At 38.7% G+C, this 72,089-nt stretch overlaps 2 protein-coding genes across 2 annotated transcripts; one reads left to right on the forward strand and one right to left on the reverse strand.

The window, feature by feature from the left end:
• Positions 1 to 21,163: 21,163 nt before the first annotated feature.
• On the reverse strand, positions 21,164 to 21,859 carry LOC145164630 (uncharacterized). Its single transcript, XM_079083337.1, has one exon. The coding sequence runs from the start codon at positions 21,857 to 21,859 to the stop codon at positions 21,164 to 21,166; it is 696 nt and encodes a 231-aa protein (XP_078939463.1).
• Positions 21,860 to 22,385: 526 nt separating this feature from the next.
• On the forward strand, positions 22,386 to 24,732 carry LOC145167239 (mitochondrial import receptor subunit TOM20-like). Its single transcript, XM_079086371.1, has 6 exons — positions 22,386 to 22,640; positions 22,748 to 22,826; positions 22,944 to 23,113; positions 23,205 to 23,252; positions 23,478 to 23,576; positions 24,398 to 24,732. The coding sequence occupies exons 1-6, from the start codon at positions 22,545 to 22,547 to the stop codon at positions 24,521 to 24,523; spliced, it is 618 nt and encodes a 205-aa protein (XP_078942497.1). The 5' UTR covers positions 22,386 to 22,544; the 3' UTR covers positions 24,524 to 24,732.
• The last annotated feature ends 47,357 nt before the right edge of the window (positions 24,733 to 72,089 follow it).

Below are 72,089 nucleotides of genomic sequence, written 5' to 3' on the forward strand. Positions count from 1 at the left end.
GGCGTGTAAGGAATGATAAGAAATGATTTCGAGGAAAAAATCAATTTTAAGTGGGGGAGAGTTGTAACATCTTGTTTAAAATAAAGTAATTAAATAATAAACTTGGAACCCCGAGAGGTAATTATTATTATTGTTTTATATTTTTATAGCTCAAAATAAAATAATAATTAGCGGGGTGTTGGTTTCGGGGAGCCAAATGACAAGATTTGAATCTCCGGGGGTTAAAGTGTAATTTCGGGACTTATTTTGTAAAGATTTTCGGTAGTCAGGGGGTGTTTGGTATCATTTGGACTTGTATTGAATAGAATTCTTGAGGCTATGGGCTGTTTGATAATTAATGGGCTTATTCTGAAAATGTTTGTGGCCGGAGGGACTGAAAATGGCAAAATAAGTTTAAGTTTGGAGTTGGAGACGGGGACCTAAACCCGTCACCCTCCTTGCCTCCCATTCACCCGAAAACCCTAACCCTATTATACACATTCATCCGCCACCATATTCCAGCCCCACTACCTCCTCCGTCGAGGTCGATACCACCGTCGTTGCTGCCGACGCAAGTGGAGACCGAAGAGTCAACGTTTTGACTGTGGAGTTGGTCGGAAGAAGCAAAGCTGCGGTTGTTATTGTTGTTGTTTATCGGTTGGGGTCGCAACCTTCTTTTCTTCTCGTTCTTTTGTTGCAACGTCGTCACGGACCACCGCCCCTCCACTGTTGAAGCCAGAAATCACCAACCAAGCATCGTTGTTGCACCCGCTGCCGACGCAGACGAGACCGTGAGACAACGTAGCGTCAGTCGGGACCGGAGTGCTCGTTACTGCTGTTGTTCACTGCTAGACGTCGTTCTTCTCCCTTCATTTTCGCTCGAGCCCACTGCTAGCCGCCGCCTGCCGCCACGGAGTGGCTGAGATGGGTGTGTGGTTCAGTTTAGATTGACGAGTGGGTTCGTGTTTCAGTAGCGAGGTGTGTGTGTGAAATGGGGTTTAAGTGTGTGTATTTCAGTTTAATGTAGTCTTTGGGTGTTGCTTGATTGGAAATTGAAGAAAACCCATCACCACCACCGTGAGGTGGTGGCTGCCACCATGTGTCACCGTCGGCCACCATTAGAGTGGTTGTGTGTGTGTGTGTTTATTTTAGTGTGTGTTTGTGTCTACTTGGGATTTTTGCATTGTAAATTATAATTAGTGGCTGCAATAATAAAAAAGAAACTCATAACCACCACCGTGAGGTGGTGGCTGCTGCCTCCAGCCGCCGTGTTGGGTGGCGGTGTGCCTCGTTTGCGTTTTGACTCGTTTGGGATGCTTGGACAGAATGAGCCCAATGAAACCCTAGTGGGCCCAATGAAACCCTAATGAACCCAATGAAACCCTAATGGGCCCAATAAAGCCCTAATTGACCTAAAAGTCCAAACATGTGACTAATGGGCTAGTATTGCGTTGAAAACCCTAATTAGGGTTTGGAAAACCCTAATGTCATGAAACCCTAATTTTGGGGATTGATTGGGTCCCGCACTGGAATTATTTAATAAACTTAAAATATTAACTAATAATCATTTGCAAGTTAACCTAAGGCAACATTGGGCTTAACGGATTAAGTCCTTAATGGGTTAAGTAGGAACACTTAACCCTAATCGTCATTTCATGTGAAAACCCTAATTTCACTTGGGCCTTAAGTTGGGCCTTTCAATTAGGCTTTGGTGATTGGGCCAATAATGGGCCATTCAAGAACAATCATATGGACTAGAATAATTGGATGGACTTTAGGGTAAGGCCCATACGAGGGGTTGGGCCCAATTTGGAAAATTGGGCCATAGATGGGCCATAATTTTGGCCTTGATGATTATGAGATATTGGGCCATTTGAATGTCAAATGTTTGGACTGGACTAAATGGTTGGGCCTTAGGGGAAGACCATGTAGAGGTTTGGCCCAATTTGGAAAATGGGGTCATAAGTTGGGCTTTGGTCTATTGGTTGACTATTAGGCCTTTGGAGTGTGAGTTGGACCTTGGGCTTGGAACCCAATTATTAATTGGGTGTTGTTTGATGTTGACAGCTCGGGAATCTATCAACCAGCAACTGGAGTTTTATTCGGAGGACTTCAGCAGGGTGAGGTGAGTTTTCCTCACTATACTCAAGGGTCTAAGGCACCAAGGTCGGCCCTTTTGGATTGTTATCCTGATATGTTATGCTATGCTAGTATGATCTGTTAGATCAGTATCCTGGTAGATAGGATGGTATTATGCTATTATGATCTGTTAGATCAGTATCCTGGTAGATAGGATGTTATTATGTTGTTATGATCCGTTAGATCGGTTTATCTGTCTACAGACTATTATGTGATTATCTGTTATATGTGCACATGTTTGATTAGTGGTTGAGGCTCATCTGCTTTATGCGAGATCCAATAGACCTGGGCATTCCATCCCGATGGTTGTGGGTCGTGAGTATTCCATCCCGAGGATGATTGGACTTGTAGTATGTGGGCATTCCAACCAGATGGTTGTGGGCCGAGGGTATTCCATCCCGAGGATGACTGGACTCGATATATATATATATATATATATATATATATATATATATATATATATATATATACACACACACACACACATATAGGCATTACAACCTGGGGTATTCCATCCGGATGGATGACTGGACCCTGAGGTTGATTGGGTCTGGGGTATTCCAACCCGATGGTTGATTGGACCCGACATATTTTTCATTGTATATGGTGAGACTGGGTTGCTTCGTACATCATTCAACAGGACCGGGGTATTCCTTTCTGATGGATGATTGGACCCATAGTATGTTGGCATTCCAACCCGATTGTTGAGGGCCTAGGTTATTCCAACGCGATGGTTGATTGGACCCATAGTATGATGTTTGTAATTATATGTGTATTGTTGTGTGTATGGGTATTTTGGGGGAACTCACTAAGCTTTGTGCTTACGGTTTCAGTTTATTGTTTCAGGTGCTTCAGATGTCTCGGCAAGGCAAAGGCTTAACCGTACACATCCTCGCGTTTTGGACTTATGGTTTCTAGGATACTCTGATATTAAACTATTTTGAAAACGTTTTGTAATAACTAATGGCTTTTGGATGTTTGAAAAAGTTTTAAATTGGCTTGATTTGTATGGGTGTTACAATTAGAGTTTTGATATGTCGCGATTACACCATGTGTAACCTAAGTTACACCATGCGTAACCCATTAGAAACACAATCCACATTCAGCAAGTTACACCATGCATAGGTTTGATTACGCCATATGTAGCAACTACACCTTGTGTAACTTTCTACACCATGCGTAGGAGAAAACCACCAACTTCCAACTCAACTTCAAATGACCATAACTTCTTCGTTTCAACTCCGGTTTCGACATTCTTTATATGCACGGAAAGGTATTGAAGATCCCCACAATCTTATCTAGTTACTTTGGACTAAAAATATATTAAACTAAAATCCTTAATTCATGCAAGAAACCCAAGATATCACATTTCCAATTTTACCCTTTGCTTCAAGGCACAATTCAAGGGCCTAAACCCTATTGCTTGAAGCCCAATACCACCACTTGATCAAATTTCAGCCTGAAGTCTCAAAATCAGAACATTATTAGAACCAAGTGTTACAATTCGCCCCTACTTAAACTGGATTTTGTCCTCGAAATCTAACTTGGTTGGAGTTTCTAAAAATTGTACTAACACTATTTCACATGCCCCTCCCATCGCTTCATAAAATTCACATATCCAATTTGAAAACTCGAGAGACCATGTAGAACCCAATTGATGTCAGCAACAATACAAACACTTGAAAGCATTCAATTACAACAACTATCTCCTTCTCCCCTAATTGTAAGACCCTACTCATAGCGAACTACTCAAATTGGGAAAATCTCATAGTTGCGGCTGAACTGACTTCTACTTCACAAAATCTAGAATTCATCAACCTAAAATTTCCAGGGACAAACATACTGGTTGATAATCATCCACTTTTCATACTTATCCCATGACTCTGACCAGAAACATCACCAGACCTTGTATAACAATACTCTAAATATTTCGATCAAGAACTTCAAACCAACCCAAGCTTATAAACCGCCTAAAAGTTCTCAAATACACACTTGACTTCCTACTAAGTCATAACCATCCCACCGCTCCCACAAGTGTATTAGTGGTCAATCTAGAAGAAAATCATAGCCAACTTACATACTCATATGCTCATAAACCGCCTAAAGGTTGTTTAGATTATTTTAGGCAACCCCACCAAGAATAAGTTCTCTTATTCCTCTGAAAGTTGAATTATCAAAAATATAACTTCTAATGATAAAGCAAATGGGAGGCACATAGAACATGAAGAAACTCAAGAACCATAGCATAATGTATCAACAGTTGGCATCAGTTTCAATAAGAAATTGTTTAACATGAATAACAATTATTCATAAACATAAATTATTCATATATATGGTACCATGAGAAATATGGAATCTCTCATTAATGAGTTCTTCTTGATGGTTTCTGGCAAAATTCATCAACTACTATAATCTAATATCAGACTTTAAACCTGTTGAATCATAAAGTGACCCTCTTGAACTTCAGCTACCGCAGCCCTCAAGAATCCGCAGTCAGATCTCCTTCAGCAACCGCACCCGAAGTCATCATCAACCGCAGTCACTCTTACTTACTAGATTACTTTATTTTTATTGTAATACTCTCTATTGTCCAGTATGCCTTGCATGACTACTCTTAGAGATTTGATCCATGTAACTCCTGAGTCTCTATTTATAGAGCTCAATCTTTCTGATCATATATATTTTTCATCTTTTCTACAATCCATCGCAACTTCTATGCTATCAAATATATCTCTTATCTCTATCTGATTACGCACCTTAAATCTCTCCTTACTCTCAAAATTCACTAGAACCTTACTAAATACTATTACTCTTCGGAGCAAGTCATTTGTGACTTAATCACTAAGTTCGATCTCACTTACTAACTTGGTATGAATGCATTCAATGTTATGAATCAACTTATGTGTATACTTGATATATCATCTGCTGTCATTTATATTTCCTTATATTTCTGCAACTAACTCTCTAACTATCTAACTCGTTAACTTATTATTATTGTTGAGCTTTTAGATCCTCTGAGATAAACTATTTCGCAACTATACTTGTTCTAACGTTTGTTTAAGTGTATCTCAAGTTTTTCTCTCAACAATTGGTATCAGAGCCATAGTGGTTACTTTTTGAAAACAAAACTCTGATTTTCAAAGGGCCTTCTATACCACTGAAGCTCATTTCTCAAAAAAAAACTTAAAAAAAAAGGAAAAATGGCGCAAGCACTATCTCTGAATGTTTCCAACAGTGTTGGTGGTTCGAATCGATCCCCAATACTGGTTGCAAATGAATATTATCACTGGTCTCAGAGAATGGAAAGATACTTAAGGAGACTTGGTAGAGATGTATGGCGATCCGTAGAAGAAGGACCACATGTCCCTCTTCTTACACCAGTTCAAACCGATAGCGCCACAGCTAGACTAGGAGGAGGACAAACAGTCATGAACCGTCCCACCAAGGATGATCTCGATAAAATGGAAAACGATGTTGTTGCTTTTTATGAAATCTCTTGTGGAATTGCTCCTGACAACTTCGACATTATCATAAACTGCAAATCAGCAAAAGAGATCTGGGAAGTTCTCAAGAATCTGTACGAAGGCTCAGAATAAGCTCAAGATAAGAAGCTCACAACTGCACTCAATGAGTTCAACAATTTCAAAGCTCATACTGGTGAAAGCTTAGAAGACTCTTTTAAAAGATTCAACCTGATAGTCACCAAGTTATCAAATGCTGGCACCATCTGCAGTAACCATGAAACAAACCTTCAGTTTCTCAACGGTTTGGGAAGACACTGGACTACTGCTAAGATGATAGTTCAAGGAGATAGAAATATTCATTCTTTGTCTCTCTACAAGCTCTACGGGGAACTGCAAGCACAAGAATCAACCGTACTCAAAGACTGTGCTGACTTCGGAGGACCACTTGCTCTTATAGCACAAGCTCCACATAATCAATCATACTCTCCCTTGTTTGACACTACACCGCAGTCATACGAAGCTGACTCAGAGTATGATGATGAAGAAGAATTTCAGAAGGCTATTGCTCTTGTTAGTCAACAGTTCAACCGACTACCACCTCCTTCTTTTCGTAAAAATCAACAGTTCAACAAACCACCATTCAACCATAACTTCAACCCGCAGAACAACCATTCTCGTTATCCCAAAAGTTCTCATCCACCACCGCAATCTCAAAATACTCAACCAAAGGAGGCACCGCAGTCTATTCAAACCACTGACCCCGGTACTCCCTCAGAAGACAAAACTGATGTTGTAATTTGTCACAAGTGCAACAAAGAGAATCATTTTGCAAGAGATTGCAAGGCAAATGTAGTGAAAGACAGAGCATTCTACCTTAGAATGGCTCAAGAATTGGAAGAAAAAGAAAAGGCTAGGGCATACGTAGCCCATGTCAAAAGAGACCATCAAGTTTGGTCATCCGGAGATGAAGAAGAAGCCATCAGCAATGTCAAAGGAAAAGGCAAAATCTGCATGCTGGCAACTACGGATGATGATGGGTCTACAAAGCTCGAAAAGAACTACTGCTACATGGCAAAGGATGGAACTCTAAGCATCGTCGAACAGGTAAAACTCATGATTCAAACTCTAAACTATAACATGCATGACTGTCAACCCTTCATAGACAATCTTAATAACACATGTGTTGCCGTCCTTACAGACTATAACAAAGCCTTAGATGAGAAGAACATAGCGTCCTAAGAGATGTTTCATGTAAGAGGACGACTGGACAACAAAAGACTCAAAATGGCTATGTTAGAAAAGGACTTAGAGTTGGAAAAAGATGCAAGAATGTTGAGTGAAACACAACTAGAGATAGCTTTGAACCAAAGAGATTTAGCTCAGAGTGAGATTGTACGCTTAAATCTTTTAATAGAAAAATTGTTCAATGAAAGTGAAGCTATCGAAAATTTGGTGAATAATGGAACTGTGGACAATACATACAATTGGGGTTGGTCCAATGGATATCCTACCGCAAAGGATTCCTCACCCCGGTTTAACAAAGATCGACTGTATGTCCCTCCGGACCGAGAATTTGATTTCCCAGTCAATGACAAGACCTTTCCCGAAGATATCAGAACACACTTCGGTAGACTTCATAATCTAAGTAATAACTGTGTCATAGAGGAAATCGTGCCTGAGGTTTCGGGTCACACAAGTGATCAAACTCCTATTTGTGGCACAATATATTCAAATTCTCAAACCTCATCAGTTGTTGATGAAGAAATTGTCATAAAGAGTCCCGAAGTCTCAAAGGACTTCCCATATCTACCCTCAGACCACAGTGTCTCTCACTGTAGTCATAAACCACAGAAGTCCCACAAAAGTTCCACTGAAGTCCCAACTCAGACTTACTTTGCGGTAGTCAAATCATCCCTACCGCAGTCCTCAATAAAAGGTTCTGCGACTCTTCATCCAATTCATCATGAATTACCCATAGAGAACTTTGAAGTGGGTCAATGCTCTCAAATCCCTGAATCTTCAAGTTCGGATGAATCAAGTCCTCGTTTTCAAAAAATTTCAAAGGCTTCCAGGAAACCGCATCTGAACACTAATGACTGCGGTTCTCCAAAAACTTTAGCAAAAAAGGCTTTCAAAGACAAAATTCGATCCCGAGGCACAAATCGACAAAACTTTTCGAAAAACAAAAGACATATCAGATTCCCAAAATCTAAGAGTCTTGAAAAGTTTGTTTTCTCTCACTATTTTTCAAAAAACTCTCCCATCAAGAAAACATGCAAAAAGTAATGTACAGTTTCAACAATCATTCCTAAATCATCTGACACAACCCAAAAAGGTGTAAGGTCTTTTCGAAGCAATGGTTTTCAAATCTATTCCTCAGATGATCCAAAATGGAAGGGTATCTTACCCACTCCAACACTTTTAAAATCACATCAAAATTTTAACAAGTGGAAGGGCAGTTTACCAAATCCAATAAAGAGGTCCAAAGACTCTACACGTGCTAAATCTTTTTCGAAACAAACTTTTTCAAATTCCAACAGCACCAATGTCAGATTTTACCAACCTCGTACCGGTCACAAGTCTACTTCATCCTTTAGACCGCTGACCAAACCAAGTGTCAGAACAAAAGACAAAATTTCAGCATGTCAATGTCAGTATAGTTGTCAAAATGGTTCATCTCATGTCAAATCTAATCCGTTTCAGAAACCTCGTAACTTTTCCAAAAAACGCAACACTCCAAAAACTCACAAATACCCAGGACTAGGATTAAAAGTTGATACGAAACCAGTCCCTGCAACCTCGGTTCATGCATCATTTAGAAATTCAGCTTTTGGCCCAGGCTCCAAACTAGTTTGGATGCCTAAACTAACCGTGTAATTCTCAGGCTTTGTGCAAGGAGGAACAAGAAGAAGAATGGTTAATAGACAGTGTCTGCTCCTTGCACATGACCGGAAGGTTAGAATACCTTCGGGATTTCAGGCCAATTTGTAACGGTGGAAATGTCACATTCGGCAACAATGCGAATGGGATAATCCGAGGTTATGGTGTTCTTACTACGGGAAACTTCTCTATTCAAAAGGTTGCTTATGTAGAAAGCCTTAAACACAATCTCATCAGTGTTGGCCAACTATGTAAGGCATGCCATCGAGTTGAATTTGATGACCAATTTTGCTATGTAATGACAAGTGATAGGAGCACATGTCTGATCAAGTCCCGATCCGAAGGTACTATGTATCCTCTGGATGTATCTCTGATCATAGGCAAACCACAGTTATGCTTCCTATCCAAAGCAGTATCCGAAGTCAGATGGATATGGCACCGCAAGCTAGCTCATCTCAACTTCAGATACATCAACAATTTGGTCACCGGAGAACTAGTCAGAGGTCTTCCAATCCTCAAGTTCAGCAATGATACTCTCTGTCCTGCATGTGAATGTGGAAAGCAATCCAAAGCAAGTTACCCCATGGTGATTGACTCCTCAATTTCTGAACCATTGGAACTATTGCACATTGATCTCTGCGGTCCATCTACCGTAGCCAGTCTCCATCACAAGAAATATATACTGGTTATAGTTGATGACTTCACACGGTTCACCTGGGTCTATTTCTTAAGACTCAAATCAGAAACTCCGCAGATCATGATCAATTTCATCAAGGAAATTGAACTTCAGATCAAGTTACCAGTACGACGTATCCGAAGTGATAATGGAACCGAGTTTACTAATCATCTTCTAAATAGTTTCTTGGTTTCAAAGGGCATCACTCACAACTTCTCAGCTCCTTACACACCGCAACAAAATGGGGTAGTAGAGCGAAGGAACCGCACTCTAGTAGAAGCTGCCAGATCTATGCTCAACTTCGCACACCTTCCTCTCTACTTCTGGGTCGAAGCAGTGGCCACATCTTGTTTTGTACAAAACCGAAGCATTGTGTGCAAACGTCTCAGCAAAACACCATATGAGGGCCTCAACAACCGTAAGCCAAATGTCTGATTCTTTCATATATTTGGGTGTAAATGTTTCGTAATCAACAACAGAGATCACCTCAACAAATTCGCACCGAAGTCTGATGAAGGCATCTTCCTTGGCTACTCCACTAACAAAGTTGTTTATATGGTTCTCGTTAGACGCACAAGGCTGATAATTGAAAGCTTTGATGTGAAATTTGATGACTATCACATCCGCAACACCGCTCCATCAACCGAAACCACAGCAATCCTAGAAAGTGATATTCCTGCTTCTTCGGGTCCACTCAACCTAGTTGAAGTAAACTATGATGATCTCTTTGACCCTGTAGAAATAGCCAAGTTATCCAAAGTTCTTGTGTCCCAGGAAGCTCAACAGCAGCATGCTGGCGTATCTGGTCCTACACCATCCAATGAGGTATCACTAAATACTTCCACCTTGCCGATTGAGGGGGAAAACTCAACTCTGGACCATACAACAACCATCGAGGTTCCAGTACTAGAAGATGCAGCTCCAATCCCTATCCGTAGAGACTTTCAACCATCAAACGTTTCTTCGGACTCGGATGATGAAATCATAGAGAACATTGACACAAGAACAGACTCGAGGATTATCACACTCCCATCCGCAATCCAGGAGGAACCTTCTCAGGTTCAAGAGGAACTCCCGTCTGTACCCCATGGGGAATCTTCTCCATCTGCCCAAGAAAACTCTGAATCCACCTTCCCAGTTCAAGACAACTCAGCAGGATGTTCTCAAGTCCAGGGGGAACTGCCGTCTCCAGCCGCAGAGTCTTCCGATATTGAAGACGTTCCCTCTACCGCAACTGCTGATTATCTGCAACCCCGTCTACACGTATGGACGAAGGACCACCCACCAGGTCAAATCATCGGCAACCCATCCGCAGGTATTCAAACCCGATCTTCCAAGGATTTATCTGATCATTGTCACTACGCAACGTTTATGTCCTCGGTCGAGCCCCGAACGATCAAAGAAGCATTACTAGAACCAGACTGGATATCCGCAATGCAAGAAGATCTAGAAGAATTCAAAAGAAACAAAGTATGGCAGCTCGTTCCGAAGCCGAAAGGTCACACCATTGTTGGTACTAGATGGGTGTACAAGAATAAGTTGGATGAATCCCGTGCGGTCATCAGAAACAAGGCAATGCTAGTTGCCAAGGGATATAGTCAACTTGAAGGTATTGACTATGATGAAACGTATGCTCCGGTAGCACGAATGGAAGCCATCCGAATCTTCTTAGCATACGCAGCTCACAAGAACATTAAGGTTCATCAAATGGATGTGAAAAGTGCTTTTCTCAACGGTGAATTAAAAGAGGAGGTTTATCTTCAGCAACATCCGGGCTTTGAAAGTCTTGAATTCCCAGACCACTGCTACAAACTTGAAAAAGCAGTCTACGGTCTAAAGCAAGCCCCAAGAGCATGGTACGAGACTCTCTCTGAATTTCTTGTCTCGTCCGGATACAAAATAGGAGTGATTGATCCCACTTTATTTAGAAAAGCAAATGGTGATCACCTTATGCTTGTACAAATATATATGGATGATATCATCTTCGGATCAACTGATCAAAAGATGGTGAATGAATTCGCTAAGCTCATGACCAACAAGTTCCAAATGAGCATGAATAGAGAGATTAACTTCTTTCTAGGACTTCAAGTGAAACAAGTTCCTCAAGGGATATTCATTCATCAGGAGAAATACACCACTGAATTGTTAAAGAAATATTCAATGGACAACTGTTCTTCGGCTAAGGTCCCCATGGCCTTCGGATATAAGATATCTGTTGATCCCTCCGGAGAATCAGTGGATCACAAGACTTATAGAGGAATCATTGGTTCATTGATGTATCTCACCGCAAGCCGACCAGACAATGTTTTTGCAACAGGTGTATTCGCAAGGTACCAGGCTGACCCAAAAATGTCACACATGACCGCAGCCAAGCAAATTCTAAGATACTTAAAGGGTAGCAAGACTCTTGGCTTATGGTACCCCGCAGGGAATGACTTCAGCCTACAGGCATTCACTGATTCGGATCATGCCGGATGCAGACTAGATCGAAAAAGCACCTCCGGTGGATGTCAATTTCTAGGTGGAAGACTCGTTAGCTGGTCATCAAGAAAACAAAGTTGTGTATCATTGTCTACCGCAGAAGCTGAATATGTGGCCGCAGCCAGCTATTGTTCACAAGTCTTATGGATGAAAACACAACTCATGGACTACGGATACAGAATGCTGCGGATACCAATTTACTGTGACTCTAAAAGTGCTATAGCGATTTCTCACAATCCAATTCAGCACTCCAAGACAAAGCATATTGAACTACGATATCACTTCATCAAAGACCACATCCTGAAAGGTAACATTGAACTAATTTTTGTCCATACTCATGAAGAGATTGCTGATATGTTCACAAAGGCACTTGACTCTACAAAACTCAACAGTTTCTTACAAATGTTAGGAATGATGAATCCGGACCCACAATTCTTCTTGAATTGATAGGTACCGCAGACCATCCTTGGTCTCCTTTGCGGTCCTAACTGAGGTTACGTATGATAGATGGTTTTAGTATATCCTGTGTACCGCAGTCTACGTACCGCAACCATATATCATACTTATCTCTCAATGGTCCTTATTGTTTGTTGTTACTAATTTTTGTTCAAGTGTTCTCCTCAGTTCTTCTACTGCAGTCATTCAACCATCCATCCTCAATGACAAACCGTCCATCCGCAATGACGAATTTTCCGTCCGCAATGAAATCTCAATTCGCAACCACATTGATTGTTTTCTTAACTGCTTCATTAATTCTTGATTCATGGTGTGCTATTTAATGATCCTTCATTAAATAAGAAAACCATTTTAATAAAAAAAAAACATTCTTTGTGTAAATGTCCCATTTCCCTTTTTGAATAAACCTTGTGTCAAACCTATTTTAGGTATGATGACAAAAAGAACGTTTTTCCATAAACAAATCCTTTTAAGCTGTCCCTTCCAATACCCCCAACACGTCCAATCCGTTACACCTTCCCCTTTACACAATGGATTAAACCCACCATCACCACACGTTCTTCAGACGTGACATTTTTTGACTGACACTTCATTAAATGCCAACCCTTTTTGGAAAATCAAAAAAATAGATTAAACCCTTTTATTAATCTATGGCTGAGATTTCATCTCCTAATCAAAGAAAACACCCAAACGTTTGTTACCTTATCTAATTTCACCTAGGGTAAAAATCAGTTATCGTTCCCTTTCCACCGCTATAAAACCCCTTCTTCTTCCCCAAGAAAGGTTTACTCTTTCTGAATATCGAACTTCTCCATTTTTCTTGCACTCTGTTTCTGCAACTTTCTTCAACTCCTCAATAATGGTGAAATCCAACATTTCGAAGAAACACTCCAAGGCTTCTGCCTCTGCAAACCCTACTGGTTCAGACTCTGCAACAAGGAACCAAATGCCAACAATTGCTTCTAGCAATTTTAGGGTTGTGTTTGAAGAGCATTCCTCCTACAATGCTCCGATCAAGCTAATGATCAAGTTCCTGAACAATCACCCTCTGTTTGGCCCCTTCGATTCATTCACATATGTGGTTCCTCTTTCAACTCTATTCAAATGTGCCTTTTCTGAATATCGACCCCTCGAGAATTTACAAGAGATGCATCTCAATCTGGTGAATGATTCTTTGGTCATCCTGAACAAAGAAAAATTCCTCAATGCCATCAATCTGCTTGTTCATCCTTCCACCAAGGTTTTTACTCCAAGCATGGCGGACATTCTCTCTGCTCTATACCAGATGGGTTACCAGAAGAAAATCAAAGGAATAGGCCAGTTCAAGAAAAATCAGCTGCCTGCGGTGTGGCAATTCGTTTGCCACTTTGTCATCCACATTCTGTCAGGCCGAACCGGAGGCATTGATAATATAGGTCTCAAGCTATTGGAGCTGGTGTGGAGTATTTTTACTGGCCACGACGTTAGCTACGGTCAAATACTATGGGATGACTTCTTGCAGTACATTCCTAAAGAGAGTCCACGAGAAAACCCTACCGAACTCACTTTTGCTAGGTTCTGGTCTCTTTGCATCTCAGATCTTCATGCTGATGCAGGACTTAGCATGGGCAACGACACCAATCTCTTCATCACCAAAGATCTGAAAAGGTACAATCTCTTTACTGATCAATCTATTTTTGGACCCATCAGACGACTACCAGTCCACATCCTATCTTCCCTTGGTCTTGAAACCCCTGAAGTCACAGACCATATCGAGGCTACGGAAGGTATTAGCCTATACCTTTCTACCCCGCCTCTACAAGCCACAACCGCACTCACCACTCCTGGTAGTACCGCAGTCCCATCCTCCACCACTCTTTCCAATCTGTCACAAAGACGAAAGAAGTTAGTCTCAGCCCATCAAGGCCCCCGCAACGTCTCCAAGAAACAAAGAACTCCAAAGAAGAAAGATACTCCCAAACAAGCTGAACCCTCAAAGAAAAGAAAGATCATACAAACTGTGCCCTCAGATGACGAATCATCCGAACATCAACCTCACTCTCCCTCTGTGAGTGATTCTGATGAGGATGCACAACCCATCTCCATCCTTAAGAAAAGAAAAACCAATCCCACAGACCAAATGCGTGACCGGACTGAGACTGAAGCCTATCAAAAGGCTCCGGTTGTCCTTGGGGTGGCCGCAAACCCATTCAATACCACAATCGAATTCCACTCAGACACAGAAAGTGAGTCTGTTTCATCTCAACGTGGAGACTCACCCCCAGCTCACTCCCAGGGGGATGGAGCTAGTTCTTGCCCTAAGGTCTCCAGGGCTTCCCGTCTACACTTCTTTTCCCCTGAGGAGTTGAACTCCATACTTTTGTCTGTCACCCAAACACTGCAAACACCTGCCCAACCGCAAGGCGATTCTTCTGCCTTTGCCAGAACTGAGCCGAGGCCAGACTTGACCACTGGTCAAGGAGACCGAGGAAGCTCAGGAAATCCTACTCTGCTTACATCCTTTACAGGTGGTTTAGGCACGGTGAGCATCAATGTGCAAGGATCCGTGGACCCGAGGGACACCTCGGTGCGTTTCCAAGGATTTGACGGTGATGAGTCGAATGACTCATGGTTACATTACACTCCGGTATCTGAATCTGATGTCAAGAAATATGCCACTTTCCGTAGGGCATTTCAAGCAAGGAAGGATCATCAAATCAAGCAACTTCAACAGAAACAACAGGAGATTCAATCTGTAGCCAAGTACTGGGCGGACGCAATCAACAATGCTAATACCGTAGCCACCATTCTCAAAGTACAAGAGTGGATGACCGAAATGGCAGAGACGATCCGCAAGGCTCAGTCCACTCATGGTGGTGAAGGTACATCTAAGCTCCCTCCAACTCCAACTCCAACTGTTCGAGATTCTCAAGAAGAGGGAACCGCAATCGAAGTTAGCTCTGCTCCTACCTTCAGATTCAACGATGTCGATCTCAATGAGGTAAACCAACCTAACCCTTCTGATGATGATTTGATGATGTTTGATGAAGAAGAAGAATCTGGTGGCTCTCACCACTCAACCTCCAAGCCCAAAGAGAAGAAGAAGAAAAAGAAGATGGCTATGTCCAGAAAAGAGTTTCTGAGTCTACAAGCCAAAGTAGCACAGATCCTAGCTGCGGTCAAATCCACTGAACCGCAACCTGAAGACACTCCAGGACCGCAGTCCTTAATTGAACGAATTGAAAGATTGGAAACCCGTGAAAGACTGGCTGCTGAGCGCATTTCCCTGAAAGTTGAAATGGGAATCCGATCTGTGGATACAAGTCGCCAAGCTGATCACAAACAATTCATGGCTTCTGCGGAGCGCCTCATCTCTGAGGTATCCACAATCAAGGCAGACTTACAAGCAGCCATTGCGGACCAATCTACTCACTCCCAAAAGCTGATAGCAGAGACTCACACTGCTTATGAGTCCACCATCTCAGTCCTTCAATCCACAATCAACAGACTTCAACGCTCTTTATCGTCAAATTTTCATGGCCCGGAGATTCTTCAACTGACAAAGGAGATTCATCGACTACTCTTCAACACTGCCATCCCAAACAATCAGCAACTGGCTGATGTTCTTAAATCTCAATTCCAGGAGGTATGTGCCAAAGTTGATGGTCTCAAACAATGGCTTGAGGATGCTCCGGTGTTGCATTCCTCAAGAGGGGGAAGTGATGAAGAGCATCACTCAAACAGCGTCTCTCCCCAAAGGAGCCCCCTATCATAACTAAAAAAATTCCCTCACCGCAACCATCACCTCATCAAACACCACCGCATCAAACACCACTGCATCAATCACCACCGCATCAAACACCACCTCATCAGTCTCCACCGCAACACAAAATCATTCAAGAAAGCTCTTCTGAGCGACCGGAGACTCCTCCCCACTTCAAGAATCTTGCATCCAATATGTCATCCGAACACTCCGACGACTCTCCCACTATGAAACAGAAGAAAGCAGATTGGAAAGCAGCCAAGTTTGCTGAACTCATCTGGAGAGAGAACGGATTCGACATCACTATGGATGAATCCTTAATCAATTCCTGGATCAATCCCCACCGAAGACTGCTGGATGATGACTACAAACCTTACCTTACCTACGCTGAACCCCCTTCTGATGGCTACTGGGATGTTCCAATCTCCCCAAATGCTAAATACTTCACTGTATTTGAGCAGTTTGACCGTAGCCTACCTGATCACAAGAGACTGCCTATGGAATTCGAAAGACTTAACCGTTTCTATGCCAAACATGCTTCTTCCATAGAGAAAATCCGGTCTAATGATAGACCATCCGCAGTCAAGAGCTTTAAGCCCCAGAAATTCATGAAAGTTGACTTCATTCAGTACACGCTTACAAGAAGGAATCAGGACTATGTCCGCACCCAAGCTGACTTCCCATGTATGAATCCAGAACAAGTCTTCCTGATAGCAAAGGTGTTCAAAAACAAAAGCGAGAAGTATCCGAAGATGAAGATAGCACTTGAAAGGGCGAGCACATTTCTGAGGGAAACTGTCTGTAACTTTGCAAAGATTGATGCAGACATCTACCCCACAATTTCTAAAAAGTTCGATCTACCACCACTTGATCCTGCACCGATGCCTACCGAAGGTTATCAAGAAAGATCCCTAGGTGCAACAAACTTCCCTGAGCTCGGAGTCATTTTCAAAAGGAAAGTCGATAAAATAAAATACTTCATTCCTATGACTGCCATGAATCGTCTTACAAGGAAGCAACTTGAAATATGTCGAACCGCAGTTGAAAGATCAAAACACACGACTGCCGAAGTCAAGTTCAAAATTTTAAGAAGGATCACATGGTTCGAAAATATCAGAAAGTTTTGGTGGATTCCGATCAAGTTCCTAAAACTTGATAACTGAAGAAGAAGTTAAAGAGGTCACTTAGGGGGAAATTGTTGAAACATAAAAGTGACCCTCTTGAACTTCAGCTACCGCAGCCCTCAAGAATCCGCAGTCAGATCTCCTTCAGCAACCACACCCGAAGTCATCATCAACCGCAGTCACTCTTACTTACTAGATTACTTTACTTTTATTGTAATACTCTCTATTGTCCAGTATGCCTTGCATGGCTACTCTTAGAGATTTGATCCATGTAACTCCTGAGTCTCTATTTATAGAGCTCAATCTTTCTGATCATATATATCTTTCATCTTTTCTACAATCCATCGCAACTTCTATGCTATCAAATATATCTCTCATCTCTATCTGATTACGCACCTTAAATCTCTCCTTACTCTCAAAATTCACTAGAACCTTACTAAATACTATTACTCTTCGGAGCAAGTCATTTGTGACTTAATCACTAAGTTCGATCTCACTTACTAACTTGGTCTGAATGCATTCCATGTTATGAATCAACTTATGTGTATACTTGATATATCATCTGCTGTCATTTATATTTCCTTACATTTCCGCAACTAACTCTCTAACTATCTAACTCGTTAACCTATTATTATTGTTGAGCTTTTAGATCCTCTGAGATAAACTATTCCGCAACTATACTTGTTCTAACGTTTGTTCAAGTGTGTCTCAAGTTTTTCTCTCAACAAAACCTGATTAATGACATAGACTCGTGAACATTGAGATGTAATCTATGTCTAATAATCAAGTATGAGCTTGATTAATCTTCCTCCCTATAGCAATGCTAGAAGGAGTAAGTAATTCTTTTAGGAAAAATACATACATGGAGATTTATACACATTTAACAAGACTTGTTATTAAAGGCTTTAATCACACTCATTTCAATGACTATGGTCAAACCTTTTCTCAGATAACTATGATTAGATAAAGAAGGATATTATTTACCATAACTACATATTTTGATTTTGAAGAAAAACTTTTCCTCTAAACTTCTATTCAAATTTAGAATGATTTAATGAGAAAGAAATAAAATGTTTATTTTTTTCTCACTTTTCTCCAACTATAGAGCATAAAATATAAAATTTCTTTCACTTTCTTTTCTCGTCTTACTCTCTTTTTCTTTCTTTGATTTTACTACTAAAACTCGGGAACAAGATGTTAAATCTCCTAATTATAACATTTTTGTTTATCTAATCGAAAAAAAGTGGCTGAGAGATGGAGACAAAAACTCCAGTTATTTTCGTAACTCCCTCAAAATTAAAAACAAGAGATGTAATATTCATGGCCTTATGGTGGACGGAAATTGGATTACTGATGTGGAATCCATTAAACATGAGAGTTGGAAATTTTTTAGGGACAAATTCCAAGAAACCATGAAGGATCGTCCCGCTCTCATCAATCCTAATTTCTTGCAGCTTTTAGAAGGGGATAAGAATTTTTTGGAGGCTCCTTTTGATCTTAATGAAATTAAAGAGGCGATTTGGAATTGCGGAGGTGAAAAAGCTCCAAGACTCGATGGCTTTTCCTTCAAGTTTATTAAGCATTATTGGCCTTTGATGCAAGACGAAATTATGAGATTCGTTAAGCATTGTGAAAATTTTGGTTGTCTATCTAGGGGAAACAACTCCTCTTTTATTAATCTTCTTCCCAAAACTAAAGATCCTCTATCTATTAATGAATTTCGTCCTATCAGCCTCATTGGGCGTGTCTACAAAATTATCGCAAAATCTCTTGCTTCCCGTTCAAAACGGGTTATTAGTTCAATCATCGGAGAGATGCAATCTGCCTACATTGAAGTATGTAATTGGTCAAAGAAGGCGAAACAAAAAATGTTCATTCTCAAAGTCGATTTCGATAAAGCGTTTGATTCCATAAATTGGAATTATCTTGATTTGGTGATGGCACAAGTGGGATTTGGTGAGAAATGGCATTTTTGAATTAAAGGTTGTCTCTCGTCTTCCAGGGCTTCAGTTCTTATCAACGGTTCGACGACTAAGGAATTCCACATCTTCAAGAGTGTGTGTCAAGGCAACCCGCTCTCGCCATTTCTTTTTATTATTGCAATGGAAGGGCTCAATGTCGCCATGAAATCTGCTTGCCAAAAATATTTGTTTTGTGGTGTTTGAATTCCTAACCGTGGTCCTTCTATATCACATCTTTTTTACGCAGACGATGTTGTGTTCATTGGAGAATGGTTAAGTTCAAATTTTGACAACTTGGAAAGAATCTTAAGATGTTACCATGCTTGTGCGGGCCTTAAAGTAAATTTTGGCAAATCTCAAGTTTATGGGATTGGAGTTTCAACAGGGGAAGTAAACGGATGTGCGCGTATTTTGGGATGCGATGTTGCTTTTTTTCCCTTCAAATATTTATTTGTTCCCGTTGGAGCTAATATGTCGATCGAAGATTGGTTCGGACACATGACTTTTGTTGATCGCTTTCCGAGTATCTTTAATCTTGATAGAAAAAAAATCATGCTTCATCTCTGATAGGATTAGATCCAACCGAAACTTCAATTGGGTGTGGAAAAAAAACTCCTAGTAATCCTATGGAGTCTATGGAGTTAAATGCCCTTTCTGATGCTCTTTCGCAAGTGATTTTAACTGTTGGGGTGGATACAAACTCTCTTCTAATGGTAATTTCTATGTTTGTAATTTCAAGTATCTCATTAACTCTAAGAGGACAATCCAACCGTTTGGGATCATGTGGCTCCTCTTAAAGTTATTGGTTTTGTTTGGCATGCCTATATGGATCGGATCCCTTCGGCGCTTGCTCTTTCTCACAGGGTAATTTCTTTTGCCTATATGAATTGTCATTTTTGTTCTTCTGGTCTGGATGATTTGAATCAATTTCTAGTGGGTTGTAAATTCGCTAAGGAGGCCTTGAAGTGGATTTTCCAATGATGTAACATTCCTGCCCAAAATTTTGTGACAATTTGTGAGCTGGTGGGTTTCGCAGCGGATTGTGGGTGATGTCCAAAGAAACGTGATCTCTTGCTGGTTATTGTTTATGGTTTTCTTTGGTGTATCTAGAAAGCAAGGAATGATTTGATTTTCAAAAATTTGAGAATCTCTTCTGCGAAGCTGGTGGACATCATTACCACTTTGGTTTTCAGTTGGGTAAAGCATAGAATTCATTTTAGTGTTTGTAATTGGGTTGAATGGATTTGCTCCCCTTTTAACATTTCGTAATTGTTTTCTTGCATTGCTTTGTGTTTGATTGGCGGCAACTTTTATTTAATATAAGGCTGGGTGGAGTGGTGCCACCGAAACCGCACTCCCTTCACCGCCATATATGCGTCACGTCACTTTTTACCACACAAGTGTGGTTTCTTGCCACACCAAGGGAGTGGTGCCACACTTTTATTTTATTTTTTTTTTAACTATTTTAATTTAATAAAACTTCTTTTTTAATAAAAAAACATAATTTTTCATTACTTGAAAATTAAAAAAACATTACATTGAAAATTAAAAAAACATTACATTGCATTATGAAAAAAAAAACACATGACATTAAAATAATCCTAGAAACTTAAAAAAACACAAATAAAATAACTAAAGCATACTACATAAAGTCGTTCTCCGAGAACTCGTCTTCCGAGTCATCCGGTGGATCCAAATTAAGGTTAATGTGTTGAATCCCGTAAATGTGTTCCACCAAGTCCGTACGAAGATTGTGAAATGTTTGAGTGCAACATATCTCTGCTTTCCTGTTCATATACTCTTCGCCACCAATTTCTATTTGTTGTGTCTCTGGTATGGTTTCTTCCTCGTCACATGCACATATCGTTCTTCCTTCGTCTTCAATAATCATGTTATATAATATGAGACATGTATACATGATTTCTTGAAGTTTTTCCTCGCCAAAATTAATTGCTGGTTTTTTCAATATGAACCAACGTTTCTTTAGAGCTCCAAAAGCATGCTCAACATCCTTCTTAGCTCTTTCTTGAGCTCTATTGAATTTTTTTTCGTCTAGAACCATGTGGACACGTAAACGATTTAACAAACACAGCATACTCAGGATAGATTTCATCGACCAGATAATAACCATACTTATATGGCGTTCCACACACTTCAAAAGAAGAATCTGGTGCAGATCCATCATATATGTTGTTAAATATAGGTGAACGATTAAGAACGTTGATGTCGTTAATCGAACCAGGAGAACCAAAAAAAGCATGTCAAATCCACAGATCCTGTGATGCAACTACTTCAAGTATGACCGTTGGGTGACCATAATCACCTCGGGTAAATTGCCCATGATATGACGTAGGGCAATTTTCCCATGCCCAATGGAGACAATCTAAACTTCCTAGCATTCCACGAAACCCATGCACACTAGCATGATGAACTTGCAATTGTAAGATGTCATTACGTGGCTTACGTAAATATTTTGGACCATAAAACTGAATCACAGTTTTGCAGAAATAGTGGAGACTGTCTCGTGTGGTCCTAGCAAACATCCTAAAACTCTCGTCTAACGCATCAGGCGTAATTCCATATGCTAACTGACGAAGTGCGACCGTGCATTTTTGTAAGGGAGTGAAACCGCGTGTACCTCTAGCATCGTGGCGTCGTTGAAAAAAACTGCACTCCCTCGTTACATCTTCAACTATACGTTCGTATAAACATTTGAACATTCTGAAGCGCCTACGAAAATAGTACCCTTGATAAGTGGCATTCTCTTGAAAATAGTCTTGTACCAAGCGTTGGTTGGCTTCTTCACGATTTTTGAAAATATATATATGTGTTTTCCGTTGAGAACTTTCTGCTGCGTTATTGCATAAAACATCATATGTTTGTTCCGCCATTTGAGCACACGCAACAGCGGCATCAAAAATAACTTGAAATTCTTCAGAAGATGAAGAAGATGACATTTTGAGAGAGAAGAGTGAATTTTTTTTTCTATTAATTTTAAGAGAGAATGATGATTTTTGTTTGAAAAATAATGAAGTGGGTAGTATAATTTATAGGAAAGAAAGAAAAAGGGAAAGAAAAAAAAATTAAATATTCGAAGTTTTGACCACGGTCCTTTTCCCCATCAACCAATTACATTGCATGACTATAAATTGCCACACTGCGGCCTAAACCGCAGTAGACCGCGGTCAGGGGGCGGTGTGCACGACTGAGGTGGCAAAACCACAGCTCTAAACCGCGGTCACTCCCTCAAGCCTAATTCCGATGTTTTCAAAAAAAGAAATATAAATATAAAGATATTTGATTATTTTAAAACATTTATCTTTTCTCAAAATCAAATTATTCAAATTTGAAATTACTAAAACCTTTTACCGTTTATCAACGTGTCAATCTCAAGGCATTACAACGTGTCACTTGAATTGTGCTTAACTTGAAGACTAGGAGAAACAAATTGACTCGCGCCTCAGAGCGTGATCTCAAAACACAAAAACACAACATCGCGCGTGCAAATCCACCGCAAGTATAAGTGGTTATCCAATCGCCATGTAACCAACTCCCCACTGCGTGTTTTTATTCATCGAAGGCGGAGACACCGTGTAAATAACCCCAAATCCAGCGGAAAGCGGTGAAATCCACCGCCGAGATATGGAATCGCAAAACGACTTCGATCGGCTTCTCTTTTTTGAGCATGCTCGCCGGAGTGCCGAAGTTACTTATGCAAAAAATCCTCTCGATACAGAGGTTAGGGTTTCACTTAGTTTCTCATTTTTAAATTGTATACATCCATCATCCATGATATCGTTATCGTTCATGAGTTGTTGATTTGGTTTTCTTCTTGATTCGCACAGAATCTGACCAGATGGGGAGGGTCGTTGCTTGAATTGTCGACCTTCCAGAGTGTTCAGGAATCAAAAGTCATGATTAAAGGTAACCTAAATTTTAAAATTGAATGTGTTGATTTGTTGCTTTCAACTTGATTATGTTAAAGAAATTGCGTCAGGGGGTTTTAAGGCGTTTACTGATTTGTTTGATTTGGTCATGTAGATGCTATATCGAAATTGGATGAAGCATTATCGATTGATCCAAGGAAACATGATGCGTTGTGGTATATGGGCAATGCACAAACTTCTTATGCTTTTCTTACTCCTGATAAAGATGAAGCGAAAAGCTATTTTGATTCAGCTTATACTTACTTTCAGAAGGCTGTTGATGAGGTAATCCTCATAAAGATATCATCTTGTGATGACTTTTATCTGTAAATCTCCAATGAACGTAAATTTCTTATGAAATGTATTTCCATTTCAGGATCCAGGGAATGAACTTTACCTCAAATCATTTGAAGTAGCTACAAAGGTATGTCCTGTTCATGTTTCTCCACTATCTCCTCTAGGTCAAAATTTCACATTTTTACACCAGTGATCACTTTGCAAACCCTAAAATCATCATGAGACATGTTACATGTTACACTATCAACAATTCAACAGTGATGAAGCTATGTTGAATTTGTGCAATTAAAAAAAGCAAGAACTTTTAGTCTTGTATGTGTATATAATAGATGACTGAGTACTTTAATTCTAGGCTCCTGAATTACACTCAGAGCTTCATACTCAAAGTCTTAGTCAACAAGCCATGGCATTAGGGTCTGGAGGAGGCCCTTCAAGTTCTTCAAGTGTTAGGGTATATTCTCTTCTTTCTCTCATTTACATTCAAAACACATTCTTTATTGATAATAGCAATGTAATTTATTTTTTACTTATAATATTATTTGGGGTTAATTACGTAAAACTTCCTATATATTAGGTTTTTTTCCTGATTAAACCTCAAATTTTTTTTTCTAAAAAATCCCTTACTTTTTTTTCTTTTTCCGATTTCGCCCTTTTAGCAGGGCTTAATGGTAATCTTCCGGTTTTACACAAAAATGTAAGGGTGTTTTTTGGAAAAAAAAATAAAGTTGAGGTTTACTCCGAAAAATGGAAAATTGTGAGGGTCATTTCAAAAAAATGGAAAAATGTAAGGACCAAATTGAAAAAATGGAAAAATGTAAGGGAAGAATCGGAAAATATGAAAAAATGTAACGGCTTTTTACAAAAATAAAACTTGAGGTTTAATCTGAAAAAAAATATCCCCAATATATAGGTTTTTTTTTTTTTTTTTTTTGGTAATCAGCACTATTGTTAACGTGCTTACATCTTGCTAACAATACCTGCATTGTAGTTTATTTGTTACATATTGTTATTATTTGTTACATATTGTTTTTATCTGTAAAGAAATATAAGTATATTATTATTAGGAGTAATGAAATATAAGTATATTGCTATTATGAGTAAAGAATTGTAAATTCATTGCTATAATGTTGGTATTATGAATAAAAGAGTGCAAGTATGTTGCCATTATGTGTAAATAAACGTAAGTATAACATTTGTATTAAAGTATTGCAGTTTGAAAAATCTATTATATTAAAAAAAAAATCTACCTAATTATAGCAGTGAAAATTACAGGGTCCGAATGCACAAAAAAGCAATGATTTGAAATATGATATATTTGGATGGGTTATTCTTGCGGTTACTATTGTGGCTTGGGTTGGATTTGCTAAAGCAAATGTACCTCCACCACCTCCTCGATGATAAAGTTTTACCACGCGATCTAATTTCTTGTTTTTTTTGTTATGTATTGACTTTTTTTGACTTTCATATTTTGCTTTTGATTAATTATGTTAATGTATTTTCCTTTTAGGGGTTTTTGATAAATTATGATTTTGATTTCGTGTAACTCGAATTGATTTGGATTTGTAATTATACTTTTTTTGACATGATATTATTTTTTGATTTGGTGATATTGTAGCATTATTGTAACTCAAAAGATAAAAAAGTGTATAAAAAGTAAAAACAGAAAGAGAAGCATGAATCGATTTGGGATACATAGAAAGACCTCGATTCCTTGTTCTATTATGGAAAAGGGAAGAAAAAGAAATTTACAATTATACCCGTAATCGTACGTGAGCAGATTATCATTGCTTCCTTCCATTTTCCTTTCTTTAAAGGGAGAAAACGAAAATGGAAAATCTATATGAAATGTAAGTATGTATGTAATCAAAAAATTGGTGTGTGCCTCAATATAAGGTGACTAATTTCCCCTAAAACATGCATCAAAATTTGCCTCAATACAAGGTGTGCGTAACTAGCATTAGGCCGGAAGGTGTGTGTTGAATAGTACAAGGCGGTGGCCGGAACTGTAACTAGGAACATCACATCTGGGTGCGGTGGCGGTTGGTGTGTGTCTCCCTTTCTCCTTCTAATTGGCTATTGCCAATTAAATGTATTTTTTTTTCTTTTCTTTTTTTTTTCCTTCTAATTGGCTATTGCCAATTAAATGTATTTTCTTTTCTTTTCTTTTTTTTGAATTGCAATTAAATGTATTTTCTTTTCTTTTCTTTTTTTTGAATTGCAACGGTAAGAAAAAAATGAAGCTGTCAATGATCATAACCTAAAATTTTTTAATTTATTTTACCAATTTACAATCCTATAAATATTACTTCTATTCCACAATAAAAATCACACTATTTTCTATCTTTTTCTCTCTATTTCATCCATTCTAACAAAAAAATGGGTTCTCACAACCCAACCCCAAAATTCGGTAGAAAAAATCTCGTCAATCTAGTTCAACCACGTCAATTAGAAACATTTTCTCTTTCGATCCATTGCTTTCGGTTTACCGTCCCCAACTTGATGCCTCCATTCAATTCCTTCTACAATTTCAATACGAAAATGTTCAACAATACTACACTGTGCATGTGCCAAATGTTAAACTCAAAATGTTCACCAACTTTGTCCCTATCAACTTTCATAAAATTAGGTTTGGAAATCGTGTCGTGTTTGGGTTGGCGGGTTGTGGGTTAGCGTGTCAAAATATACCAACCCGAACACGACCCATTTAACTATACGGGTCACGAGTTGGCGGGTTTGGAACATAAACTCATATATGACCCGTCAACCCACTTATTTATACGGGTTCACAGGTTGGCGGGTTCGTGGGTCAGATTTGGATTTGTGGGTCAGATTTGGGTTCGTGTGTTCGTAGTTTGGATCGTAGCAAATCGATTGCCTACTACGTTGTGCGTTCGTCGTTCACGTTCAGGTGTCAACGTCGTTCGATAATGATTCAGTCATTCATGTCGCCATTCTTCGTGAGTTCTTTATGTCGTTCATCACAGAGGGGAGAATGACAGAGGGCTTATTCGATTTTGTTTGTGAGATACTGGGATTATTTAGGGCAAATGCCAAATGTCAAATGGCCAATGGTATCGGGTATCCTATCCTAATATAAAGTATAAACTATATATAGTGTATAATACTTAATATATTTTAAATATATACTTTTTTTTATTAAAATTCTAAACGGGTTGGCGAGTCAACCCGTATATTTTTTGAGAAATCCATATATGATCTGTTTAATAAAAGGGTTGCCGGGTTGAAAAGCTCAACCCAAACCTGTTTATTTCGTGTTGTGCCACGGGTCGTGTCTAGAATTGCCAGGCCTACACCAAATCAACCCCAAAGTCAAACCCTACCCTACCACCCTCAAACCTAAAGCCTAAACCAACCTTACCACCTTGAAACCCAAAACCTCGATGACTCGGATGACGAAACCGTACAGGAAAATCAACCCCCTCACCCCCTCCACACTTCAATGGAAAGAACCGGTGAAAAATAAAACAAAGGCAAAGCCTAAAGGGTGGACTCCGACAGAAAAGTTAAAGTTGACACAATCTTGGGTTGACCTTTCGGAGGATTTATAGCTAGGAAATGCACAATCGATTAACCATTTATGGCTACACATTACTGAAAGGTTTTGCAAGGAATTGGGTGTTGGTGATGACTACCGTACTAAACACCAACTAAATTCAAAATGGCGAGAAATCTCAAAATGTGTTTCGAATATGAACGGGTTATGCAACAACCTAAAAACCCAAAGGAGAAGCGCTCAAAGTGACGAGGAAATTCTTTAAGAGGTTTTATATTTGTATCGTGAGGAAATAGGAAAGGCGTTCAAGTATAATAACTCTTGGAAAGTGTCATCTTCTAGTCCAAGATGGAAAGAATTTGAAGTCACCATCCTACCGTCCTACTTGGAGGAGAATGTCACAACCCCAAACCAGAATGGCGGAAACATTCGGGGGCGGAGGACGTCATGTACAGTATCATAACAATGCACAATAGTAAAACAAACAACAACATCATCCATTGCATTAATAATATAATTTAATACAAGTGTGTTCTGAATGTATTTGTAAGACACCAAAAATATATATATCAAAATAAAAAGACGAATCTTGAACACGCTCCTTCTCAAAACCTGGTCCAGTGTACCTGTCTACTGGTGACCTGAGAATACGAGTTATTTTGAAAGAGTAGATCAGCATTTAAGTTGGTGAGTTCATAAGTATTTTAGTGTCAAATGTTTGTACAAGTTTGAAGAAAATGTTTGTAAGTGTTTGATGTAAAGTTTGTAAATATTTGATGTAAAGTTTGTATACTTCCTAGAAAATCCTATATTTTCTACTAAAATGGAGAGTAGTCTTCTAACAATTCCCGACTGTTCTGTATGTTTGTTCTTTTGTAAAAGTGAGTGTTTTCCCAAGTATATGACTATCATTACCAGAAAATAGTTTACATTACCTTTTATGTCAGAAGATCACTATATGAATGTAATGGGAAAATGACAGTGTACAGTAATGTTGTAATAAGTAACTACTGAAGCACTAACTACCTTAAAACCAATTTGTTTAATTAAGGTTAAAATGTGATGAGGTTATAACCATACTGATTGACGAGTGTTTAACACGACGACTTGCTGGCGTCGAAACTGATGTGACATTTGTCACCCCTTGGCCTGCCGGCCAAACTGTAGCGAACAGTCGGGATGCGGGATTGTCAGTCCCGTATAGATCTATACACACAATGCCCGCTCTCCCTCCAGGAGACTCTAGTTACAAAACGCGACCTAACAAGTATATTGCTATGCCGTGAAGTAGTGGTTTCACATTAATGTTATCTTCTTCTTGGAAAAGGATGTATGTTCCTGGAAAAGGATGTATGTTCCTTTCTGTTATTGTTATTGTATGTTCCTTTCTGTTCTGGTTATTGTATGTTCCTTTCTGTTATAGTTATTGTATGTTTCTTCCTGTTCTAGTTATTGTATGTTTGAACTGACTCATGTATGAACTAACTCATGTAAGTACTGATTCATGTAAGTTTCATTGTTATAGAAATAGTAAGTAGTAACCTCCTAAACTATACCTATTATAGTTTACTAGTAAGCTCTATAATTGAATGACTGATCATGTTTGTACACCTTTGCTACCCAAAGGTATTGAACTGATTGAAAGTACTTTTATATCTATATACATATACATAATATATAACTAAGATTCAAACGACATTCAGACAAACAACCGTTACCCTAAGTCCACATCCAAACAAGGAAAATGAAATAAAGCGAATTATCAGTCCTACGCCCTTTAAACCTTGTTTATATAACTATATCTATATAGACATGATTTTGACAATATATAAGTTTAAAAGAGTTTTGTAATATATTTAAAGAGTTTACCATATAAAAAGAATTTTAACCATTTGAATGATTATTGATGACTTAATGTCAGTTTATAAAAGGATTTGAAACAATTTGTTTGGTAACACAGTTTGAAGTACAAGGAATCTCTTGTTTTGATAGTTATAAATCACATGTGATTGATTATAAAACTATATTGTTTTCTACTTGTATTCCCCCCCCCCCCCATAAAAGTATTTAAAATCATTAAAAGATAAGTTAGGGGTATGAACTCACTTGTAGTGAGTGATTCGAATGAAAGATAGATATAGGATGCTTGAGATCACAAATGAAGTCCCGAAGCACAATTAGATCCTATTAGACACATAATCACATATATAGGCATACAGTTCGTGTATATAACAACTAATCATGTAAGGGAACAACCTTAGGACTAGGAAACACTTGAAATGAAGTGTTACAATCACATATGATTGTATGAAAGGAGTTCACGACCACACAAGGATGTGTTCACGGCCAAGGAGTGTTCACGGCCAAGAATGCTTAAGTGTTTACGGCCAAAGCTTGGTCTAAGAAGGGTTTACGGCCCTAACAAGATCACTTGAAGGGTTCACGCCCACATGAAGGGTTCACGGCCGTGAACTCTTGAAGATGATGCTTAAAAGGTGTTTGTTTCATGGGGATTCAAGAGCTCCTAATGGATAACAAGTATATGGAAAGGATACTTACTTAATGGAAGTATTGAAGGTGTTTACGGCCCAAGAACAAGTGTGTGTGTTCTTGGTGAAAAGATGAAGACTTGAAGATCTTGAAGGAAAAGTGATGAATTCAAGGATGTGATTCATAGGATTCATATGATCAAGAAGATTAACTAGTAAAAGGGATAAATCACTTACGTTGTTGAAGAGAAAGGATGGATTCCCTTTATGATACTTGAGAGAGTTTGAGTGTTCTTGGATGAAAGATGTGAGAAATGAAGAAAAATGAAGGAAATCTATCGAAGTAATGAGGGGTTCACGGCCAAACTAGGGTTCACGGCCGTGAACCTAGTTTATGGCCGTGAACATCCTTTGTTGATGTTCTTGGCTTGAATTCAATCCATAGATCCATTACTCACACTTCAACGCATCGAATCCTAAGTGTACAAGGCTTAACAACTCATAGAATAACCCTTAGCAAGGCTAAAAGGTAACAGAAACAAGTCTAACTTTGATTGATTTGCTTGGCTTATAAGATAGAAATTTCGGGTTGTCATAGAGAAGCAAGAAAAAAAAAGAATGTCACACCCCCAAATCGGAATGACGGAAACGTTCGGGGGCGGAGGACGTCATGTTTAGTATCACAAGACATGTATCATAGAAATCAAAGTAACAAACAACCATTTCATTAGAAAGAAAGTGTTTACAAAGTATGTGGTTCACATAAGATAGACTACAAAAGTAAATAACAAAACAAGACATTAAGCTACTATGCTCCATCTTCTGAATCCCAGCGCGCGTACCTGTCTACTAATTACTTGAGAATACAAGTTATTTTGAAAGCGTAGATCAACATTTAAGCTGGTGAGTTCATAAGTATTTAGTGATGTATAGTAAGTTGAAAGTTCTTTTAGAAAAGTTCGTCTGTTCCTCCAGAAAATCCTATATTTCCTGATATGATGAAAGATACGTAAAAATGACTCTACAATTCCTTTCTATGAGTACTAAATGGATACAAGTTATATAAAACCCAGAGTAAACAAACAATCGATTGTGTGTATCTGCCCTAAGCCCACAACCAAAAAGGAACAGGAAATGAGGCGGAAGACACTACTAGAAAAACAGTCTTTTACGACGCGCAATGCGTGTCGTAAAACGCTCAGACGACGCGCAAATGCGTGTCAAGGAAGGCCCTGTCATAACGAGAAACGACACGCTTTTGCACGTCGTCTATAGACGACGCACATTTATGACACGCAATGCGTATCATTAAAACCCCTGTCAAGAAAAGCCATGTCATAAATGAAGATGACACACATTTTTGCGTATCGTAAATTTAAATGTTTAAAAAATATATATTTATATATTTATTAGTTTTGAAATTAAATTTGCATTTAATGTCTCATAATAGAAATAAAATGTCATATACAAAAAATACAATCCATTGCATAAAATTTAATGTCATACAATTCTATTTCTTACAATATATAAATTTGCATTCATCTAATCTACTATGTGTTTCATATAAAAAATCTATTTTATGCGGCTTCTTCAATTTCCTTTATTAGCAGCTTCCATCATTAGTAGTACAACTAACAATTGAAATGAAGAATGCAACACTTGTATATCTGCAAAAAACTTGAAAAAAACAACAAAGATTTAATGTTTATATATAGCAAGAACATATTGAATGCATAAAATAATGTTTAAAATTTGTACGTAAATCCTTGAAATAGAGTTAAAAACTTGTAAATCATCTTTGATAAAGTTAAAAAATGCAACACGGGTGTAGCCTTGCCATGGTTTCATCTTTGAGGCTGTTCTTGATCGATCCCTGAAATAAAGTTAAAAACTTGTAAATCAAAAAGTATAAAAGTGTTTACAAATCATGAAGAAAGTAAAAGATGAGGGAGGGGAATACTTAGTTGTATAGAAGCAATGGAGGAGTGATTATAGGTTCGTGGAGGAACACTTGAATAAATCAGCTGATGTTCTGCTACATACATAGATATATATAAATTATAAAATATATACATACATGTCATTTCAATTTTAAATACACAAATATATAATTTATATACCCCGAATACCAAGGAACCATAACCAAAAAATTAGGCTTCATCTGCTCATCCTTCAGCTTCTCGGTTTGTTCTACACACAATGGATGAGTAAGAGCCCATCTGGCAATCAAAATCATTTACTTAGTAATTTTCAAAAAAAAAAAGTTAAAAACCTTGAATTATAATTGGTTTTTGGTCTAAAATAAAGTTACCCAGTTGATCTTTCCACCACATAATTAGCCATGTAAAGTCCAATAAATCGTTGCCCATAATGAATAAATTGGGGAAATTTCATCGGATGACTCACATGGGCCACTACATGAAAACTGTAAATAAAATGTAAAAAAATAAATAATGATATGGTGAAGAAAATGATAAATATAACTATATAAGCGTCGTACTTCTCCATATATGATCCACTTAGAGAGAAGTGGATGATCAAGTTATTGTATTTACTTTTTGTAGTTATTATTAGGGTTGTAAACGAACCAAACGAACACGAACAAGGTCTTGTTCATGTTCGTTCGTTTAAGTTAGCCGAACAACAAACGAACACGAACGGATAAACGAACGAGATTTTCTTGTTCATATTCGTTCGTTTAACAAATTACTTTGTTCATGTTCGTTCGTTTATGTTCGTGAACATGCTAAACGAACATAAACGAACAAACATAAACGAACAAAGATAAAAAAAACAAAATTGAACATATATGAACATAAACGAACATATAATATAGCAATATAATAAAAAAAATTGAATATAAATGAATATAAATAAACTTAAATGAACGAACATAAACGAACGTAAACGAACATCATAAACGAACGTTCACGAACATAAATGAACGAACGAGACCATTGTTCATGTTCGTTCATTTAACTAAACGAACGATATTTTTTGTTCATGTTCGTTCATTTATTAAATAAACGAACATAAACGAACTCCCGCCGAACAGTTCACGAACGGTTTGCCGAACGTTCAGTTCGTTTACAGCCCTAGTTATTATTATTATTATTATTGATAAGGATGTGACTTCATGGCTTCATGATATAGTAACCATTTTATGTGGTATTATAGTCGTTCATTCCTTTTGGTATCCACTAATTTCCTTTTCACTTTTAGCCTAAGATCCCTCAGATTATATATATATATATATATATATATATATATATATATATATATATATATATATATACTGTGGTGAATTCTTCCGTGGCTCATCGCCCATAATTGTTCGTAGTCCATTTGTAGTTTCTATTTATGTGTATGCTTACTCCCTGTTTACAACTCTTTGTATGTTAAGGAATTTGAATTTACCAATTGCCTGAATACCTGTTTTGCTAATTAAACTGTAGGAATTTGCCAAGACAAGGAATATGATGACTATAAACAAGAATCGTGGTGAATCTAGCAGGACGAAGTTAAAGACTTTTGACAACCGTGGCTTAAACTTAAATACAATTAACTGAAAACAGAATACCTTTGAAGTGCCAGTCACAAACTGCAATAAACGAGCCTTGTCTTCTTTACTTAAAGCTTGAGCAACTTCCCAAAACCACTGAATAACTGGAGATGCAACACTGTATCCAGAATACTCTGTGTTCCCCCTCATATCATCCATAAACAAACAAACAAACAAACAAACAAATAACCAAAAATAACAAACAACAAATAGAAATATAGTATAAGTCAAAATAGTTGAGTTGCTCACAGTCGATATCTGGAAGTCCACTAATTAACAGCTCCAATTCTTTATCATGAAAGATGGATATGAAATCCCGAGGGACCAATTCGTTAAAACCCTCCACCACAGTTTCCAACACTTGACCATAACTCATCCACTCGTAATCACCTAGATGAAGCTTTTCAAATGACCTCCCATCCGCATCTACTTGTGTCCCTGGATATTAATTTTCGTGTTCCAAGCAGATTCTTGTCACCATGTTGCTTGCATGCCTGCTCAAAAAGCTCTGCAAGAGTTTTTATCCCTTCCCATGCTGTTTCAACTGGAGATGCAAACCGGTAGTTTCTGATCGCGTAACCACCTCCCCTTCCTCATCCACGTCAGCAGCAGCCACACCTCGCATTTTTCCTTTTCTAGAGCTCCGAAGGGCAAGAGTCAGCACAAGAGGAGCCCACACACCCACAATATACGCACTCATCTCTGTTGAAATAAATATTTATATAAGAGAAAAACAGAACAGCCTTAAGAAAAAATATTAAAAATAAATAAAGGACCTATTTCATCATAGAAGTTACTTTTGTCATAACCATGGGGGTTAAAAACGTCAACATTGAAGCAAGATCCTATCTCATCAATGTTCTGATAAGTGGCAACATGTGTCAAGAAGTCCGGGTTGCGATATTCTTTCCTGTTTCGCACTTTTGAATTGAAGCTTCTATTGGTTTTCTTCTTTAGCAACAGAAACTTAATGATCTTTTCCTGCACCACCAAAAGAAATGAAATTACAATCCATGCCATGGATTTGATGGTTCAATAACTTTTGGCTAAGATAGAAAAAAAAAAAAAGATAAAACAGACTATTACTTACAAGTTTACAACTAATATTCATGAACTTTTGGCCAAGATAGAAAATACTGCCATATAATTTGTACTTAAAACCAATAATCCACCAAAATATACACACACATAATAAGTCAAATATAATACCTGCATATATGAAGTCTTCACATAATATTGACAATCCAAAATCTCCTCAAGTGTCGAGGGTTAGTCAATTTGTAAGGTTTCCCATTTTAATGAAGTCCTACATATCTATCAAGAAACCAACCAAGTCCTTATTGTCTTTCTTAATGCATCATGCAATACTACCATACAGATACATATCAATTAACTCTTAAATCAGGCCAGGAAGAAAAAAACCATAGAAAAAAATGTGGAATTCTTTTTAAAATTATATTTCACTCATGCATTTCATCAAACACCTACAATACATGTAAATTTTTTTTTTTCAAGAATATTAAGCTTACATAGATGAACTTACATGGAGTAATGGAAATCTTATAGAGGCAAAGAAAAAAAAAGGAAATAAAGCAGTATTTACCTTTAATTAATATGCGATTCAGATTGTTGTTGGATAGAGTCCTTGAGACTCTACTTCTGGTACGAAAATGAATACATGTTCTTGTGTACGGTGTAAGAATTATGGACATAAAGGTGAATCATTTTATAACATATTGATATACAGAGTTGATTCTTAATGATGTCAAAAAAAGGTGATGTCAAAAAAAGGTGTTGAAAAGCTAAGATTTTCACATACCTATTTCCTTCAAGTCTTGGAGGGTTCTTAGATGGATCGCTTTCAGGATATTTCGTGACCTAGGTCTTTTGGTTGTGTGAACGAACCGAGCACGAAGCTTGATTGCAGTTAATGGACAAGCAGTACCAAGGAGGAGGATAGATAAAGATGAATATAAACACAAATACCCATTTTATTCACTCGATAGATGAAAAAAATACATCGCTCCTAATTTCTTCTCAGTCTCGATCTAAGATATGGACCCTCAACCAGGGAAAAATGGAAATCGCAAAAATCTTCTGAAAACGAAATCAAATCCACACCTAGTGGAGGGGGAGAGGGACTAGAAGAGGCGGTGACGGTTGGAGGCGATGGAGGTGGATGAGGGGTGGATACCCCTTGTCAATTTTGTGAAGACCGATGAAAGATGGAAAGCAAGTTTAGGCCGGGTAGAGAAGAAAATGAGGCGGGTTTTTTAATTTTTTGGGAATTTTTTCCCGCTGCTAGCTATTAACAAAACAAAGACGCGCGTTACTTAAAAAAATTATAAAACGACATTTAATTCTAGGGCATGCAAAAATGTGTGTCCTGAATCCTTCAAATTTTATAAGAGATGACATTTTTTAAACGACGCCCGCATTTGCGTATCCTGAATTGGCGCGTGTCGTAATTTGCGTGTCATTAAAGGTCTGTTTTCTAGTAATTAGACACACATCCCATTGTTTGTTAGATCTTCGTTGTATATAAACCTGGTGTATTGATTTGGTACTCACGGACTTAACTGTAATAGTTCCTTTATATTTGATGAAAACATTCTTTAAGAAAAACCCTTATTTCCTTTAGTAAAAATGGTAACCACAATAGTTCCTTCTATAATCACTTAGTTTATACTAGCTATATCGAACTGATAGTTAAATGTGTGAATCTGCACTAAGCCCACAACCAAACAAGGAACATGAAGTAAGGCGGAAATCACACATCCAACTATCGGATATTAATTATATATAACCCTGATGTATAAACTAAGGTATTATAGTATTAACCACTTAAGGTCCTTTAAGTTATACTGGTTTAATAAAATGGATTAAACCCTTTACTGGTAAGTTTCTAGTTTAGTTTACTCAATGTTCTATCTGGAAAAGTATGTTTTTGAACTAGAAAACGGTGTATTGAATTTGTATACTATGACCTGACCCATACCTGGTACTCCTTATGATTACTTGGTGTATATGGAATATATATATATATATATATATATATATATATATATATATATAGCTAAGATCGAATAGATAGTAGACTGGGTGCATCTGCTCTAAGCCCACAACCAAACAAGGAACAAGAAATGAAGCAGAAAGCACACATCCTACTGTCTGTTGGACCCGATTAATATATATCCCTGATGTATCTACCAAGTAATCATAAAGTTAGCATTATAGGCACCCTTCTAACTGAATGTACTAAGACTCGACTGTTCTGTTTGTCTTTTGTAATGATGAAAATTTTCCCAAGTTTAAGACTATCTTTACTGAAAAAATAGTTTGCATTACCTTTTATGTGAGAATATCACAATATGAATGTAATGGGAAAATGAAAGTATACAGTAGTATTTTAAAGTGACTACTGAAGTACTGACTACCTTAAAACCAATTCGTTTAATTAAGGTAAAAAATGTGATGTGGTTGTAACCATACTAATAACGCTCTCTCTCCAGGAGACTCTGGTTACAAAACGCGACTTAACAAACATATTGCTAAGCCGTGAAGTAGTCTCACATTAATGTTATCTTGTTCTTGTTTTAGTATGTTCCTCCCTATTTCTCTTTATAGTATGTTCCTCCCCGTTTCTCTTTATAGTATGTTCTGAACCCCTAAAGTATACCTATTATAGTTTACTAGTATATTTGTTTTGAACCGACTCTGAATTGTAGAAAAGACTCATTTATCTATCGAGTTATGCTCGTACTTTAAAAACGGAGTTTTATAAACTATAAACTAACATAACTTAAAAGAGTGTTTGAAACGATTTTGATCACTTATAAATGCATAAGAAATCCTTTAACGTGATGGTTATCACAAATAACATTTACACAATTATCATTGTGTTCAACTTGTATTCCCCCCCTTAAAAGCATTTAAAACATTTAAAAGATTGATTATAGGGGTATGAACTCACCTTATGTGGGTGATTCAATTGCAGATTCGTGTAAGGATGAGAAGTTCCACAAATGAATTCCCGAGACACAAACGAGTCCTAAATGACATATAATGGCATATATAGGCATGTAATTAGTGTTTTAAACAACTAACATGTAAGGAAACACCCTTAGGGACTAGGAAACACTTGAACTAAGTGTTACAATCACATGTAATTGACTAAAAGGGGTTTACGGCCACACAATCGAGTGTACGGCCAAGAGGTGTACGGTCATGGAGTGTACGGCCGTAAACTCATGGAAAACATGAAAAAAGGGGTGTTTGATCCATGGGGAAACTAGTGTGACAAATGCACAACAAGAGGATGTACAAAGCTCTCATTTTGGAGGGTCTTGAGGTGTGTACATGTCATGAATTAAAGAACATAGTTTGGCATGCGGAATTAAAGAATGCACAATGAACATGGTGATTTCGGTGTTTAAGAGATGTATTGAATATGTATGGTGTTACAAAAAGGGATCTAGATCTAAATCTACATAAATAACACACATTTACACACTCAACTTTTACACCTCTCAAGCACACCTCTACAAGTGGAATAAACCCACCTTATATAGAGGTGTTTACATGTCTCTCTCTCACTCTCTATCTCATGAGTCAAAAGGCTAAAGCACCACATGCAAGTGGGTCTACAAAATTCAACATATTAAAAAGTCATACATGGATAACTTTGCACCCCAACATTCTCCCCCTCAAAGTTAGGAATGGATGACCCACTTCAAATCTTCCAAAATCGAGCAACTACGCGATCCGAGCCTCAAGGGTGACACATGTCGAAATGTACTTCAAATCTTCAATTCTTCCATGATTCTTCAATTTGGGCTCTACGATGTGAGACCATACGAAGCGAGCATCAACGAATGATTAAGAGCTCCTCAAACTCCAACTAATCACCCAAAAGTTGAGTATAAAAACACATCCCGAAAATCTTCAATAAAACCAAACCCATTTCGAACTGAAATCACTTCCGAATCTCCAATCGCATCATTTCATAAACTTCAAACATTTAAGGTCACTTCGGTCTTCAAGTTCGCGTAATATGAAAAATTCAACTTCGAATTTCCATATAAATTTCCCCCCTTTTTATAATCGAAATTTGATTATAAAACCACCAAGGAAAGAGAACGTGCTCTATTCGGAATTTTTCGTGTCAAAACTCCCCCTTAACATATGGCATAAACTTTTTGCTTCAATCCGGAAAATTGAAAAAATCTCCAATTTTTAGCTTCGTTCACGGACCGCCTTTGACAAAATTTCTCAAAAATGGGTAGAAATTGTCAATTTCAAAATTCTGCAGTGACCCGATGCGCCCAAAACAGCCAAAAATGCGAAACTATCGCCCTTTTTCGAAGCTGGGTAGAAAGCGTCAATTCGCATAAGCTGCAGGGGCTTGAAATGCATATTTTTCAATTTCTCAGCAAAATCAGTCCATTTTCGAAATTGGGCAAAAACTGCCAAATTGTCGAAACATTAAGGACCAATGTCGAAACTTTTTGCCTTATTGCATCAAATTGTTGAAAATTTCTCCCAAATGTCGAAAATTTGTAATATGTGGCAAACTGTCGAAACTTTAGGCACCATTTTCGAAAATTCTGCATACTTCTTCAAAACTGTCGAAATAAACTCCAACTTGTCAAAATTTTATCCCAAATGTCGAAATTTGTAAAATGTGACAAACTTTCGAAACAATAAGGACTAATTTCGAAACTTTTGGTTTCTTCTTCCCCAATTCGTTTCCCAGGTAACGAAGATTTCCATTGCTACAAAACCTTCGTTAGGTGAAACCCAAAAACTTCGTTAATTGATACCCAATTCTCACAACCAAAACTTTCGAAAATTATTAATAACCAAAATCTTCGTTAGTCGACATCTATGCCTAGATATTCGACTATCGATACTCAATATCCAAATCGTCGTTAGTCGACATCGATTCCCACATCTTCGTTAGTAAGGCAACCCTAGTTATCGACCTTCACTTTTCACAGTTCAACCATTTGCTACTTGGCATCTAGTCGACATCAAATATTCGTTATCAGCCCACTCCATCTCAATCCTAAATTCGTTTTCAAGCAACGACCATCAATGTGTAACGAATCGTCCTTAGCTTTCATTCCAGTCGATATCAAAATTAATCGACTCCAATAAACGAATTCCAAACTTTCGATTCAACATCAAGTGACATCGAGTGTCAACTCCAATACTCAATTCCAAATCAACAATCGACAATCGACATACCTGACTTCGCTATTACACATGTTCTGTACGAGCGAACAAATCCAGTAAAGATGAATGTCAATCCCAAGCAACTGATTTTGCTTTCGTTGTTCATTCCCGTTCCTCTTCTCAACCGAAATCACATAGCCTCATATTTTACTGTTAACAAGTGAAAATCAATTGTTCGTTCATGGACATTCGCACCCTCGACCATCGATTTAGAATTGAAGATCCAAAATCGAATCCAGCCACTCGACATCAAATTTAATTTTTCGTTACTCAACAATCCACCACTCAAACTCGATCCTTCGATTCTCAAAGCTTTGATTAACCTTCGTTCTCCATTATCACTCCTTCGAAAATCAATAAAGAACCATCAATCCTCCAAACTATCGTCTCCAAAAACATCGACTATCATCAATTCCAAACAATCCGACTCCAAAATCGATTTCAACCATAAATTCGATGCCAACTATAACTCTCATTAACCAATTTCAATTCGAGATTCACTGAACAACAATCAAAAGTTCAATTTTGACTTTTGTTTGACTTTTCTGAATTCGTCAGTAGTAAACACAAATCCATGAATCTATCATTGATTTTCAGATCAAACAGAGAATATTCAACTTGTTCTTCAAGATATTCAACATTTCTTGATCATATTCTCCAAAATCAAGACTTCGATTGATGATTTTCTCAACATCAACAAGAACAAAATTGACTCGAAATCAAACAAGTTACTCAATATCGATTCAGAGTTTCAGATTAACCAGCAATACTAATTGATTAATAGAATCATGAAAATGAAAATAGAACTCAAGAATATAAGATTGAAGAGTAATCGATGAAAGAGTAGCCGATGAAAAACTGGAATAAACTTGGAATAAATTGTACAACTGGTAAAGCACATGCATACAGATTGACTTATCAATAAGCAAATGATATCGGATCAATATATTTGAATGAGCTTGAGATAAACAGATTCCAAACAATATTTGATTGCAAGTTGGGCTTAACTTGATTGGTGAACAGTAATGAATTCGAAAACGGATGAAAAACATGGGCTCCATAATGGATTAATGAACAGTAACATCATTGATTTGGTTTTTGGGTCATATTTTGATTCAAAAGAATAATTGCAATTGTAAAATCAAATCGAACAAACGAATATAAGATTGGATCGGGATTTGATCAACGAAAAAATTATTGGATCACAACAAATGGGTTTTTCAAAAAAAAAATTGATCCAATGAATCGAAATGATCAAAAATCAAGAACGTAACACACGAATCAACGAGATTAAGAGAGATCATAGAGAGACTCACCATACATGCTCCAATTGTGATGATTGTAGCCAAACCGAGAATCGTTTCTTCAAAAAATCATGTTGATCTTCGAAGACCCACTCTGATACCAATTGTAGTGAATTAAAGAACATAGTTTGGCATGCGGAATTAAAGAATGCACAATGAACATGGTGATTTCGGTGTTTAATAGATGTATTGAATATGTATGGTGTTACAAAAAGGGATCTAGATCTAAATCTACATAAATAACACACACTTACACACTCAACTTTTACACCTCTCAAGCACACCTCTACAAGTAGAATAAACCCACCTTATATAGAGGTGTTTACATGTCTCTCTCTCACACTCTCTATCTCATGAGTCAAAAGGCTAAAGCACCACATGCAAGTGGGTTTACAAAAGTCAACACATTACAAAGTCGTACATGGATAACTTTGCACCCCAACAGTACAGCCACACCAAGTGTGTACGGCCGTAAACACTCCAAAATGGATGCATTTTGGGTCTTGATTAATAGGGATTCAAGAGTTCTAATGGATAACAAGTACCTAGCAATTGTTTAAGGCCTTAGGTTATGAACCTAACAAGGGTATACGGCCGTAGATAGAGTGTACGGTCGTACACTCTTGATGTTCATGAGTTTGATGATGTTTCATGGATGAAATCATGGATCTACACTAGATAAGGCAATGCATCAACTAACCAATGGAAGGAATACTTACATTTTTGAAGATCAAGGTGAAAAGCTTGATGATAGCTAAGAGAGAATTGACTTTCTTGACTTGGAAGTGTGAAAAGTGTGAACAAATGAAGGAATGGCTTATATATGGGCATGGGTTCACGGCCACCTTGAGTGTACGGCCATACACCCATGTGGGCGGACGCACACTCCTCTTGAAGGAGTGTTTGGCTCGAATGCAACTTGAAGAACCTAAGTTAACTCATCCCTATACCCAAAACTTGAATGTACTAGGCTTAGAACACTCAAACAGACCCTAAACAATGCTAAAAGATAGCAGAAACGAGTCTGACTCTCGATTGAATTGAATGGCTGGACTTACAAGACAAAAATTTTTGGGTTGTCACATCATCCCCCCGTTAGATGGAATTTCGTCCCGAAATTAGCTTTCTTAGTAGTACTACTGGGGTTGTGCTCCTCCGACTGGCAGAATACCCACTTGTAGACCTGGGCAACTTTGCCCGAATGTCCATGATAGGATTCATACCTGGTCCATCTATCATTACCTCGTGTATACAAGTCGTATATAATTAAGATTAGGAAGACGGTTGGATGTGCGACTCTGCCCCAGGTCCACAACCAAACAAGGAACAGGAGATAGGACGGAAACACACATACTAAATCTGCATAATCATAATTATATACCACCCTCGCTTATACACTTATTAGTGATAGGTGGGCTGTATTTGTCCTTAGCCTCTGTGCTTGAACTTGATCTGTTGGACGAGTGGTAGTTCGGGAAGGTCTACTGAGTATATGGTCGTCAAGGTCTCGGAGGGCAAGGTACTCCTCGCATGAGTACTTCGGGGTTTAGAATACGAGATAGACGATTCTGAGGTCTGGGTTGGACTGTCGTTACGAATGACGAGGGTTTCGTGAATCTGACGGTCAAGGCGATGGAAACATTTGAACTTAGTATGGTGAGGACCACGCCAATTCATGACGAATGATGACAACAGACTCTTTATAAAAACAAAAGTTAGGCCGATTTGAAAGAAACGTTTGTTATACGATTGTGTATCCCGAGTGTGTTTGAAAAAGTACTATGTGTAAACGTTCTAGGGTTTACTGTTTTCCCCTTGATATTACCACTGCCACAAATCATACCGCGATGAGCGAGTACTAATAGTGCAGTGTTTTGATAACTAGTGTCGAGACTCTATATTATGATCCTCCTCGGTACCTCTATGGTCGCTTTGCATATACAAGTTATGTATAATTAAGATGAATAAGACGGTCGACTGAGTGGCTCTTCCCTAAATCCACAACCAAACAAAGAACAGGAATTAAGGCGGAATCACTCACTCTAAGTCTGCAAAATCTTAGCTATGCACAACCCTGATGTACATACTAAGCCATCATAGCTTCCCTGAACGGATCTTTAGTTCTCTTGTGAATGCTATGACTTGTTCAGATGAGTGAGTTATTATAATTACTTTTAAATGTTTTCCCCAAGTTTTAATCTTATTTAAATATAAGTTAAATTTTAAAAGAAATTCATAATTCGAAGATGTACCGCTGGTCGCTAGGGACTCCGGGGTAGATTCTCCTGCGGTGATCATCAGAATCCGTCCATCCGCTCCTGAGTTCTCCGCTATCGGGCAGTCCCTCTTGTAGTGTCCTGTCTCACCACAGCCATAGCAGGCATGGTTTACTTCTACTCCGGGGACTTGGGAGATCGGTTGTGCCGGTGCCCTGCAGAACCGGGCAATGTGCCCCTTCCTGTGGCAATTAAGGCATTGCATTTCCCGACATACTCCGGTGTGGTGATAATTACACTTTCCACACTTCGGGAGAGTTCCAGCATATCGACTGGCAGATGCTGGAGTAGTAGGTGTTGTGGCGGCGTATATAGTACCCATTTGTTGCTCCTACGGGGTTTCCTGTGTTGTTCGCTCTTTCCTCTTTTTCCCCGACTTTCGTTTATAGTCTCCTCCCTTTGATGGCTCGGGAACTGGGACTACCACGCCATGGCGAACTCCATGGTCAATGAGTCGCTGGGCCAGGCGTTTGGCGCTATCGAATGTAGTTGGGTTAGAAGACAGTACATCTCCTTGAATCGGGGTAGATTAACCCCAGATGTACCTTTCTATCTTCTTACTCTCCGGGGTAACCATCCCGGGGTATAGTGCTGCCAGGTCGCTAAACCTGTCACTGTAGGTCACTATGTCCGAACCTACCATGGTGTGCTCCCATAGTTCTTGTTCCAGCTTCTGAACTTCGCCCATCGGGCAGTATTCTTCCAACATCATCTCTTTCAGGTTCTCCCAACCTATTGAGTTAGCCACCGATAGGGTCAGTGACTTAACATGGCTATTCCACCATGTTAGGGCTCTGTCGGAGAAGGTGCAGGCAGCAAATTTAACTTTGCTCCTTTCTGGGCACGAACAGATTGCGAAGACCGAATCTGTTTTCTCGAACCATCACATCAAAGCAATGACTCCCCCATTTCCATTAAAGGATTTGGGTTTGAAGTTCATGAAGTCCTTGTACGAACACTCCCGTGGGTGTTCATGGGTAACTCCGGGGTCGGTTAAGTGGGTACCGCTACCAGTTCCGTAGGTACCACTTTTGCTGATGTGAGCTAGAGCAGCTGCCACTGCGGCTGATATCGCTGCTTGGAGAGCAGCAGGATCGAACTGTGGAGTTTGAGTTGGGGTTATCAGAGTAGTGCGCCTGTTTGATCTGTGAGGAGGCATCTTTTTAAAAAGAATACAAAGACGAGATGGAAATAAGTCTATAGCAGTGGATATAAGCCGAAAGCTGAAAGACTAAGTTATCCTAGTTCTGAGCGTATCTGGTTCTGACTTTCATAGGGTTTTGGAAACAATTCATAAAGGAAGTTTATATAAAATAAACTTTATGAATCAGAAGTGGCTATCCTCGAATGAATATCTAGAAATTGAATAACTAATACTAGTTGCACGAAAACGAAATAATCCTAACACATAATGTGAGCAGTGTATCCACTAGCTCACTAAGGCATTCAAGGTTATTGTTTATTAGTGTGACGCATAGGACATTTTGTTTCTTCGGCTGATCCTTCTCTGAAAACTTCTCATGAACCTGCTCTTGTTCCTGCTTGACTCTCCTGCTGACCGCTATGAGGAAGTGGTTACATCTATCTGGGTTTGTCGTGCGAGAATGGAAGTGTCTAAAGAATCTATGAGATTTAGGTGATACATTATGGGGTGATCCTTACTGGGTCCTCCTATAATTGCACAATGTATACAAGTTGTATATAATTTAAGATTAAATAGACCTTCGAATAAGTGATCCTACTCCAAAACCACAACCAAACAAGGAACAGGTAGTGAAGCATAGATCACAAATTCTAAATCTATAAAATCTCAATTATATAAAACCTTGGAAGTATACACTCCGGAATCATAGACCTACCAGAAGGGTCTTTAAATTATCACATAAGTTATTTATATAGTACCTAAAATACTTCTATAGTATTTTAATGTAATGAACTTGGTATGTTTTAAACTTGTTGTTGTCTTATAGTATCATAAAATACTCCCATAGTATTTTAACTTTATGTTCTGTTCTAGAAATCCCTTGAATAGAGTTAGGTAAGTTTTAAGACTGTTGCAACACCACATCACTCCCAAACACATGTCGGTCACATCTCGAATGAATATTGTTGATCAGGCTAAATTGATCCTAGATATGATTACATAACTGTCCAGGTTTGACCGCAGTGTTCAACCTTTAAATACTTCTGTTCTGTTCTTATTGTGATACTTATTCTAGTATGTATATATGTATAAGCAGGTATGTATACTTTTATAAGGTATTGTTATATTTTTAAAATATATTATTATCTAGAGCACTTCGGCCCCATTGTATTTATAGTTGTATATCTTTTATAGGTTGATATACTTAGTTCACTATAAACAATGCTCTAATACCAATCTGTCACACCCCCAAACCGGAACGGCGGAAACGTTCAGGGGCTGAGGACGTCATGTTTAGTATCACAAGACATGCATCATAGAAATCAAAGTAACAAACAACCATTTCATTAGAAAGAAAGTGTTTACAATGTATGTGGTTCACATAAGATAGACTGCAAAAGTATATAACAAAACAAGACATGAAGCTACTATGCTCCATCTTCTGAATCCCAGCGCGCGTACCTGTCTACTAGTTACCTGAGAATACAAGTTATTTTGAAAGCGTAGATCAGCATTTAAGCTGGTGAGTTCATAAGTATTTAGTGATGTATAGTAAGTTGAAAATTCTTTTAGAAAAGTTCGCCTGTTCCTCCAGAAAATCCTATTTTTCCTGATATGATGAAAGATAAGCAAAAATGACTCTACAATTTCTTTTAGATGAGTACTAAATGGATACAAGTTATATAAAACCCAGAGTAAACAAACAATCGATTGTGTGTATCTGCCCTAAGCCCACAACCAAACAAGGAACAGGAAATGAGGTGGAAGACACACATCCCATTGTTTGTTAGATCTTCGTTGTATATAACCCTGGTGTATTCATTTGGTACTCACAGAGTTAACTGTAATAGTTCCTTTATATTTGATGAAAACATTCTTTAAGAAAAACCCTTATTTCCTTTAGTAAAAATGGTAACCATAATAGTTCCTTCTATAATCACTTAGTTTATACTAGCTATATATAATCTAATATCAAACGGATAGTTAATTGTGTGAATCTGCCCTAAGCCCACAACCAAACAAGGAACATGAAGTAAGACGGAAATCACACATCCAACTACCTATCAGATATTAATTATATATAATCCTGATGTATAAACTAAGGTATTATAGAATTAACCACTTAAGGTCCTTTAAGTTATACTGGTTTAATAAAATGGATTAAATCCTTTACTGGTAAGTTTCTAGTTTAGTTTACTCAATGTTCTATCCAGAAAATTATGTTTTTGAACTAGAAAACGGTGTATTGAATATGTATACTATGACCTAACCCATACCTGGTACTCCTTATATTTACTTGGTGTATACGGAATATATATATATATATATATATATATATATATATATATATATATATATATATATATATATATATAGCTAAGATCGAATAGATAGTAGACTGGGTGCATCTGCTCTAATGTCACAACTAGGAATTCTGATGCTTTGTAAACGATTAACAAGGATAACATTGTAACTAAAACTTGAAAGCATGTATGATGCTTATTCAATGACAACAAAATTCTATCAAACACTCCATACAAACGCTCAAATAGTCTACAAAAGGTTGGAAACCCTAGAAATCCCAGTTTAAGTACATTATGGACTAGGATTTCCTTGTTGGGCCTAATGGGCCAATAAACTTCCAATGTGACTATTTTGGGCTTAGAACTCTTAAATGGGCTCTCATTGGACTCACTCTCATAAGACTTAACCTTTTTGGGCCTCATAAGCCTAAAATGGACTAGTTTATCTTTAATGGGCCTTATTGGGCCATAACAAATCCAAATAGCTTTGATAGACTCAAATCCATTCCTTTATGTTAAATTTGGCCGTGAGCGACTCTAAAGGCCCAATGGGCCGAAAACCATCAATTTGGGCTTCACATTATGGAACTCAAACACTAAGGCCCAAAATCTCTTCTCTTCCTTCTCTCTCTCGGCCCAAGTAGAAAAAAAAGAGAAAAAGACGTAAATGGGGAGGGTTGACTTTAGAGGTGCCACCTCCTTATTACACCCTATATCTCCATGCATGGACCAACATGCATCCATGCAAGTCATTTCACCTCTCTCTTCCCCCTCTCTTTTTCTTCTTCGGCCGAGAACACAAGGAGAACACACACACACATTTCATCAACTTCTTTCAAACACACTCTCTCTAGAAAAGCTTCATCTTCTCCACAAATTTTCGAGATCTTGGAACATTTCAAGGAGGCTCTTCCACAAGAATCATCATCCTAGGTAAGTTGATGCTTGGATCCATAATCTAGTCTCTTTATTTCATCAAGAATCTCTTCTAAACTCACACAAACTCATGATCATACTCCTAGAATACTCTAAGTTCAAGATCCACTCAAGAAGGCTTACTAGGACAAAAAATCTTCCATTTCGTTCTTCAAAACCGACAACAACAAGCAAAGGTGAGTTAATACCCCTCTATTTTCGGTTTTCATATGATTTATGGGGGAGAATACAAGTAAAATGTGAAGATCTATGTGTATTTGTATGTTATGTGTGATTTCTTGTGTTTATGTGGTAAATATGTGCTAAAAATGAAAGATATTTCGAGATCTATAGTTCAAGAAGGAAAAATATGTGATCTAGGGTATATTTCACTTAACATGCCAAGATAAACTACCATACAAAGTTCATAATAAACATACTACAACATAAAATTTGTTATTGGACTATTTTTGATAAATAAACAAAAGATGGGGAAAAAGATGTCATTCACGGTTTCTACAAGGATCAAAAGGTCAAAACAGCTAAAATAAGAGTTTTTATAAATACTAGGCTTTTTAAAGGACTAAAAATGTAAATTTTAGCCTAATGGGCTAAAATCTGGGCTTTTCGACTATTTAGGCCCAAAAATGCGAAAAATCAAATTTAAGGGGGGCTGAATTGGAAAACTTTCTCAAAACAGGGGCTATAAACGTAAATAAACCTATTTCAGGGGTTAAAATGGCCTTATTTATCAAAAGCGACTAAAAATGCAAAGATTTTGGATTTTGGGTAAAAATTGTAAAAATTGAGAAAAGTGTGGATTTAAATGCAAATCTTTTAACTAAGGGGCTGAAACTGTCCAAAATAAAATTTTGGGCTTAAAACATTATTTAATTAAGTGTTTAGGCCAAAAATGTCAAGAAAAATAGTTCAAGGACCTAAAATGTCATTTTTCATAAAAAGGGCTAAAAATTGCCAACTTTACCAAAATAAGGGGCTGAATAGGTCAAACTAATATTTTTGGTCAATTATGTTAATAATAAAATAATTGGGTCAAAATATACAAAACTTTATAACTTATGGGTTTAAATTGAAAAATATATATTTTTATAAATCTATGAATCGTTATAAAACAATTTGGTGATTATTACGACATATCGATTAAACAACTTCGCAACACTAACACTATACAAAACAAGTAAACATTCTAACTGTTGGGCTTGAAAGATTCTAATCATGCTTATTGGGCCTTCGTGACCCATTAACATGACTTTTGGGCCTAACATAAATAATACATGTTATTGGGCCTCCTATGACCCGATTACATGCTTAAGGGACCCTCAATGGCTTTTACATGCTATTGGGCCTCGGTGGCCCATTAGCATTGCTAGTAAGGTCCAAATAAATCATATGTGAAATGGGCCAACGCGTCTTTCGTATACTCGACAGCCTTAAATAACATACGTAATTAGTAGGGCCTAGTAGTCCTCTTCTCCTCGTCTGTTAGGCTTACCTTCTATTCAAGTAAACAAAATCAGGTCGTTAATCAAGGTTAATGAAATTCATTTGGATTAAATGAGTAATAACGGGCGGCACCAATAAGTGTCGGTCGTAGTCTGTAGTTATAATCAAAGTCTCCTGGAGGGAGAGCGAGAGTTTGTGTATAGATCTATACGGGGGTGACTCCCCCACACCTAAGCTGTTCGCTACAGTTAGACTCGGCCAGTCTAGGGTGACAAAATCTTAAGATCAATTCTGGCGTTCGCTAGAATGCCAAGACAGACGAACTAGTCATTATCATGCATGGTTATAACGACTCACATAGAGATCCAATACCATCTAAGTAATCATGGGAAATCATATTCATTCGTTGTGACGATACAATAATACAAAACGATCATACTATTTTATCGGAAGACATCGGGTTTTCCGGGGAAACAACATTATCCACTTGTACTTTCAATAACTATAATGCAAGAATTTATCATGTGGAAACATATCATTTTTACACGTTTTTAAATCATTCACGCATATACTTATGGATCATCACACCTTTTTTATAAACAATTGCCGTTTCAGAAAATATCGGATTTTCTGGGTTTTACAAACAATACAAAGCATTTTCATATCAAACCTGCTTATGAACTCACCAACATTATATATGTTGACCGTTTTCAAAATAACTTGTATTCTCAGGTAACAGATAAGCTGAAGAACAATACCAAGTGTGTTAGGATGTTAAGTTTTGAAAACTCTCAAACAATTTATGCTATGGATATGTAACATTTAGACAATGTACTTGATGTGAACAAGGCCAGTTGTAATGTATTAATGCATGGTGATGTTTATGTTATGTTTCATGTATATTCATTGTGATGATATTTCAATTTAATTCACGCGAGCCCTCGGACGTTTCCGCGGTCTGGTTCGGGGGTGTGACAGGTTGGTATTAGAGCTCTGTTTATAGTGAACTGACATATCTAACCACACATTGATATGCAACTATAAACCCAGAGAGGGACTAAATAACTCTGAACAAAACAAATAAAATATACTAATAAACACTCTTACTTGTGCGACTTAGAAAAATGAACATAATAACAAATCAAAGAAGATGATTGGGAAAAACCTGACGTCCCGGTTAAGCCAGGACTGTTTATGGTTGTATTAGGGATAAATGTAGCCTGATCAACTACATTTCTTCAGAATACAACTATCACATGCCCTGGGGCGATCGCAATGGTCAGTAAACCTAAGGTAAACCCTCTGGTTAAACAGGAGGAGAACATCAATCCAATTTTATAACAACTAAAAATATTTTAGGAATAATGATAGTTTCTTTATATACTCTCCTTACGTGTTCCTCATCACAGTCACCATGGAAGAGGAGCATCAAGGCATTCAGTTTCACCAGGTCTTGGTGGACCACAGAATGATTGAAGACGACCCCGAGGAAGGACGAGGGGCAGTACACGACGTAGGACCCGAAGCGGAACAGGAAGAATATGTGGTAACTGATACGAATATGACGAATCTAACCAGGAATTAGATGAAGAGAAGGACGTAGTGGAGGCACGTAGTGAACCCCACCTATCAAAAGCCCCATCAGATCCCCGCACGGTTCAGAAGGGTGATACAGACTATCTACGCTCTCTCGAGGAAGCAATTATCAGCCTCAAGCTTCAACTTTTCACGGCCGAAGCAAGGGCTATACGAGCCGAGAAAAGGGTACAGGTAATCACCCAAGAGGCGGATGAACTGGTTGAACTCCTGATACGTCAGCTCGACGATTGAGTGTCATCGTCATCTCTACTGTTAGGACTTGCTCTACTACTTGCTATATAGGCCTCACCGTAAGAGGAACAAGCCGTATCTTTCGTCAGTATTATGTTATATGATCCATGTCATGTACTACCGACTCCATGTTTAAGTGATTACACTACTCATAGAGTCGTTATACTGCCGAACTTTGTACCCTTATGTATGCTCCTTAGAGCAAATTTTCATGTATCAAGTACGAATATTATTAATGGAAATTATGTGTTGCGAGAAGACCGTTCGCCTTCATCTCCCTAACCACGAAACCCTAGTTATATACAGAGACAAACCCAATACGAACCTTACTCTCATCTCGTGCATTAAGGCACATAAGTATCTACAAAGGAAGGTGTAACATCCGGATACCCAGGTATCTTATTTTAAGTATTTTGTTGAATTTTAGAAAGGGACTCGGCGAGTAGGCGCTCAGACTCGCCGAGTGGAATCGCGCTTCTGCCAGCCTGGATTTAATGAAGGGACTCGGCGAGTCCATGCGTGGACTCGGCGAGTCCTCGCTGTTAAATGAAGCCCTAATTTTCGAGGCTTGTGCCCTATTTAAAGGCCCTTATGGCCGTCATTTGAGGCCACCTTGTTCCAGAGAAACCCTAGAGAGAGTGAGGAAGGCTTGAGTGCAAGAAAGGGCTTATAATCTTCTTTTTGGGGTGATTTTTGCTAGAGAAAGAAGAGAGGATCCATCTAGAACGTGAAGGGATCTTGGATTGGAGCTAATCATCTTGAGATATTGTCTCTGGAGGTATAATCCCTTCTATTTCGTATTGATATGATAGATTTCATGATTTTAGGGTTTTTACCTCCCTTTTTTATAAGATCTAGTGAGTATGAGGTCCCCTTTGTATTGATGATATCATATCTGGACCTTGAGAGGTCCATAGAGTCAATACCTTCTAGCTTTTTGCAAGCAAATAAGCAATTGGAGACTAGGTTGCCATTTCTAGTGATATTTCTCCATTTGAGGCTTGATATGGGTTGCATGCACGTAAAGGTTGCACCTTTACGTGACTTTTGAATGTTAGAAGGATGGATCTACTGTTTGGTGAAGCAGATCTGACCTCAAGAGATCTTTTGAGAGTTTTCATGGGAGGAACTCGCCGAGTCCATAAGGGACTCGACGAGTCGAGTCGGGTTGCCCCGTGATTCGCGATCTGTAACGACCTGGGGAGTATAGGGTTGACTCAGTGAGTCAAGTGAGGACCAGGGACGAGGAGACATGCATGTACTCGCCGAGTCACTCTAGTGCACTCGGCGAGTCTGGTGAATGTTGACTGTTGACTTCTGTTGACATTTAGGGATTAGTCAGTGTTTGGACTTATGAGCCATTAGAGGGGCAAAATGGTCTTTTACCCCTCTTAGAGAACTTATAGAGAGGAGTTGGCCTAGCCTTTAGAAGTTGTATTAATTAGAGAATTTATTTATGTGATTAGGTGAAGGCTAGTGCAGTATTTCAGAGTTCGAGGTTTACCGAGTTACTCGAGGTGAGTTTTCTCACTATACTTTACCTTGAGTGGTAAGTAGAGTATGTGACAGAGTATCTTGTATGCACTGCATTATTTCTATGTGATTTATGCTGTGTGTATTCCAGAGTTTACAGAGTTAGGACCGGAAGGTCCACAGAGTTAGGACCAGAGGGTCCACAGAGTTAGGGCCAGTGGGCCCACAGAGTTATAGCCTCGAGTGGCTAATATGTGTTATATGTGGTATTTTGGGGAAGTCACTAAGCATTTATGCTTACAGTGTTTTGTGTTATGTGTTTTAGGTACCAGTGAGGATCGCGGGAATGCGCCGGCATGATCAGTACACACTATTGGAGTTTTATATATTATGATCTTGGGATGTGTTTTTATGGATTTGATATGTGATACATTGGAATTCGAGAATATTTATGAATGAAATTATATTTTAAAAAGCGAAAAATTGTTTTGAAATTTACGGTGTTACAAGTTGGTATCAGAGCCTTGGTTTGAGGGATTCGGGTGCGTCTTCGGATGAATCTGAACTCAAACTGAGGAATTGAGAAAGTTTTCATAAAATAAACAAATTTTCTAAAAAGAGTAAAAAGATTTTGAAAAGAGCAGGGCAGAGCAGTGTGTACGATCAGCAAGCGCCTGAACGGTGATTTTGCCAAAATACCCTTACATTATGTGTTATAAGATGTGTTATGATATGACATGCATGCTAGAGTAGGCTAGGTGTTACTATTAGGACTAGAGTGGCCTGATCTGTGATGCCCTGATGCGGTGTGGACGGTAGTATAGGGCCCGTACTACTGAAGACACCGGAGCAGTGCGCACTCTAAGTAAGAATCCTTTGGGTACTAAGAGAGCAAGTAGGGTCGAGTATCGAGTGCGAATATACTCGAGCGAGTCTCTGATTCCTTTTGTGTTGTATTTCAGAGACATCATGGTTGGGACGCGCCATCACCCAGGGAGCAGTGGCACCAGTGGTACCAGTGATGAGGAGATCCGTAGGCTGATTCACGAGGAGGTGGCCGCGGCCATCCGAGCTGAGATACCAGAGATGCTCGGGTCTATCAAGACCACGTTGATCGAGACTTTTGATGAGCGGTACGCTGCTCTCACTGAGGCTGTTGTTGCTGCGGCCACCGCAGCCGTCGCTGCTGCCAGGCCGTAGGGGGGTGACTCGTTGCTATACCGAGAGTTCAGCAACACGAAACCACCAGAGTTTGATGGGACGTAGGATCCGATTGCTGCGATGAGATGGGTTTCTGATATTGAGGGATGCTTTTATATGTGTTCTTGTCCGGAGCATCTGAGAGTTCGTTTCGCGCTGAACTAGCTTCGCTTGGGAGCGAAGGACTGGTGGAAGTTTGTGACAGTGCACTACACACCTGCAGAGTCTGCCGCAGTGACCTGGGAGAGGTTCACCGCTATGTTTCGTGATGAGTACGTTCCCCCGGTGGAGAGGGAACGTTTGGCCCAGGAGTTTTTGACCCTCAAGCAGGGTACTGAGTCTGTTACTGTGATCACCAGGATGTTCCATGAGAGGGCGATGTTTTGCCCTGAGCACGTGTCTACCGAGCAGGCACGTATGAGTCGGTATCTGAGTATTCTGAGGAGGGACATACGAGAGTTCGTGGCGAACTCGTCATACTGGACATTTGCTGAGCTTCAGGAAAATGCCCGGAAGAGGGAGATAGAGCTAGAGACTCAGGTTAGAGAGGAGGCGGAGTCTCAGGGGAGAGATCGGCGACCGGCACACTCCCAGCCGGCTGCCAAGCGGGCCAAGCCCGCCGATTCGAGATCAGGGAAGCAGAAGGGCCGCACTTGTGGCAAGTGCAGCAAGGGTCACGAGGGAGTTTGTAGAGCAGGGTCTTGCTACAAGTGTGGCAAGGAGGGGCACATGGCCAAGGATTGCCCCAAGGGGTTTGCATTTTGTTTTCACTGCAACCAGACCGGACACCAGAAGGCAGAGTGTCCGCAGTTGCGAGGGTCAGCTCAGGGAGCTTCTCAGGGATCTGTCCCTGCTGCCGTGCGAGCTACGGAGAGTCGGCCAGTGAAGGCCGAGGCGCCAAAGGCTCGCGAGAGAGCCTTCCAGTTGATAGCGGAGGAGGTCCGCGCAGCGCCCGATGTCGTGGCTGGTATGTATTCTTTCATCTGCTTATTTTTGGATTGTGGTGTTATGCTTATATTGTGTTATGCGTAGGTACATTTCTTGTGTGTTCAGTACCTGCTTTGTTGTTATTTGACTCGGGTGCGAGTCGGTCTTTTGTGTCGTTAGCCTTTAGTCAGCACATCAGTACTCGTCGAGAGGCGTTGAGTCGACCTTTGCGAGTTTCCATAGCTGAAGAGAGAGCAGTGTATGCCACTAATGTGATTTGAGGATGTGTACTTGAGATATTCGGCATTGGGTTTCCGATTGAGTTGGTCCCGATTGCTATGGGAGATGTCTGTGTCATCGTGGGCATCGACTGGTTAAGCAGATTTGGAGCGGTTATCGACTGCGAGCGACAGTTGGTGACCATACGAGGCCCTAGTGTAGGGTTGACTCAGTGAGTCAAGTGAGGACCAGGGACGAGGAGGCAAGCATGTACTCGCCGAGTCACTCTAGTGCACTCGGCGAGTCTGGTGAATGTTGACTGTTGACTTCTGTTGACATTTAGGGATTAGTCAGTGTTTGGACTTATGAGCCATTAGAGGGGCAGAATGGTCTTTTACCCCTCTTAGAGAACTTATAGAGAGGAGTTGGCCTAGCCTTTAGAAGTTGTATTAATTAGAGAATTTATTTATGTGATTAGGTGAAGGCTAGTGCAGTATTTCAGAGTTCGAGGTTTACCGAGTTACTCGAGGTGAGTTTTCTCACTATACTTTACCTTGAGTGGTAAGTAGAGTATGTGACAGAGTATCTTGTATGCTATGTATGTGATGTGTGGCACTGCATTATTTCTATGTGATTTATGATGTGTGTATTCTAGAGTTTACAGAGTTAGGACCGGAAGGTCCACAGAGTTAGGACCAGAGGGTCCACAGAGTTAGGGCCAATGGGCCCACAGAGTTATAGCCTCGAGTGGCTAATATGTGTTATATGTGGTATTTTGGGGAACTCACTAAGCATTTATGCTTACAGTGTTTTGTGTTATGTGTTTCAGGTACCAGTGAGGATCGCGGGAAGGCGCCGGCATGATCAGTACACACTATTGGAGTTTTATATATTATGATCTTGGGATGTGTTTTTATGGATTTGATATGTGATACATTGGAATTCGAGAATATTTATGAATGAAATTATATTTTAAAAAGCGAAAAATTGTTTTGAAATTTACGGTGTTACAAGTTGGTATCAGAGCCTTGGTTTGAGGGATTCGGGTGTGTCTTCGGATGAATCTGAACTCAAACTGAGGAATTGAGAAAGTTTTCATAAAATAAACAAATTTTCTAAAAAGAGTAAAAAGATTTTGAAAAGAGCAGGGCAGAGCAGTGTGTACGATCAGCTAGCGCCTGAACGGTGATTTTGCCAAAATACACTTACATTATGTGTTATAAGATGTGTTATGATATGACATGCATGCTAGAGTAGGCTAGGTGTTACTATTAGGACTAGAGTGGCCTGATCTGTGATGCCTTAGCCTAGGAGTTACTGCTACTATGAGATGCTTCGAGAGTAAGTAGGTAGCAGCGAGGAACTTATGAGTGGTTTACTTGAGAGTAGCCTGAGTTTAGTGAGATATGGAGTACTGGTGACCTAGGATCCAAGGAGGAGGACTTAGGGTGAATACTGATGCGGTGTGGACGGTAGTATAGGGCCCGTACTACTGAAGACACCGGAGCAGTGCGCACTCTAAGTAAGAATCCTTTAGGTACTAAGAGAGCAAGTAGGGTCGAGTATCGAGTGCGAATATACTCGAGCGAGTCTCTGATTCCTTTTGTGTTGTATTTCAGAGACATCATGGTTGGGACGCGCCATCACCCAGGGAGCAGTGGCACCAGTGGTACCAGTGATGAGGAGATCCGTAGGCTGATTCACGAGGAGGTGGCCGCGGCCATCCGAGCTGAGATACCAGAGATGTTCGGGTCTATCAAGACCACGTTGATCGAGACTTTTGATGAGCGGTACGCTGCTCTCACTGAGGCTGCTGTTGCTGCGGCCACCGCAGCCGTCGCTGCTGCCAGGCCGCAGGGGGGTGACTTGTTACTATACCGAGAGTTCAGCAACACGAAACCACCAGAGTTTGATGGGACGCAGGATCCGATTGCTGCGATGAGATGGGTTTCTGATATTGAGGGATGCTTTTATACGTGTTCTTGTCCGGAGCATCTGAGAGTTCGGTTCGCGCTGAACCAGCTTCGCTTGGGAGCGAAGGACTGGTGGAAGTTTGTGACAGCGCACTACACACCTGCAGAGTCTGCCGCAGTGACCTGCAGAGGACTTCGTAGTTTACTGCGATGCTTCGAATCAGGGTTTAGGCTGTGTACTCATGCAGCATGGGAAGGTGACAGCTTATGCATCCCGACAACCAACGACACATGAGGTGAATTATACCACCCATGATCTCGAATTAGGAGCCGTGGTTTTTACTTTGAAGAGTTGGAGGCACTACCTTTATGGTACAAAGTGCACCATTTTCACCGACCACAAGAGCCTCCAACACATTTTAAATCAAAAGGAGTTAAACATAAGGCAGCGAAGATGGGTTGAGCTGCTAAACGATTATGAGTGCAAAATCAAGTACCACCCCGACAAGGCTAACGTTGTAGCTGATGCCTTGAGTCGGAAAGAACGCTCAAATCGTCGTTTGAAGACTCTTTCAATAACCATTCAATCCCATATGTCCTCGCAAATCAAAGCAGCCCAGTTCGATGCCATGAAGACAGAAAACAGAACAAGCGAAGCGTTACGTGGGATGGAAAAGAACTTCGAAGTCAAGGAGGACGGAACATATTATTTTATGAACCGAATTTGGGTCCCTAAACTTGGGGGATTTAGAGAGGTAGTCATGAATGAGGCTCATAAGACACGATACTCCATCCATCCGAGATCAGATAAGATGTACCTGGATATTAAGCAGTGTTATTGGTGGCCTAACATGAAGGCAGAGATTGCCACTTACGTTATTAAGTGCCTCACTTGTGCTAAAGTCAAGGTAGAGTACCAAAATCCCTCGGGACTATTACAACATCCGGTAATACCCGAGTGGAAATGGGAAAGGATTACCATGGACTTTGTGACCAAATTACCCAAGACAACTGATGGAGTGGATGCCATATAGGTAATAGTTGATAGGTTGACAGAATCTGCCCATTTCCTGCCAATAAAGGAGACATACAAGATGGAGTGACTGACAAGAATCTACATCAAGGAAATTGTGAGACTCCATGGAGTGCCGATATCTATCATCTTAGATCGGGATAGTAGGTTCACTTCACGCTTTTGGCAATCACTTCAGAAGGCGATGGGGACACAACTCGACATGAGCACTGTTTACCACCCACAGACGGATGGTCAAAGTGAGCGAACCATTCAAACGCTTGAGGATATGCTTCGAGCATGTGTGATAGACTTTGGGAGGTTGTGGGATACCCACTTACCTTTAATTGAGTTTTCATACAACAACAGTTATCACACAAGCATCAAAGTTGCTCCTTTCGAAACATTATATGGTCGTAAATGTAGATCACCGTTGTGTTGGGCTGAGGTAGGCGACACTCAGCTAGCAATAGGACATACACCAAACAATTTATTAACAGGACCAGAAATCATACGCGAAACGACAGAGAAGATAGTTCAAATCAGAGCTCGACTTCAAGCATCACGAGACCGACAGAAGAGCTATGATGATAAACGGCGAAAGCCCTTGGGGTTTCAAATTGGGGATCGGGTGTTGCTAAAGGTCTCTCCCTGGAAAGGGATGATTCGTTTCGGGAAACAGGGAAAGCTAAACCCACGGTACATTGGACCATTCAAGATTCTTGCCTGAATTGGTCCAGTGGCTTATAGACTGCAGCTACCTACCGAGCTCAGCAGTGTACACCCCGTGTTCCATGTTTCCAATTTGAAGAAGTGCTTATCCGACGAAACTTTTGTCATCCCATTGGAAGAAATCGAAATCAACGAGAATCTCTTGTTCATCGAGGAACCAGATGAAATAATGGACAGGGAAGTGAAGCGTACTAAGCAAAGTCGCATTCCAATTGTGAAAGTTCGGTGGAACGCGAAACGTGCACCGGAATTCACATGGGAACAAAAAATACCAGATGAAGCAGAAGTACCCTCACCTATTCTCGCATTCTCAAATCTAGCTTCAAAAAGAATTTCGGGACGAATTTCGGGAAAATGGGGGGATGATGTCACAACTAGGAATTCTGATGCTTTGTAAACAATTAACAAGGATAACATTGTAACTAAAACTTGAAAGCATGTATGATGCTTATTCAATGACAATAAAATTCCATCAAACACTCCATACAAATGCTCAAATAGTCTACAAAAGGTTGGAAACCCTAGAAATCTCGGTTTAAGTCCATTATGGACTAGGATTTCCTTATTGGGCCTAATGGGCCAATAAACTTCCAATGTGACTATTTTGGGCTTAGAACTCTTAAATGGGCTCTCATTGGACTCAGTCTCATGAGACTTAACCTTTTTGGGCCTCATAAGCCTAAAATGGACTAGTTTATCTTTAATGGGCCTTATTGGGCCATAACAAATCCAAATAGCTTTGATAGACTCAAATCCATTCCTTTATGTTAAATTGGGCCATGAGCGACTCTAAAGGCCCAATGAGCCGAAAACCATCAATTTGGGTTTCACATTATGGAACTCAAACGCTAAGGCCCAAAATCTCTTCTCTTCCTTCTCTCTCTCGGCCCAAGTAGAAAAAAAGAGAAAAAGATGTAAATGGGGAGGGTTGACTTTGGAGGTGCCAGCTCCTTATTACACCCCATATCTCCATGCATGGACCAACATGCATCCATGCAAGTCATTTCACCTCTCTCTTCCCCCTCTGTTTTTCTTCTTCGGCCGAGAACACAAGGAGAACACACATACACACATTTCATCAACTTCTTTCAAACACACTCTCTCTAGAAAAGCTTCATCTTCTCCATAAAATTTTGAGATCTTGGAACATTTCAAGGAGGTTCTTCCACAAGAATTATCATCCTAGGTAAGTTGATGCTTGGATCCATAATCTAGTCTCTTTATTTCATCAAGAATCTCTTCTAAACTCACACAAACTCATGATCATACTCCTAGAAAACTCTAAGTTCGAGATCCACTCAAGAAGGCTTACTAGGACCAAAACTCTTCCATTTCTTTCTTCAAAACCGAAACCAACAAGCAAAGGTGAGTTCATACCCCTCTATTTTCGGTTTTCATATGATTTATGGGGGAGAATACACGTAAAATGTGAAGATCTATGTGTATTTGTATGTTATGTGTGATTTCTTGTGTTTATGTGGTAAATATGTGCTAAAAATGAAAGATATTTCGAGATATATAGTTCAAGAAGGAAAAATATGTGATCTAGGGTATATTTCACTTAACATGCCAAGATAAACTACCATACAAAGTTCATAATAAACATACTACAACATAAAATTTGTTATTGGACTATTTTTGATAAATAAACAAAAGATGGGGAAAAAGATGTCATTCACGGTTTCTACAAGGATCAAAAGGTCAAAACAGCTAAAATAAGAGTTTTTATAAATACTAGGCTTTTTAAAGGACTAAAAATGTAAATTTTAGCCTAATGGGCTAAAATTTGGGCTTTTCGGCTATTTAGGCCAAAAAATGCGAAAAATCAAATTTAAGGGGGGCTGAATTGGAAAATTTTCTCAAAACAGGGGCTATAAACGTAAATAAACCTATTTCAGGGGTTAAAATGGCTTTATTTATCAAAAGGGACTAAAAATGCAAAGATTTTGGATTTTGGGTAAAAATTGTAAAAATTGAGAAAAGTGTGGATTTAAATGCAAATCTTTTAACTAAGGGGCTGAAACTGTCCAAAATAAAATTTTGGGCTTAAAACATTATTTAATTAAGTGTTTAGGCCAAAAATGTCAAGAAAAATAGTTCAAGGACCTAATATGTCATTTTTCATAAAAAGGGCTAAAAATTGCCAACTTTACCAAAATAAGGGGCTGAATAGGTCAAACTAATATTTTTGGTCAATTATGTTAATAATAAAATAATTGGGTCAAAATATACAAAACTTTATAACTTATGGGTTTAAATTGAAAAATATATATTTTTATAAATCTATGAATCGTTATAAAACAATTTGGTGATTATTACGACATATCGATTAAACAACTTCACAACACTAACACTATACAAAACAAGTAAACATTCTAACTGTTGGGCTTGAAAGATTCTAATCATGCTTATTGGGCCTTCGTGACCCGTTAACATGACTTTTGGACCTAACATAAATAATACATGTTATTGGGCCTCCTATGACCCGATTACATGCTTAAGGGACCCTCAATGACTTTTACATGCTATTGGGCGTCGGTGGCCCATTAGCATTGCTAGTAAGGTCCAAATAAATCATATGCGAAATGGGCAAACGCGTCTTTCATATACTCGACAGCCTTAAATAACATACGTAATTAGTAAGGCCTAGTAGTCCTCTTCTCCTCGTCTGTTAGGCTTACCTTCTATTCAAGTAAACAAAATCAGGTCGTTAATCAAGGTTAATCAAATTCATTTGGATTAAGTGAGTAATAACGGGCGGCACCAATAAGTGTCGGTCGTAGTCTGTAGTTATAATCAAAGTCTCCTGGAGGGAGAGCGAGAGTTTGTGTATAGATCTATACGGGGGTGACTCCCCCACACCTAAGCTGTTCGCTACAGTTAGACTCGGCTAGTCTAGGGTGACAAAATCTTAAGATCAATTCTGGCGTTCGCTAGAATGCCAAGACAGACGAACTAGTCATTATCATGCATGGTTATAACGACTCACATAGAGATCCAATACCATCTAAGTAATCATGGGAAATCATATTCATTCGTTGTGACGATACAATAATACAAAACGATCATACTATTTTATCGGAAGACATCGGGTTTTCCGGGGAAACAACATTATCCACTTGTACTTTCAATAACTATAATGCAAGAATTTATCATGGGGAAACATATCATTTTTACACGTTTTGAAATCATTCATGCATATACTTATGGATCATCACACCTTTTGTATAAACAATTGACGTTTCAGAAAATATCGGATTTTCTGGGTTTTATAAACAATACAAAGCATTTTCATATCAAACCTGCTTATGAACTCACCAACATTATATATGTTTACCGTTTTCAAAATAACTTGTATTCTCAGGTAACAGATAAGCTGAAGAACAATACCAAGTGTGTTAGGATGTTATGTTTTGAAAACTCTCAAACAATTTATGCTATGGATATGTAACATTTAGACAATGTACTTGATGTGAACAAGGCCAGTTGTAATGTATTAATTCATGGTGATGTTTATGTTATGTTTCATGTATATTCATTGTGATGATATTTCAATTTAAGTCACGCGAGCCCTCGGACGTTTCCGCCGTCTGGTTCGGGGGTGTGACATCTAAGCCCACAACCAAACAAGGAACAGGAAATTAAGCGGAAAGCACACATCCTACTGTCTGTTGGACACGATTAATATATATCCCTGATGTATCTACCAAGGAATCATAAAGTTAGCATTATAGGCCCCTTTCTAACTTAATGTACTAAGACTCGACTGTTATGTTTGTCTTTTGTAATGATGTAAATTTTCCCAAGTTTAAGACTATCTTTACTGGAAAATAGTTTGCATTACCTTTTATGTGAGAATATCACAATATGAATGTAATGGGAAAATGAAAGTATACAGTAGTATTTTAAAGTGACTACTGAAGTACTGACTACCTTAAACCAATTCGTTAAATTAAGGTAAAAAATGTGATGTGGTTGTAACCATACTAATAACTGTGACAACCTAAATTTTTTTTTTTGCTTTTAAAGCTCAGTCAGTCAACTCAACAGAGTATCAGACTCATTGGTAATGAGTTCTAGCCTGGTTAAAAGTCATTCTAAAGAGTTTAAGCCTAGTACACTTAAGGAATGAGTGTTAGAATGTACCTGCTGGAGACACTGTACAACAAATCAAGCATTAACCTCATTATAAGGAGTTCACGGCCACCACGCCAATGAGTTTACGGCCATAAACTCATGTGGCCGTAAACTCAAGTGTATATATGTGGTCCTTGATCATTTTCCAGCCATTTCTCACATTCCAACCTCAAGAACACTCCATTTCTCTCTCAACTATCATCCCGATCTTCACTCGAGATCTTCAAAAACGTAAGTGTTCTTTCCTTGGTTTGTTGTTACACTTCATCTCCTAGTTACACTCTTTGATTCCATCCATGAAAACATCCATTTTTTACTAGATCTTCAAATCTTCAAGTTTCACCAAGAACACCAAGAACACACACTAGTGTTCTTGGCTAAAATCGACCATTTCAAGCTTCTATATCGTAAGTACTCTTCCCTATACTTGATATCCAGTTAAGGTTCGTGCTTAGGACCTTCAAAACATCAAGAATGAAGGACCAAAAGGAGTTTATGGCCAAGCCATCTCCCATGGCCGTAAACCCCTATAAGTGTGTCATTTGAACCTTAAACTCTTCCTAAGGCTTGGACTTGAGGCTAGAACACTCCTAGGTGCTTTGTAAGACCTTGAACCATCACCAAACTCATCATTTAGTGAGTTTACGGCCCAAGAGTAAACACCCTTGGCCGTAAACTCCAACTAAGGTCAAGTCTTGGACCTTAAACACTTCTAGACTCTTGCTAAACCTTAGAACACTTGAACCCTTGAGACTCCTTACCTTTAAGACCCTAAATGTGGCCATTTAGAGAGTTTACTGCCAGGAGTAAACTCCCTTGGCCGTAAACACCTCAACACTCTCCATTGAGTGGGTCTTTCTCATCCTTGTGTAAAGCAAAATTCCCTCAAGCTTCCCTAGCCTTCAAACACCATCATATGCAACTTTGACCATGCGTTTACGGCCGTAAACTCCCTTGGCTGTAAACACATGGCCGTAAACACCAAGCATGGCCTTAAACACCCTTTAGATGAATCACATGTGATTCCAACACTTGGTCAAAGTGTTTGCTAGTCCCGTGAGGTGTTTCCTTGCATTTGGTTGCTTCCAAGCACTATATTGATGTCAATATATGCCAATGTATGTCATTTAGGACTTGTTGTATCTCGGGAGTTCATTCGTGGAACTTCTCATCCTTACACACGTATTCGTTGAATCACCCACATCAGGTGAGTTCATACCCCGTAATGAATCTTTTAACTGTTTTCAATGTTTTAAGGGGGGAATACAAGTTGAACACAATGATAATTGTGTAAATGTATGTTTGCTATAAACATCTTTCAAAAGATTGCTTATGTGTTTTATAAGTGATCAAAACATTTCAAAAACTCTTTTAAAGTTATGTTACTTTATAGTTTTACAAAACTCCGTTTTAAAGTACAAGCATAACTTAGTAGATAAAAGAGTATTTTCAATAACAGTACAAGTAAAACATTAGTAAACTATAATAGGTATAGTTTAGGAAGACACTACTCGTTACTTCTAGTACAATGAAGCATACAAAGAGTCAGTTCATACATGAGTCAGAACACACTATTATGAGAAACAATACACACTAAACACCATACAAGAGGATATACTATGCACTAGTACAAAAAGAACATTACTACACTATGACATACTATACAAACTGTCACACCCCAAAACCGGAACGGCGGAAACGTTCGGGGGTGGAGGACGTCATCTTCAGTATCACAACAATGCAAAGTAGTAAATAAGCAACAACATCATCCATTGCATTAATAATATAATTTCATACAAGTGTGTTCTGTCAAGTTATATAGACACCAAAAATATACATCAAAATAAAAGATGAGTCTTGAACGAGCTCCATCTTCTCAAAACCTGGCACCAGTACCTGTCTACTGGTGACCTGAGAATACAAGTTATTTTGAAAGAGTTTATCAGCTTTAAAGCTGGTGAGATCATAAGTATATTAGTGTCTGCATTTGTATGAAAGTGTTTGTAAGTCTGTAATGTATAACTTTTGTAAAAGTTTGTAATTGTTTGAACTCTCCTAGAAAACCCTATGTTTCCTACTAAAAGTAGCCTTCTACCAAGGCATCTAGTATCTGTGTGTGTGTCTCTTGTAAGAGTGTGTATTTTCCCAAATCTGACTATTATTAACCAAAATATAGTTCTTACATTATTGTTTATTGTGTGAATATCACAAAGTAAATGTAATGGGAAAATGAAATAGTACTGTAGTGTTGTATTAAGTAACTACTGCTGTACTAATTACTTTAAACTATTTGTTATTTAAAGTACCATATGATCGGCCTGTATCCTGCTACCGACTCTATAGTAAAACGACGATGTAAGACGTCGTAAGAAATGACGTTTGGCACCCGTAGACTTGCAAGTCCCACTGTAGCGAGCACCAAGGTGTAGGATAGTCAATCCAGTATAGATCTATACACAAACTCATACGCTCCCCAATTAAGGAGATTCTGGATACAAAACGGGTCATGACAGGTAGTGCCATGTCCCCCGTTAAGTGGCTCACATAACTGTATGTAATGTACATGTATATGTATATGTATGCGCTAGCTGTATTGCGTGTTCTTTCTCTGTCTAGCTTGTATGTTTTGTTTCTCATCACTGTGTATTATGTTTGTTTCTCATCACTATGTATTATGTTTGTTTCTCATCACTATGTATTATGTTTGTTTCTCATCACTATGTATTACTCATGAATGAACTGACTCATTGTATGTTTCATTGTTCTAGTAATAGTATCTTCCTAAACTATACCTATTATAGTTTACTAGTAATGTTGTTTGTGTATATGAACATGTTTGTATACCTTTGCTACCCAAAGGCATTGAACTGAATGAAAGAAGTAACCTTTTATATCTACACACATATACATGATATATAACTAGGATTCAAACGACCTTCGGACAAATAACCTGAATGCCCTAAGTCCACAACCAAACAAGGAACAGGAAGTAAGGTGAGCTATCAGTCCTAAGTCCTTTCAATCCTACTTATATAACTATATCTATATAGATACACAGAATATAAGTAAAAGTATTTAACATGTAAAAGAGTTTGATAAAAGCATTTGGTATGCAAAAGAGTTTGTAAGACAGTTTGAAGTAAAACAGTTTGGTAACACAGTTTGAAAAGTAAGAAATCCACTTGTTTGGTAGTTATTAATCACACGTGATTGATATAATAACTATAATTGTTCAACTTGTATTCCCCCCCATAAAAGCATTTAAAAACATTTAAAAGGTTAATTAAGGGGTATGAACTCACCTGTAGTGAGTGGTTTGGATGAACGGATTGTATAGGATGCTAAGTGGCAAGTGAAGACTTGAGCACACACGCGGATCCTATTTAATATATAATGATACATATATGAATATAATTAGTGCTTATAACAACTAATTAGTGACTTTTAACCACCTTAGGGACTAGTAAACACTTATTTTGAAGTGTTACAACCATATATGATTGTATATAAGGGGTATATGGCTATACAAGGGAGTGTATGGTCAAAATACACACTATTTGTGTGTGTGCGGCCAGGGTGTGCGGCCAGGGTGTGTGTGCGGCCGCACACTCCCTATGGAATGTGCCAAAACGTATTTTAAGGCTTTATGACTCATCTAGGAAGGTTTCTTACTTCATGCTTTAGCCTTATAAGAAGTTTATTGCCATTTTTGGACCTAAAAAGGGTGTGTGCGGCCACCATGATGTGTGCGGCCGCACAACCTTTATGAATATGATAAAATCATGTTTTTCTAGCATATCATCAAGTGTTCTTACCATACAACAAGTTATGATAAGTGTATACACGTTATAGAGGCTTGAAAGGGTGTTTAAGGTCCAAAACTAGTGCATGTTCTTGGTGTTCTTGACTAAAATGGATGTTTTCACGGATCAAACCAAGGGAAAAGGCTAGTTAGGGTCGTATATCAACAAATAAAAGGAAGGATTACTACCTTTTATGAAGATCAAGATGAAGATTTGGATGGTACTTGAAAGGATTTCGAGTTCTAGCTTTGAAGAAGTGGAAAAGTGTTCAAAAATGACAAGTGTAGTATATATATGGGAGAGTGTGCGGTTGGGATGGGTGTGTGGCCGTACACACAAGTGTGTGGCCGCACACTCCATATGTCGGAGTGTTTGGCTCATTTTCAAGTTGTTACACTCTCAAAACTGATCCCACGACTCTTACCTTGATTATACTAGGTTTAAAACACTCTAATTGACTCTAAATAGTGCTAGAAAATAGCAAAAAAAACGAGTCTAACCTTCATTGATTTGAATAAGTGTATAAGATAAAAATTTCGGATTGTCACATCATCCCCCCGTTAGAGAGAATTTCGTCCCGAAATTAGAGTTTAAGCAATTAAGTAGTTACAAATAACTAAATAAAAAGACGAGGGTATTTCAGTTTCATTTGATCTTCTCGCTCCCAAGTGAATTCAGGTCCTCGCTTGGCGTTCCAGCGAACCTTCACTATCGGGATACGGCTTTGTTTCGTTTGCTTGACCTCTCGGTCCATGATCTCTACAGGTTCTTCCACGAAGTTGAGGCTCTCGTTGATCTCGATCTCGTCGAGTGGGATTACAAGAGTCTCGTCGGACAGACACTTTTTCAAGTTCGAGACGTGGAAAGTAGAATGTACGTTACTGAGTTAGCGCGGTAAGTTAAGTTTGTAAGCTACAGGGCCGATTCTGGCAAGAATCTCGAAAGGCCCTATGTATCTTGGATTTAGCTTTCCACGCTTTCCGAAGCGTATCAAGCCTTTCCAGGGCGAGACCTTTAATAGAACACGGTCGCCAACCTGCAATTCCAACGGTTTCCTTCTTTTATCAGCGTAGCTTTTCTGTCGGTCTTTAGAGGCTTTCAATCGTTAACGAATTTGAACGATCTTCTCTGTCGTTTCCCGAATGATCTCCGGACCTGTGAGAGTGCTTTCAGGAACTAGTCCTTTAGCTAACTGGGTATCACCCACGTCAGCCCAGCACAGAGGGGATCTGCACTTTCGGCCATAGAGGGCCTCGTGTGATAACTGTTTTTGTAGGAAAATTCTACAAGGGGTAAATGAGTATCCCATGCTTTCCCAAAGTCGATCACACAGGCTCGCAACATATCTTCCAAGGTTTGGATCGTTCTCTCACTTTGCCCGTCTGTCGACATCGCCAAGAGTCTCCGAGCTAAATTCAAAGCAGAAAAAACTAGAGACAGTCGGTGAGTTAACGACAACCCTAGGAAATCTTGGCTATCCAATACAACTGAAGAAAAGAAAGCAGTATAGACCATTCAAGTGTCACACCCCCAAACCAGGATGGCGGAAACATCCGTGGGTGGATGACTTTCATGTATTGTATCATAACAGTTGTATAATAGTAAAGAAAGCAAACATGACCATCATATATATAATTGAAAAATTTACATCATTGTAAGTGTTACATGTTTCAAAAGTCAATTACAATATGATGACAAAAAGACTTGTTTGATGCCATAGCGCTACATCCTCAAAAGCTGGTGTTTACCTGTTTTACTGATTTCCTGAGAATACAAGTTGTTTGAAAAAGTGTCAACATTTAAGTTGGTGAGTTCATAAGAGTTAGTTGTGAAAAATAGTAAGCCTTTCCGTGAAAAGATATCGTGTTTGTTTCCAGAAAATCCGATATTTGCTAATAAATGAAATTTAAGCCGTTCACTTGTAAAATAAGGGTGTTTGTTCCAGAAAATCCAATATTTTCTAATGAATGAGATGTACGCCATTTTCTTGAAAAATGATAATGTTTATTTCAGAAAATCCAATATTTTCTAATAATGAGATGTAAGCCGTTTCCTTGTAAAATGATAATGTTTACTTCAGAAAATCTGATATTTTCTAATGAATGAGATGTAGGCTGTAAAAGTTCCAAAACCGAAATGTACCAGTGTTTTCCATACATTAAAGTAGTAATATTTAGTTTTATTCGTATATAAAACCATTTGAAGAAGTGTGTTTCCATGTAAAATAAACGTATTGTCGTTTCACTATGTGAGTTTTTATAACTGTGCTTATTGGGTCAAAAATATGGTTTATACTTTACTTTTCTAGGAAAATGTATTTTTGTGTCTTGGACCGTAAACAGCTTGGTGTTTACGGCCATATACGAGTTTTCGGCTGTGTTTACGGCCGTGAACAGGTTTACGGCCGTAAACCCATTCACGACCCATGTCTACTATATATAGGGTGAGGAGTGGTAGGTGAGATAAGGGTGGAGAGCTTAAGTGTGTGAAACCCAAGGTGTTCTAGAGAGAGAAAGTGAGGAATAGAGAAAAAGAGAATGTTCTAGAGAGAGAAAGTGAGAGAGAAGAGAGGAGCTTTAGTGTGTGTTAGTGTGTGTGAATCTTGTATCCGGATCTTAATTCATATTAATTCATACAAGATTCAACATCTTCTTCTTCTCCTTCTTCTTCTATTGATCTGGCATCATCCGTTTGATTGGGATTTCGCACCATCAAACAGATCTGATTGATACACAAGCAGATTAGGGACTTACAATTGGTATCAGAGCTTGGATTGTATCAGTCTATTTTGTCAGATCTGGAGCTTATTTGATCTTATTTTTGGCGAATTTCTGCATTTCTGGATAAATATCTGAAAAATAGGGGGGGGGGGGGGGGTTTGTTCCTCGTGTTTTTGATAAAAACGAGTTTTTGATCGAGTTTTGGAGCAAAAGGGTGAAAAACGCTGTTTTTGGTCGTAACCAGCGAGGGGGTGGCGGCGTGTACGGCCAGCAGCTAGGGTTTCTCGGAGTTTATGGCCTCGGAGTTCATGGACGGAGTTTGCGGTCAGAGGGTTTACGGTCCGAGGTCTCAGAGTTTACGGTCAGCAGCAACATCGCACGTGTACGACCTGCTCGTTTGCGGTCCTCGTCCTTGCATGGCAACCTCGGCCAGCAGGAGACTTCGATCAGAGTCCGAAGTTCGCATCTGTGTTCATTAAAAAAAAGGGAAGCGATTTTGCAGTTGCCAAGAATCGAACCCGCTTCCTTTCCCCTCCGCCTTACCAGTTGGACTAGCAAGTCTTTTGTTCCATTCCTTCGAAATTTAATTCAAAAGCACTCGCAGTCGCTTCTAGTTTCGCAAATTTGACACTTTTAACCCAAAAATAAATTTCCTTTATTTTTAAATTACTTTTTCAACCCAAAAATTTTAGTTTTTAATTTTTGACTTTTAATTTTTGACTTTTTACTTAAAATTTTGACTTTGACCTTAACGTTTGACCTTTGAATTTAAACTTTGACTTTCTTGTTTAACTTTCAAATTTTCAAATTTAGCTTTTCGGTTTGACTTTTAAGGTTGACTTTTTAGTTTTTAATCAAAGGGCATATTTTTAAAACAATGAGTTCTTCAATCACCAAATTCAATGAAATTTCTTGTTCTCAAACATGCATTGATAATGTTAAAAATCTTCTTGAGCATATAGAATTATTACGTAGAGAGAACGAGGACTTGAGATATGAAGGGTATCAACTTAGAAAAGGACAAAAACCCCTGAAGGCTGAATTAGAAGCAAAAACCAAAGACTTTAGAAAACTTCAGGAAGAGTATAGTAATAAGAGTGCGTGTTATAGATATGTGACTGAACAACTTGCTGAGGTAACTGCTGAGCTTGACACATTGAAAAACAAATTTGAAAATGCAGATTTTACTTTTAGAAAAATTGATGTGTCAAGTGAAGTAGTTGCATCCATGATAAAACATAATTTGCAATTCAAAGAGAATCAGTCAAAGGGTTTAGGATATGATAAAGTGCCTCCTCCTTTTAATCATACCTATTCTAATAACCCTTTGACAAAAGAGGAAAAGGACAGAGAGCCACATCTTAAATATGGATTTGTGTCAGGAGGTAGTATTAATGTTGAAAATACTAATGTTTCTACTTCCCATGCAGATCAATCTTTAAGTCAATCAAAGCAAGCAGCTGAAGAGAGTGTGTCTGATAATGAAATTGTATCAAAGTCTGATGACTTAAATTTTTTCGATATATTTGATGATATCTTTAATAATTCTGATGTGGTTGTGCCAGAAAGTGTTGAGCTGAATGACTCTAATGCTTCTACTTCTTGTGCAGGTAAAGTAACGGAAGATGAGAACAAGGAGAAAACTGTTGAACAAACCAATGTCTCCTTGAACTCTGAATCTGTTGCTTCGAACTCAGTTGCTTCTGATCAACCTGCTCTTGAGAAATACAGGCCACCAATTCCAGTGAAACAGAGTACCTGTTGCAATTGTGCTTGTGGGAACAATAAGAGACAAGGCATGGATACGCCACCAGGGGCAGGAAGAAACAATTTCCCAGTGAAGAAAAAGACTTGCTTTCACTATGGAACACCTGGACACATTGCCAGAAATTGTCCAAATCGCGCATATGTTCCCTACTATGCACAAGGGTGGCAGAACGCGACAAGAGGGAGATTTTCCAAAAGAAACCCCTCAAGGTCACGTTCAGTCAATGGCGACTGGAACGCCACGCAGGCCAAGAATCCAACTCCCAACAACAAGAAGGGTATGTCGGCCAAGAAGTCCAATCCAAGAGATGCTCCAGCGAAATCAAGATCAGTCAGATCAAAGTCATCTCAGCGATCGGCTTCAAGTTCAAAATCAAGTACCGAGGCACCCATCGGATCGAAAAAGAAATGGGTTAAACCCAACTACAGATGGGTACCAAAGGTTCAATCTACCAAATCATCTAATGCGTGTAATATTTCTTCATCTTCTGTTTGTGATAAACAGGATATGTCATGGGAGAGAGTTCCTTGCAAAGATGACAAAGGTCGACCCAGTTTCAAAATGGACTGGGTTCCAAAGACCAACTGATCCCGCTCTGTGCTGGAGCAGCTATGGAGGCATATCATCAGATTTCGGTTTGTTGGTAGTGATTGCTCCTGGCACATGATAGGAGGCATCTCTCAACTGTACAACACTTAGAACATTGTTTGAGAGTATGTGTCCTTTGCGGGAAAGGAAGAAAGGAAGGGATCACTCATGGGGTTTGTGCTTAACGATGTGAAGAATTTTCGGATCTGTTCCAAGATTATGCGTGCTGTTCTCAGACCTTCTGGATGCAAATTCAATCGGTAACTTACGGTTTGAGTTTTCTTCTCTATACTCTTGAGTTTATCTTACACTGATTCATTTTGAAGACAATTTTTTATTTCCTTATATGTCTTTCTTTAGTAGATTGTTTTGGGAAGTGATATGAAGAATAGTGCTAAAGGGTAATTTATGATGCGTGTAATGCACTAAAGCCGAATTGTCTAAAATCTGTATTCAATGTGCTAGTAGGCACAAAGGATTCAAAAGGACTAGACATTGATTGACCATGAAAGGACTAGACAATATAGACTTAGATAGTTTCATTTGGACTGACCATACGACGCTCGGGTGGATTGAGCAGTGAGATAAACATGGGAGCCTGCGAGATACACTAAAAGTTAATTATCTAGAACTGTGGCTGAACATTTCCTTGATGTATGGACTCATGTCCTTAATTCCGATATTGATAGGGCAACTGGGGGGTTCTGATAAAGTAGGTCTGTAGGAAATTATTTTCTTGCTTTCTATCTGTCAGTCATAGTTTGCTTCCTCTGCGTGATTGGAAGAGATCCGACCTGGAATGCAACATATACAACTCTATTTCTATGCATCTTCTTTATCTATGCAATTCTTTCTATCTGTTAGTCATATGTTGTCTCCTCTGCGTGATTGAAATGATCCGACCTGGAACACAGCATATGCAACATTCTAACTCTCAATCCCTCTATCTATGTTAGTCATATGTTGTTCCCTCTGTGTGATTAGAAGACATCCGACCTGGGATACAACATATGCACTTCTATATCTGACTTCTTTCTTAATGATTGAATACTCACCTAAAGTAAGGAGTTCTTTGGAAGTTGTTGATAACTAGGGTATATCGGGAAGTAGGAAACACGTTCTAGTACATCTAAAACTGAACCATTTAATAGGTTGTCTGTAGATCTTGCTGCTTAATTTAAGTGGACAACAATATCCTTGGTCGTCGTCAGCTAAATGTCCATTTAGGAATATATATCACAATGACTTGTCACCTATAATCTGTCCAAATTGTCAACATCCTTTGTGTTTAAGTGGACCACAATACCGGTGATTGACCAGATCTAGACACGCAGGCGTGTGCTGATAAACGATATTGGATTGCTTGACAACTTTGATCCTAAATATTTTTGTTTTTGTTAAATTTGTTCATAGTTTTCCTCTATGCACAAATTT

This window comes from Lactuca virosa, chromosome 3 (assembly GCF_052849685.1).
Source record: "Lactuca virosa cultivar CGN04683 chromosome 3, Lactuca_virosa_CGN04683_v6, whole genome shotgun sequence".
In the NCBI taxonomy this organism is placed as follows: domain Eukaryota; kingdom Viridiplantae; phylum Streptophyta; class Magnoliopsida; order Asterales; family Asteraceae; genus Lactuca; species Lactuca virosa.

Coding starts and splice junctions, on each gene's coding strand:
- LOC145164630 (XM_079083337.1), bottom strand. CDS start 21,859: ATGTCATCTTCTTCATCTTCTGAAGAATTTCAAGTTATTTTTGATGCC.
- LOC145167239 (XM_079086371.1), top strand. CDS start 22,545: ATGGAATCGCAAAACGACTTCGATCGGCTTCTCTTTTTTGAGCATGCT. Junction 22,827..22,943: donor ATCAAAAGTCATGATTAAAG/GTAACCTAAATT, acceptor TTGGTCATGTAG/ATGCTATATCGAAATTGGAT. Junction 23,577..24,397: donor CAAGTTCTTCAAGTGTTAGG/GTATATTCTCTT, acceptor TGAAAATTACAG/GGTCCGAATGCACAAAAAAG.